Source organism: Mauremys mutica, chromosome 1, assembly GCF_020497125.1.
Source record: "Mauremys mutica isolate MM-2020 ecotype Southern chromosome 1, ASM2049712v1, whole genome shotgun sequence".
NCBI lineage: Eukaryota > Metazoa > Chordata > Testudines > Geoemydidae > Mauremys > Mauremys mutica.
The window spans coordinates 307,898,488-307,961,121 of record NC_059072.1 but is presented as its reverse complement, the minus strand read 5'-3'; the positions used below and the strand labels follow the sequence as shown (position 1 = coordinate 307,961,121).

The window sequence follows — 62,634 nt, the reverse complement described above, 5'->3', positions numbered from 1 at the left end:
GTTTCACTTTTACACTGAATATATTTGTTTACACCTATTCTCTTGTTGATTTAGAAGCTCAGGCAGCATTTTACTTTAATTTTGAAATAAGCTTTAAATTCACCTTTAAAAGAGTGTAGCTTGTCTATTTACCTGAGATCAGAGTCATGGGCAACTTGTAATAGACAGACAGATACCACACATACATTCTTACCTATAAAGATTCACTTGGGAATACTAGAAAATACTAAAAGAGAATAAATATCTCCCCCTATTCCACTAACCATGTTCTAGTCTCCCCCACATCTCTCCAGACTCTCCTTTTCCCTCTTCACCTTTAAACTCCTCAAATATGCCATTTATAACTGGTGCTTCAAGCATCACTACAACTCTAACTTGGTTCCTGCCTCTCTCATTCCATCCAAACCACTCTCACCAATATTTCTGACCTCTTCCTGGCCGCATGTCTATGCTCATCCTCCTTGACCAATGCAGTGACTCTGACAGCCATACTATCCTCCTCAACATCACATTCAGCCTATTCTTTTGTGATACTGTGCTCACTGGTTTTCCTTCTATTTCTCTGGCTGTTCCTTCAGCATCTCTTTTAGCAACTCCTCCTCCTCCTCTATTCAGGAGTCCCACAGGGCTCTGGTACCTGGACCCTCCTCTTCTCACTTCACACGCTTTCTCTGAGTGCTCTAACCCCTGCTTCTAATATGGCTTCTGCTGCCACTTCTGTGCTGACATCTTTCTACTCCTGGCTGGCCTACCCCTCTCCAATCCTACATCTCCCATCCTCTCTCAGACTTGAAGCACAAAGAGATTCATGTGATTTGCTCAAGGTCACATAGCAAGTCTGTAGCAGAGCTCAGCTCTACGCTCTGACAAGTGGCCCGTGCTGCGTCCCTATGTAAACATATTTTAGCAGAAAACTATGCTATCGTTAGAACATTTATTTGGACAAGAAAGAATGAGTGGCAGGAGCACCTGTCCAATGGGTGGATTTCAAGCAAAGCTCCAAATTGGTGCATCCTCAAACTAATGTGGGGCAAAGAAAGAAAGACAAAGGCTTTAATACAAATGACTGATGGTGATTGTCATCTGAGCATCTTAAAGTATTTTACAAACATTAACTATAGTTGTGCCCTTGGGAGGGAGGGAAAGAATATCTAGAAATCACTTCACACACCAGGGAAAGGAGGCCGAACCCAACAGCTGTGTAACAGTGAACTACTAAACACTTTAGGAAGGGAAGTGACAAGTGAAGAATTCCACCATCACAAAGTGAAACTGCAGTGGACATTTAAGTAGGCAGACTGTAATTGCCTGAGCTGGGGTCAGACCGCCCCCTCCTGAGGAAAAATCCAGCATAGAAGGCCAGAGGAAGAGATGGATCTACAGAGACAAAAAGCTGTTTTCTACTCCAGCCCCTTTACACCAGCCGAACAGCATAAAGGGACCATAAAAGAAAGGCGGGAAAATGGTCTCCAAGGAATACCCCCAGCCTAAGGACATTCTCTAGCCAGAGTAGAGCTATTGGAACAGTCTGCTCCCCTCCGTGCCTTGCACCAGGGAGGATGCCAGGGGCAGGAGGGAGCATACAGAAGGCTAGAGGGGGATTGCCTGAGGGCCCTGCAATCTGGCTACTCTAAACTGGTGGATAGTCTGTCAGGGACTGATAGTACCAAACTGTAAGGAAATTAGCCTGTATGGAAAGAGACACATGTTCAATTCTCTACTTTGCTATAGGCTTCCTGCATGATCTTGGTCAAATCACTTAGCTCTATGTGCCTCAATCCCCCATATAGAATATGTGATAATAGTACTTCCCTACCTCACAGGGGTATTGTGAGGACAAATGTGATTGTGAGGTGCTCAGTTGCTACAGTAACAGGGGCCTATGACTGAATGCACCCTTATTATACATATGTAAGCAGAGTCAGGATGAGCTCTACCCTGACATCTGGTGGTGAAGTATGGGGAGTATGGAAAGGAATTTCAGGTATTTGCATTGGCGCACCCCCTCCACCTAGCATAGCCCACGGCACTCTGGGATGGTTATTTTGACAGCTCTGGGATCCCCAATTTCTTTGTTATTGGGGAGGAGGAATAAAGTGTTGTCACCCTGATTATGTGAATGAGGAGCTATGAGACTGCGTTAGGACAGAGATGTCTCACTATCCATTAAGTAGCACTTGCTAGACAAGGGACATGGGTGCCTCAACCCAGTGAAGTGAGAGAGGTTGGGGACTGTGTGTGTGTGTGTGTGTGTGTGTGTGTGTGTGTGTGTGTGTGTGTATACACCTGATGGTATGGACCCCTTTTGAGGGCCTGGAACACCAATTGCCCTTCCTCCTCTCTCCACTGTTGAAGAGCAGAGCTAATTTTGAATCCTTTAGAAGTCTGTCTAGAGGCTGCTGACCTGAATTCACATTGGGCCAATGGTGCACCAGCACCGGGACTCCTCTACTACAAGCTGAAATCACTAAAAGAGCTAAGCTTACTGAGCTGAGATCACTGCGTGCTGTATTAACTAGTGGGGGAGCCTGAAGATCTATCGCTAAGCGGCTGGCAGAGCGGAGCAGTTTGCAGCATGTTGGAGCAGCCCATGGAACAGTGAGCGGAGTGGTTTGCGGGAGCGGCTCACGGGTCAGCTGGAGGAGTGGCACAGCTGGTGGAGTGGAGTGGAGCTGGTCGTGGTGAAGGCTGCAGCAGAACTCCATGGAGAGGCGGAGCAGTTTGCAGCATGTTGGAGCAGCCCATGGAACAGTGAGCGGAGTGGAGCAGTTCGCGGGTCGGCTGGAGGAGCAGCACAGCTGGTGGAGTGGAGCTGGTCGTGGTGAAGGCTGCAGCAGAACTCCACAGAGAGGTGGAGCAGTTGGCCCCGGCCCACGTAAGGTGCCCCTTAACACCCTGTGTGTGCCCTCCCCATTTCCACCCAGGCTGGGGGGGTAAAACTCTGCAGATAAACTGTTGAACTCTGAGGGGGCACTGACCAGAGACAGAGACTTTTGGGTTGTTGGACTTTGGGGTGATTGGACTTAAGACCCTAAGGGGGAAAGGACATTGCCAAACGTACTTGGAGGTGGATTGGTTTTTTTTTGCTTATGGTTTGTGTTATAATCTGGTTTGTGGTGTTTCTCCAATGGTGATGCCACATTGTTTCCCTCCTTTATTAAAAGGATTTTGCTACACTCAGCCCTGGTCTACACTAGGACTTTAATTCGAATTTATCAGCGTTAATTCGAACTAACCGCTCAACCGTCCACACCAGGAAGCCATTTAATTCGAACTAGAGGGCTCTTTAGTTCGAATTTGGTACTCCACCCCGGCAGGTGGAGTAACGCTAAATTCGCACTTGCTAGCTCGAATTAGGCTTGGTGTGGATGCTAATCGAACTTAGCAGCTCCGGGAGCTATCCCACAGTTCACCACTCTGTTGACGCTCTGGACAGCATTCCGAGCTTGGATTCTCTGGCCAGCCACACAGGAAATGACCCGCGAAAATTTGAATTCATTTTCCTGTCTGGGCGGTTTGAATCTGACGTTCTGGTTGCACATCGGGGCGAGCTCCGCAGCACCTGCAACGATGCAGAGCTCTCCAGCAGAGGAGTCCGGGCAATCCCAGAATAGAAAGAGGTCCCCAGCATGGACTGACCGGGAAGTCCAGGATCTGATCGCTGTGTGGGGCGAGGAGTCTGTGCTCTCGGAGCTGCGCTCCAACAAGCGGAACGCGAAGACCTTCGAGAAGGTCTCTAAAGCCATGAAAGACAAAGGATACAGCCGGGATGCGATGCAGTGCCGCGTGAAAGTGAAGGACCTAAGACAAGGGTATCAAAAAGTCAGAGCGGCAAACGGACGCTCCGGAGCCCAGCCCCAGACATGCCGCTTCTACGAGGCACTGCATGCCATTCTAGGTGGGTCTGCCACCAGTGCCCCACCAGTGACGGTGGACTCCGAGGACGGAATAGTGTACCGGGACAGTTCCCCCTCCCTGTTCGCCGATGGGGAAGATGAGGAAGGGTCTGTTGAGGACGGCGCAGGCGACATCGAACCCACTCCCGCTTTCCCTGACAGCCAGGATCTCTTCATCACCCTCACAGAGATCCCCTACCAACCGTCCCCGCCCGTTAACCCGGACTCGGAATCAGGGGAAGGATCAGGCGGTAAGTGCTACAAACAGGGATACATTTATTTTTTTAAGAAACAGGGATATATATAAAAAATAGAAATACTATATAACAATTTTTAAATATGAAACTAGACAAACAGCAGGTCTACACAAACAGCAATGGAGCAATAGTCCTCTGGGGATAGTTCAAAAAAGCTCTCAGAGAGCAGCTGGAAAAGCCTCAGCAAGAGGTTTCTTGGGAGAGGTGCTTTATTGGGTGCTCCGTTGAAGCACACTCTTCCGCGCCAGGCCATCCTCAGGTACAGGGGGACCATCGCCTCGACGAGCATGGCAGCGTATGGTCCTGGTCTGTGCAGGGCTTCTGTTAGCATCCGCTCTCTCTGTGTGCGCCTGACACGCCTCAGGGTGATGTCGTTGTGGAAGTGCTGCATCTAATTAGTGGAATTAGTGTACTGTTACTATTGTGCATGGTAGACTTTTACTTTGCATAAGAATGACCCTCGCTTAACAGAGTTTTACTTTGCATAAGAATGACCCTCGCTTAACAGCCACGTGTTGCAGGCCACAGAGGAAACGCATACAGGGGTCTTTCCCGTTCACTGGCGGGAGGTGCCGCATAACGCTCATCTTTTCTGCTTTGCACATTGCCTCCAGCAGGAGAGCACAGCTAAGCAGTGACTGATAAGCACTCTGTACTGTAAGGCTTACCAGGACTTTGTGCAAGAGGGATGCAGCTGTCTCTCCTCGCTTGTGCACTATCCAGTGCAATCGCGCCGCCAATGAGAGCGTATTCCGAAATCTCGGACTAGTTCCGAGATCTCCTGAGACTTGGTTCCCTGTTTGGTCTTCTTAACTGAAACTGACTAGACTGTGTTTACTGTTGGAAAACATGTATTTGTTCAAGGAAATCACCTACTTTTTCGCATCACACAGCTTCGGGTCCTTCCCGGACTGCCCCGCCATCCCCCTCGCAGAGGCTGGCTCAGATTAGACGCCGAAAGAAAAAGACAAGGGACGACATGTTCCAGGAACTGATGGCCAGCTCCAGAGCGGAGGCGGCAGAGCAGAGACAGTCGAGGGAGAGCCTGTGTCAGCAGCATCGCACACACATGGAACGGGAGGATAGGTGGCGGCAGGAAGACCAGCAGGCGACTCAAACGCTGCTTGGTCTAATGAGGGAGCAAACGGACACGCTCCGGCGCCTTGTAGATGTTCTGCAAGACCGCAGTCAGGAGGAGAGAGCCCCCTGCAGTGCATCTGCAACCGCCCTCCAACGCCAAGAAGTCCTGTCCCCCCCTCACCCAAAGTGACAAGACGGAGGGGCGGTAGGGGCCGTGAGAACTGTCCCTGCACCGCAGCACACCGATAATGTTCGAGACAACTGTCGCGCTGTAAATTTGTACAAGCTCTTTCCTTAAAGCATCAACCAGTCCCAACTCCAAGTTTAAACCCCCCACTGTGTACTACATTATTAAAAGCGGTTTTGTGTTACTGACTGTTTCCGTCATGTTTCTGGTGTCAGAAGACTTTCTGTTGTTCTGTAGGGGGGGGGGGTGTAATTTCACTGCATAGCCCACAGTGCCATGCTACAGACTTGGCTGCAGGGTCAACTGCAGGGCACACACAGACTGCAGTCACTAGGCACCAGGGACAGTCTGTGTGGTGTATGCTGCCCCGGGTCTTTCCTTGATGTGTATGCTTGTGCAGGGTCCTGGTGCCTGACATCCCAGAATGTAAAGGCAGGCTTCCCTTCACATGCTCTTGGACCGTAGTCACGATCCTCCCCGGTGCCCTGAGCCCCAAAAAGAGACCTCATCCAGGGGCAGATACTCACCCTTCCCCCACACCCCTCACCCCTTCCAACGCCCAAACCCACAGCCGTCATGTTAACCCCTATCCAAAGACGGCACCCCTCGCCCCTTCCTGCAAACCCACCCATCAGTGCACACCTTAACCAGCACGGAGTGCTTCCATGTTTCAACGAAGAAAGAGAAATGCAAAGTCAACGAAATATTTATTATTAATTACTAAAACATGTCCTTAGTTTTAAAACGTCCTTCGGAACTGGGGGAAACTTGGTTTATGATCAGGCTCTCTTAAAATCAAGTGGACAGTCACAGGTTACCCTGCTCTGCGAGGAAACTCGCTTTCAAAGCCTCCCTGATGCATATCGCTTCCCGCTGGGATATTCTCTCAGCACGGGTGTCTGGCTGATCGTAAACAGCAGCCAGGCGATTTGCCTCAACCTCCCAAGCGGCCAAAAAGGTCTCGCCCTTGCTCTCACAGAGATTGTGGAGCACACAGCAAGCAGCAATCACTACGGGGATATTCTTTTCGCTGATGTCCGAGCGAGTCAGTAAGGTCCGCCATCTCCCCTTGAGACGTCCGAAAGCACACTCCACCACCATTCTGCACTTGCTCAGCCGGTAGTTGAAGAGTTCCTTGTCTCTGTCCAAGGCGCCTGTATAGGGCTTCATGAGCCAGGGCATTAGCGGGTAGGCCGGGTCCCCGAGGATCACTGTAGGCATCTGCACATCCCCAACCGTTATTTTGTGGTCCGGGAAGAAAGTGCCTGCCTGGAGGCGTCTAAACAGACCAGAGTTCCTGAACACACGCGCGTCATGAACCTTGCCCGCCCACCCGACGTTGATGTTGGTAAAACGTCCCCTATGGTCCACCACAGCTTGCAGCACCATTGAAAAGTAGCCCTTTCGGTTAATGTACTCGCTGGCCTGGTGGGCTGGTGCCAGGATAGGGATGTGAGTCCCATCTATAGCCCCACCGCAGTTTGGGAATCCCATCGCGGCGAAGCCATCTATGATGACCTGGACATTTCCGAGAGTCACTACCTTTGAGAACAGTTGCTCAACGATTGCGTGGGCTACTTGAATGACAGCAATCCCCACGGTAGATTTGCCCACGCCAAAGTGGTTCGCTACTGACCGGTAGCTGTCTGGCGTGGCAAGTTTCCAGAGGGCTATGGCCACTCGCTTCTGCACACTCAGGGCTGCTCGCATCCTTGTGTCCTGGCGCTTCAGGGCAGGGGACAGCAAGTCACACAGTTCAAGGAAAGTGCCCTTACGCATCCTGAAGTTTCGCAGCCACTCTGTGTCATCCCAGACCTGCAGCACTATGCGGTCCCACCAGTCTGTGCTTGTTTCCCGGGCCCAGAATCGCCGTTCCACACCATGAACTTGACCCATTGCCACCATGATCTCCACTGCCCGGCGTACCCTGCTTTCTGAGAGGTCTGCGCCACTCTCCTCACCGTGCTGCCGGAGCCTCCTCGCCCGGTTTCTCAGCATCTGACTGTGGAAGAGGTGGACGATAACGTGCGAGGAGTTGACAACGGCCATAAGTGCAGCGATGATCGCAGCGGGCTCCATGCTCGCAGTGCTGTGGCGTCCGCGCTGTAACCGACCAGACAAGGGCGCGAACAGATTTCCCGCCGGCGCTTTCAAGGAAGACAGGGAGGGCGGGATTGACGGTTCAATGACGACACATTTTTTCCCCCAGCATGCATTGGGGGGAAATCCCACAATTCCAATGGGCAGCGGGGAGTGCGGGAACTGTGGGATAGCTTCCCACAGTGCACCGCTTCCAAAGTCGAAGCTGGCCCCGTGAATGTGGACTCAGAAGTTCGAATTTGTGTATTTAGTATGGATACACAAATTCGACTTCATAAGGTCGAATCCACAAATTCGACTTAAGTAGATTCGAAATAGTCCTGTAGTGTAGACAAGCCCTCAGACTCCGTGCTTGCGAGAGGGGAAGTATTCCCTCCTAGAGGCGCCCGGGGGGGTGGTATGTAATTGTCCCAGGTCACTGGGTGGGGGCTCGAGCCGGTTTTGCATTGTGTTATTGAAACGGAACCCCTGGATACTGAACCCAGCCCTTGTTGCTGCCAACTCAGAGGGGCAGAAGGGTTACACATATTACACACTATTGTAATAATCTTTCTACAAATTATTCCTTGTGAGGCATCATTTGAAAACTAATAATTCAGTGGTTAATAATATATGTAGCCACAGACAGTGTGTGTAAAGGTATGAAATCCCGCCTGTATGAGGTTAAAGGCACATGTTCAAACTCACATAGCCCCGATTAGATAAAACTGGTCAAACAAGACTTAAGCAAAGAGATTTGTGTTTACCTCATTTGCATATAAGCTGCAAACAGAGTCCTCAGACAAGAAGAGGAAGAAGACAAAGAAAATCTGCATCTCAGCAAACAGAGGGGAGAGAAGGAACAGCAGGAAACCTCTCCCCCAACTCAATGTATCTTTGTTCTCTGCTGAAAAGAACTTAAGGAGGGTGACAGGACTATAAAAGTGAGGGGCAAACACCCAAAGTTCTCTCTCCCTATTCATCTCTCTTGAACCTAAGAAGACAAAAGAATCCAGCTCTATGACTTTGGGAAGGATCCTGACCTGAAGATTAGTTAGTAATGCTGTTGGGAGCATGTGGTAATAATTTTACCTTGAACTAAGCCTAGTTTGTAAAGTTTCAGTATCAGGAAGCGTTTTATCTTTATTTCTCTTGTAACTATTTCTGACTTTAATGCCTATACTTGTACTCACTTAAAATCTATCTCTTTGTAGTTAAATAAACTGTTTTTGTTCTTTTAATCTAGCAGTGTGAACTGTGTGGGTAACTCCATTTAAGGTAGCACCAAATTAACTTTTCAATCATTAATGAAAGGGTTGTTGGTCTCTTGTTTTCATCTCTTTTGTTCTTCAAGAAAACAGCTGGTCTTATGATTCTCAACAGTGAAATCATAATTAAAGTGCTGATAACCCCTGCTCCCTGTGCTAATTTAAGCATATCATGGGGATGTGCACCCAGCTTCTGACAAACAAGAAGTTAAGACTTTGCTCTGATCCTGGTTATCCTCTGTGGCAGAGGAACAAACTGGAACTCAGAAAAGGAATGAAAGATCAACAGCTTTGCTCATGTGTGTTTCACAACTGTCAGCATCAGCCCTCAGGACACTAGCCACTGAAGAACCCTAATGCTAACGGACTGCCTCTCACAAGGGCCCAAATATGAACTGTTAGGGTTGTCTTAAATCCCAACTATTTAAGCTACTAAAGTAAATGTATCTGTCACCTTCCCTTTCTGCCAATCCTAGTAAAACATCCCTTCAGTTAGCCATTTGTGCAACTCCTTATTCAGACCCACAAGGCTAGTGCCTGTAGGGCCTAGAATCTGAAGCACCTTCAGCACTTCCCTCCAAGTTGAGGTACACCTGGCATGCTAATAATAACCTAGAGCTTTGGTGTATCATGGCATTAGCAGATGTCATCATTAAAACTGGAAGCTCTTTAGGACATCATTGTTTGGCACACTTTATTTTAAAGTGCTGTGTATCCTTCTGGCTCTATAGAAATGCTAATAATTAGTACTAATTAATTAGTTAATTAATATTTGCCTTCTTGTGACTATCTCATAGATGCGGTGTATCTCTCACCCATGAAAGGGTTAATCGGTTCCCAGAAGTTGCTAGGTTACAGTGTCAAAGCCTCAGGGTGATTGATTAGCTAGTTACAGTTTTTTCTAATGTGATGATTGTTTAACTCCTTGCTAGAGAGTTTTAGTAAATGAAGTGGTCTGAGCTGTCTCTGGAGCTCAAAAAACACCCCAGATCCACTATTTGTATGGAGGATAAAAGTAATTTTTCTAACTTACTTCTTGACTCTTTAATAACAATACCCCCAACTCAACAACAGAAATGCCATGCAGGCATCCACATTCAGAGAAGATGGAAAAATATAATTAACTACAGACCTGCCAAGACAATTGCTGTTCCTTACTGCTATGGCTTTTTGCCTCTGTCTACAGAGAAACCTGACCCATCTGCTGCTTTTAATAGTGTGGGCCAAAATGTAGGGTTAGGGGATTTGTGTAGGTTAACAAATAGGCTTGGCACCAAAATATTTGGAAATAATCTTGTATCTTCCTATTTCTCTTGATCATGTAGATTATGGAAACCATAATTCTGTATGCTCTCTCCCAAGTCACAATTCTAAGATGATATGTGTTTGGTTACATTTCCACACAGACACAAGCCAGCAAAACATGTCCTTAAATACTTTTATTTTTAGACTAAGGACAATAACAAGAAAGGACAAAAATAAAGACTCCAAGAGAGAGCATGGTATATGCTAGAAACAACTCTGCAAACAAGTGACCACTGAGCTCAGCATGGAAGGGAAGTGCTACATTTATCACTCTTCGATTAATATGAACCCCAGATACAAACACACAGGTAGAACATATACAGGAGATAGTTGTCAGGAGCCACGTAAAATGTATAGTCTATAACGTTTTCATTGGTAATCTTATCTCTCCAAAAACACTTTAAAAACCTCAGCATTAGGTGTACTGAATAATCACAAATGGTGAATGGGCGGCAGATGGTCTGCATCATGCTGTGACAAGCACTTAAGGTTTTTCAAGCTATCTCACTTCTAATATGGATAATAAGCAGTATGGTAGTGATCTTGGCTTAATGGCCATTTCAGGAGTAAGTTCAGTTTTATGTGCATCTGCTTATTTCATAAGTTGTTAATAAAGTGCCCAATTCCACTTTCAGACATGATGATGGACACTGCAACTGGGCCAGCTGCCTCCCACGTGCCGCCTCAGGGCCTATGATCACGCTACAGGCAGCCTGCCTCAGTTTGCCCTCTTGAACTGTTCAAATAAACTTTGCTTCAGGCTTTCTCCTGGTCAAAAAATACCCCTTCTTGGGGACTGGGTTTATAAATATAACAAACTTTAAATAATATAAAATACACGTTAACATAGAATCCCAAAACAAAGTCATTCATAAGTCCACATAACCCAAGGTTATTTCTAATCATGGAGATCATTCCTGTAGTCTTTGAGAAAGTGTGAATATATTAATTCATGTTAAGTAACTTTTGCTTAATTCTAACACATATGCCTGTTCCAAAACAAAATTTACTAGCAGATCAATTGCAACACTTGGAATCTAAACCCCATGGAGCAATAGTCTTGCCTTCTTAAATTCTTATTTAATTCAATAGCTAGTTTTAAAAAAGCATCCATACAGGGAATACATACAGCATGCATTGTGTGTAGAGTATGTGCTAATCTCATGTTCTGGAGCATATCCTTTCCCAGTCTCATATCCTTTGGTCACCCAAAACTCCCAATGAAGTCAGAGAGCTCCCTAGATGTGCAAGAAATGCATACTTGTGCTCTCATGTTTTTAAAGGCCTTTGAAGATAAAAAACACATAGAACTGCTAAGATTTTTTAAAATATATTACATCCTCCTTTTCCACCCACACAAATCTTCATGCTACTGTAACTATTAAGCTAATTGTAGTTCAAAAGTATATGGACAACACTGCAAAGCATTCCCCCCCCTGCATTTTTGTGGGTTTTGCCCTTTCAGCCAATTTTCTGCTACAGAATTAATTTACAAACAATGCACGTTGTCTTCCAAATAACTGCTTTTGAAAGATGCCCCATTTACTGAAGCTCTTCTTGCCGTTAGGGCCACCCACCCTGCCCCCTGGAGACATGTCACTCTAAAGCTGTATTTATGTTTCTATTAGTAGACATTATTTGAAGCAGCAAGCTTTCTGCTAAACCCCTGGCATAACCTTTTCATTATTTGATGGTATACTTCTCAGCACAAATAGAAGAGAAAGAAGAAAAAAATATATAAGCATGTTCCTTTGTGGTGTTTATATTTATGTCATGAAACATCTGGTCTTAGCTTCTTCTGAAACATTCTTCTGAAGTGTTAGAATTTGTGAAAACATTTTGATAGCGAGTACTTGGCATAGATATCCTGATACATTCAGTCTCTATCATACTCTAAACAGGTTTTCACTAGTACTGTTTTTTTCAATAGAGGAGAAATGTTTTGTTTTCTTGACTATTTTTTTTTATTCAATTCATTCATATTTTCAATAGTGGTCCTAAGTGTGGTTTAAAGGTGTGTGCATGGGACTGAGGACCAGGAACTCCTGACTTTGAATTACAGCCATGACAAACTGTCAGTATCCACCATCATTTTAAACTCAGTGACATTCAGATCTGCTCTGAACAGGGTTCGTTGACATGATAGTTAAAATGCTACCCGACAGTATACACCATTACTACCACGATAATCAAATTTGGGGGAAATGCATATTTCCCTGCACCCAGGAAGCTCATATAGCTTTGTCTATTCATGGAGCTGATCCTCTGCTTGCATCTGGGTGAATAGCTCTAGTTCAAATTTATCAGCCTTTCTGCCCAGCTCTGACAGGAAGTGCCTTCCTTAGTCTTACGTGGACCCTGTGAACAGAGGCTTTCAGGTTCCTGACTGTCTGCAATAAATAATCTCTCTGCTTGTCCAGTTAAAGTGAACCTCACAGCCCCATTGGCCCCTCTTCTTCCTCCACTGCTTCCATTCCCACAGAATCTCCCTACCCCACACACCCTTATTCTTATTAGTTTTGTGACAAAAGGCTGTCTATATATCCCTACCACATAGAGTCCCAGGACAAAGTGACTTGCAGGAAGGTGTATTCAAAACTGATCAGAAATTGTCACTTTTATCACATTCTTAGGGGGATGAATGAACTTTTGCTGTGATTATTAACCCCATCCATTTTCCTTGTGGTGATCCACACTGGACCAAAAGTCTCCCAGAACAGCAGGAGGGCAAGCGGACAAGATCTAAAGTGGTGGAACGTCTAACCTGAGACAAGGCAAATCAAAACCAAAAAGGAAGAAAAAAAACAAAAGAAAAGGAAAAGAAAAACCAAGGGAAGATTTTTTTTCCTGTATTCAGAGGGAATAAAACAGAAGTCTGACCCACTGTTCTGGTTCAAGGAGGAGAAAGCCAGCACTACTTATCAAAGACAGGACAGATTCAGGCAGAAGGACAAGGAATTTATGATGAAGGAATCAAGACTTGCGGATTGACAGGTCCTGAGAGGAATATTTAATGAGTACTTAATGGCGCCTAAGGAGATGACAACACAGGTGTCCAAGCAACTGGCTCCTGGTCCAGGGCTTTTACCACCTGCCCACTGTAACACAACTACTCAAGACAATAGTCCAAAATGGACTGCTCCCTATTACCCAGCTTCCTCATGCCCATTCTATTGGCTTTCCACCTCTGCATGTGATCAGGGCAAAGAAAAGTGGCTGAACAGTTACAGGTCAGCAAATGGCAATGTGATGAATCTGCTACTCTTCTCCCACCTGCTCCAAAGGATCAGGCTTAGGCTAGAGATCGAAACAGCTTGTGAGCAGGTGCAGCAGGTCAGAGGCAGTGGCATGGGAGCTGTCTCCAGAAGGAAGGCTCCAGGGCAGTTGGGAGATGCTGATAGACACCATTGCCAGAGAGCTCATAGGATGCATGAGGTGCCACGTCTAGCAGCTGAAGTGCCTTAAATGCTTTTCTTGAGTCACGCAACACCTGGTGTGCTCAGTATTACCAAACCCAAGCACTGAAAGAACCAGAGTCTTTATTTCCCTTGGGGTTTTTTTCAGCCTTTTGGATTTACATTTCCAATCTTTTTCTCCACAACCATGAGGGCCAGAAGCTTTTTTTTGTATTTTTTAATGAAAACTGAGCTAGAGCTCCAGCTCCTGGAGTCATGTAAGGAAAAACACCAAAAATAGTGAGATTCATGATGAAAATCACAAGAGCTGGTAACAGTGCGCTTCCAAGGATTGTATCAGAACAAAGGTTGGGGGACCACAGCTATTCAGTGACCTGTACAGGGAGATGGATACAAAAGCATAAAATGAATTGCTCAGAGAGATACTTTACATTAAGGTGGGGTTCTTCTTCAAACATTTGCAATGCTTGCCAAGCTACCCGACAGCAGCTTCAGCAGCAGAATGAAGGGCCCTAAGACTACCATGAAGTCTGGCTAATTGATGCTCGTCAACAACATGCACCATTGACTGATGGTGACCACATTGACAAAGTGGGATGTCTCACAGACTCGACGTCTAGAGATTGGCTGCACATATTCCTTGGTTGGTTTGGAACCTGTTCAGTGGAGTCCAAAGATGTGGCAAGTCAAATCCCAATGGTTGAACAGTTGGATCAGTGAGAAGGAAACCATTCCAAAGTCTTTAGCCGACCACTCATCGCACCATAGGATTGCTGCTGACAGATTCCAATCTGGCAGTTGAGACCACAATGGATGCCTTGACATAAGTCATGCTCTCGGGTGACTGAAGATGTTTGTGTACAGTGGAAGACCTGGAGTGGCATGTAGCTTTTCCACCAGTCTGACCGTAGACTCTCTGCAATGAATGAGTGGAGGCACTCTGTGGCTCAGAACTGGTAGCCATGGAATAGAAGTGGGGTGCAGTGTGCCTGTGGTGATGCACATGGTCGAGCTCAATTCAACATCAACCAATTTAGTGTGAGGTGAACACCACCATGCAGGGGCACAGTATTCCACTGGGGAATAGCACAGTGCCAGAGCTGCTGAATGAAGTGTCTGTGTGCCTGTGCCCCATGTCGAACCGGCTAATTTGCTGATTAGATTATTTCTGGTCCTGACTTTGGCAGCAATCTTTTTTAGAAGGGCTGGGTGAAAATTTTCCATCACAATTGTTTTTTGATGGGGATTTTGATAAAACACAATTTTTCATGAAAAGTGACTGCTTTTAGTGGAAAATTCTGATTTTCCATGAAAAACCCAAATGCCCGAAAAACAAAATATTTCAGCCAAAAATATTTCAATTTTTGGCCCACATTTTTCAGTATTCAAAATTATGCAAAAAAAATCCATAATTATCTGGGGGCAGGGGGGAGAGAGTATTGCAGTTGGTTGGGGTATTTGTAGAATAGAGTGGATTCTGAAAATACATCTCAAATTACTTAATCTCTCTGTGCCTCAACTCCCCATTGTAAAACTGAGATAATAATCCTTCCTGTCTCCCTCATGTCTTGTCCACCTTTTAGATATAAACTCTTTGGGGGCAGAGACTGTCTCTTACTATGTGCAAGTACAATGCCTAGTGCAATGGGGTTCAATTTTTAGTTACGGTCCCAGGCTCTACATACAATACAAGCAATACAAAATAATAATTATAATAGTAAACAAACAGCTGCTGGTCAGACAACGCATTCTCAGGCTTTTCCACAGAAATTGGCTCCTGAAACATTTATCGCTGCTTCTCTGACAGTGGCTGATGTGTATAAATCTTTGCATGTCCATGGTGTTTGCTGAGCACACAGTGAGGACAGGAGTACTATGTGGGATTATTATTGTGCTAGTGGTAAAAATCACACTGACATGAAGACAACACTGTGCTCGTCTCCTTCCATCCTGCCAAGAGTGCCACAGATTTTTCCACACTTTTACAGTTTTTTATTCCCAGTGGAAAGTTCCACAGGATGGGAGAGCTGAGGGACGTCACCCCTCCCCCAATGGGATAAGAATGTGTTAACTCCCCATCTCTGCACCAGCTGAGGCTGCTGAATCCAAGGTGGAGAAGGATTTACTTTCAGGGGTAGGCAGTATTTGCAGAGCTGCCATCCTGGAGTGTTCTGCCAGAACTCAGTTTTAATTTGCTGACAGGAGCACAGCTGGCAGAAGCTGCATTAGGAGGCTCTGATTACACTTGGGTGTCTTGGCCATGCCCCCTGGTTAGCCAGTGCTACTCACATATGGTGTTGTGTCAGATGCACCTCAGGACACCCTACACAATTGCGCCCACACCCCTTTTGGGAGGAGTTGCTGTGCTTGGGGCCATGTATCACAGGTGGTGATGACACAGAGTGACTGGTGGAATCAAACCCTGGGCTTTCTTAGGAAATCCTTTTGCTTTTCCCTCTCCCATAAATCAGAATCAAACAACACACAATATTCTAACAAGATACTGGCCAGATCATTCTCTCCTAGGCAGCGGGAAAGATATTCCAAAAATGGATCAAAAATAGAGGAAAGTAAACTGCCCAATCAAATCCTTCCAAATGTTCAAAGGGTCAATTGCAGTCTCCAGCTCACAGGCCAAGTAGCAGAGATGCACACGGGGGACCTACACAGGAGTCTGGGGGGAAGGAAACCTTCTTCCCTGTCTGTGGAATCAGTGTGCAGCTACTAGCACAGACTTATAAATGTAGTGGCTTCTAGGCAACATCAACACCCCAGCCCAATGTGTGAGAGGGCGGAGTGACCGAACATTCCTTTAATGGGAAATCCAGAAACTCTTTCCCCAGCCTACTCCATCTTGTTCACCAAAGCACCTTAGGCACTGGGCCCTAGTGGGTAAGTCTACACTGCAATTAAAAACCCATGGCTTGCCCATGACAGCTGACTCAGGCTCATGGGGCTCAGGCTAAGGGGCTGTTTAGCTGTGGTGTAGATGTTTGGGCTCAGGCTGGAGCCCAGGTTCTAGGACCCGGTGAGGTGAGAGGGTCTCAGAGCCCAGGTTCCAGCCCAAGCCCAAATGTCTGCAAGCACTGCAATTAAACAGCCCCCGAGCCCAAGCCCAGTGAGACTGGGTCAGCCATCGGTTTTACTGCAATGTAGACCTATGCAGTGATCCTCATGCAGCTTTGTGCCACAATGCACTGGGACCTCATCCCTCCATACATAGCTTCCAGAATGCTACCCCTTCACCATACCCACTGCTGTCAAGGCCCTCTGTACCTGCAATGGGGGACCAACGCTTGCCACAATGTGAGCAGCTGCTACTCCTCAGGGAATTCTGCACCACATTCTGCCAGAGAGGCACTGCAATTACACCTTTCACCCACCAGGCGCTGCTGTGTCACCAGAACAGAAGGCAGCTGGCTCACGGGCCAGACCAGCAAGCCGTGCATAGGGAAGAGGAGATGCTTCTTTCTTCACAGCGCTTTGCCCTCAAGGCCAGGTGAGGAGGCAGGGGCTTTGAGGTGGACGGACAGAGTGGGACATGCAGGGCTGCTGGGGGGGTCACATAGACTGGGGTTCAGAAGGGCTAGTGAGGGGGGCACATGGTGTTGGGGACACAGGAGCTAGTGGGGTGATAGCCTTGAGTCATGGCTGAATGGGAGGAGGGTGCAGGGTCACACTGATGGGGGGAGGAGGGTGGCTTAGTGGGGGTGCAGGGACAGATGAGGACAGGGGCCGATGTGCCTGACTGAATGAGAGAGGCTAGGGGTCAGTCAGGGTCTGCATGGGGAAGACTCCCCAACTCTCTAGCAATCCCCGCCCCCCACAAAAAAAATCCCTTGTTCCATACTTCTCCCACCCACACCCAACAGCTCTCCAGGTTCACTCCCAGGCTCCTTCCCAACAATTTACTTCCCTGTCCCTCAGCTTCTCCATTGCCTCTGACTCCTCCAAGCCTTTGCACTGCTTCTGAGGGGTGCGGGAAATACAGTTCTGTACTGTAGTTTACTCAAAGTTCTGTATTAACATGCCTAGTAAGGAATCTATTTGTCAAAAAACATTTCCTGAATCCTTTTTGTTGTCTGTATTGTTACAGACATACTTGCTGACAGGTATTTTGAAATAAATTACCAAAATAATTGACACTGGCATGATTATATTGTGTTATTTTGACAAATAAAATATGCTGAATTTTAAAATATTGTGCACAGAATTTTTAATTTTTGGCTCAGCATTCGCCCAGGAGTAAGCAGCCAGCGAGTGTGGTTTCAGTGAGGGCAGCTGTTCCATATAATGAAAAGGCCATTTTACCCAAATACTGTAATATCTCTCCCGGTTACTACTCCCTGGAGATGTAACACCCAGCATATTGCCTGTAACCATAGTATTCATCTCAGATATGAGACTCCCTCCCATCCCTTATTATGGAATGCAAAGAGGTAGTAAAAGGCAGCAAAACATATGAGCAGAAGCACGCATACAGATAGAATGAGTGTAAATGAGTGGGTGTAAATGAATGAGAATACAGTCCTGAGTCTCAACAGAGACAATAAGAGAGACAGGAAAACTGGAGGGTACAAAAGCTATAGGATAGGGAACCTAGTTTGGGTATACAGTAAATGTGATCAAACAAAAAACATACAATTTGTGGCAGAGATAGCGTTCAGCTAGGTGTGTGTATAGCATCTAGCGATAATAACAATCATGAATGCTGCTACTGTATTTGATTTCTGACGGTGCTTCACGTCAGTAGTGCTGTCCTTGGGCATGTCTGTCCGCTTGGGAATGGTGCTTGTGCTGAAATGAATGCTTTTAGAAATGAAGCATATTGCAACATGAAATCAACAATGTCCGTGAAACAGCAAAAGGAACAGAAAGTGGAGATGAGAACATGAGAACGGTATTCTTGCTTATTTCCTTCTCTATGATCTCAGATCCAGAAATGGGCCTCCTGCTTTTTTTTTTATTTTGGATGGAGACCAGGGAGTAACCTAAATTTGGTATTCCCAGTCCAGACTTTGGAGGTGTTCAGAATCAAGGTACTACTGCAGCACAGCTCTATACAATCTGTTCAGGAGTTTAGTTCAAATAAGCACCCAAAAGTCTGGGCGCAGACTCTAGCAGCCACTGGATATGTAGAACTCCCACTGGCTTCATTGGGTGTTGCATGCATACACGTCTGTAAGATTTGGCCTTGGTTGTGTACTTGAACTTTATCCAGAGTATCTGAAACTTTGAATCTTTAAAATTGGACTAAAACAACAAGGACTTGTGCCACAAGGACTCCTCGTTGTTTTTGCTGATACAGACTAACACGGCTACCACTCTAAAATTGGACTGGAAATCTCATGAGAAGAGGTTTCCCCATGAGATTTCCAGTTATTTCCTGCTTCCAGTCAGGCTGGAAATAACATCAAAAACAGCTTTTTTTTAAAAAATGGTATTTTGGCTCTTACATTACTGACCCGAGCCAAAGGCAGGAAGTTTAGAGATATGCAAAAATAAAAAAATAAAAATGGGAGATTGGTGGGCAGGGAGCAGGAAGCTAACTGAGCTGAGCATTTAGGAACCTCAAAAAAGATTTGTTTGAGTCAGTTCTTATTTGTTTCTGAACCACAAGCAAAGTCCTTCCCTGTCCTGGAGCACAAGTAGCACCTTCTACCTCAACACACATGGGAATTTAAGGGGCTGAACCAGAGCTGTCTAGGGAAGGGGCAAGTAGGTCACTGAATGAAATTCTGTGTCCCATGTTGCAGGATATCAGACTGCGCAGTCATAGTGGTCCCTTCTGGACTTAAAATCTGTGAGTGAAATCCTCATCCTATTAATCAGTGGGCATTGACTACACAGATCCATCATCCATTCCCTCCTCCTCTCCTGTGGAGGGTGATATTGGAGGACATCACAGTTGAAATGTCAACTTAAAAAGCAATCCTTTCCCCAGCTCAATAGTTTCTTCAAATTCTGTCTGGGCTCAACATTTCTTTCTCAAAACCCAGCTTCCACTGCCTGGCATGCCCTCAAGCCACTTTAGGCTTCTGCCCCTCCCTGCAGGTAGCTTCAGCCAGGTCCTTTCCCCTGACCCAAGGTCACTTGCAGATGTCTAGGGTGACCAGATGTCCCAATTTTATAGAGACAGTCCTGATTTTGGGGTCTTTTTCTTATATAGGCCCCTATTATCCCCCACCCCCATCCCAATTTTTCACACTTGCTGTCTGGTCACTCTACAGATGTCTTTCCTAAATGAGCTTCTTGATGGCCGTTTTTTCAATGACCAGGTGACCAGGCCATCACCTGATCCCTGGGGTGTTATCTGACTTACAAGAGTCTGGGTATAGTTTTCGAGACCACAACAAGGGGGATCTGAGGCAGCAGAGGGTCAGATGCAAGATTGAGTACAGCCCTGTTACTCTTTTGTGTGGTATCCTCAACTCTAGTCTCTTCCTTGTTCAACCTACTCAACAGCTAAAGTAATCATCTTCTTCCCCTGCTCTCATCATGTCACCACTCCCCTTTCCCTGAAGAGTCATAAGAACGGTCTTACTGGGTTATTCCAATGGCCATCTAGCCCAGTATCCTGTCTTCTAACAGTGGCCAATGCCAGATGCTTCAGAGGGAATAAACAGAACAGAACAATTTTGATCCATTCCCTGTTGTCCAGTCCCAGTTTCTAGCATTTGGAGTTCTAGTGATACCCAGAGCAAGGGGTTGTGTCCCTGACCATCCTGGCTAATAGCTATGGATGGACCTATCCTCCATGAACTTATCTAATTCTTTTTTTAACCCAGTTATGCAACTGGCCAACAAAATCCCCTGGCAACAAGTTCCACAGATTGTGCATTTTGTGAAGAAATACTTCATTTTGTTTGTTTTAAACTTGCTGCCTATTAATTGCATTGGGTGACCTCTTGTTCTTGTGTTATGCGAAGGGGTAAATAACACTTCCCCATTTACTTTCTCCACATCATTCATGATTTTCTAGCCCTCTATCATATCCGCCCTAAGTCAACTCTTTTCTTAGCTGAACAGTCCCAGTGTTTTCCATCTCTCCTCATATGGAAGCTCCCTTCTCTATACCTTTTCCAATTCTTATACATCTTTTTTCAGATGGGGTGACCAGAATTGCATACAGTATTCAAGGTATAGGCATACCATGGATTTATATAGTGGCATTATGGCATTTTCTGTTTTATTATCTGTAATCTTTCTTAATGATTCCTAACATTCTGATAGCTTTTTTTGGCTGCCATTGCACATTGAGCAGATGTTTTCAGGGTACTATACATGATGACTCCAAGATCTCTTTCTTGAGTGGTAATAGTTAATTTAGACCCCAACATTTTCTGTGTATAGTCGGGCATTATTTTTTCCAATATACATTACTTTGCACTCATCAACATTGAATTTCATCTGCCATTTTGTTACCCAGTCACTCAGTTTTGTGAGATCCCTTTGTAACTCTTTGCAATCAGCTTTGCACTTCTCTTGAGTAATTTTGTACCATCTGTAAATGCTGCCACCTCACTGCTTACCCCTTTTTCCAGATCATTTATGAATATGGTGAACAGCAAAAGGTCCCAGTGCCGTCCCTTCGTTGCTCCCCGTCTCTTTTCATTTAAAGTTCAAACTCCTCATTCTCACTTTTAAGGCTCTGCACACAGCCTTGCTCTCAACGTCATCTTGTTTCTAATCTCCAGTGGGCCTCCAATTTACCCCTCATGCTTTTTCCACTCTTCTCACTTTACTACTCCTTTTATATCTGTCTCCTACTCTCACTTTAGGGCCATGTTTCACATTGCTCTCTATGCCTGAAACAACATCATCTCCCCCTTCATGCATTTCCTTCAAATCTCTCTTCAAAATCCATTTTCCGGTGCTGTCTTCTTCTCCTTTCCTTGTGTTAGCTCAGTCTCCACTTAAAATATCAGAATAAATCTGATTTGCTCACTATGTCATATGGCTCACTTTTTAGAAAATCAGTTTTAGAGCTCATCCCTGCTTTCCCTACCTCCATTCTTTCATGGTCTGATTTAGTGCTTGATTCTGCCACCTTGACATATATTAGGTAGTACTTTACCATGCCAGCAGTCCTGCTGAAATCAAGGAGCCTTCTCTTATAGGAAGGTACCAGACAATATGAGTCAGGATGTCAAAATGGAGCTCTTAGATTGGAAATTCTCCAGGGTGAGGTCCATGTCTATTTTGTTAATCTCTGTAAAGTGCCATGAAAGGTTAAGGCACTTTATAAAGACTTTATTTATTAATAATAATGGTCAAGGGTTTAAGAGCCTAACTTCAAATACACATTTCTGAAAAACTTGCCCAATAATCACTCCCATACTTAGTCACACTGTCACGGGCCATGTTCTTTTAACACTGTTTGGTATATAGATTTCCATTTCTTTGCTTTAAGCCATGTGTATGTTGTTTTCATTTTCATTCAGAGGAAAGCCTGTTTTCACTTGCTCTGCTCTTTTCTTTTTCCCCTTAAAGGCCAAAGATCTAGTCCTCTCAATAGTCAGCCATGGAGTTTGTCATCCGTCAAGCTGCACAGAATCACAAGACCTGGCCTTCATTTTTAAAACATTCACATACTGATCTATTGTTCCTGCAGCAGCCTCATTTCTGGTAATAAATGAAAAGAGACATCCAAATATCACATTTTTCTTCAGGCTGAAATAGTTCTGGAACTGATCCATTGGTAGAGTTAACTTCATGTTATCCTTTTATATTACAAAGCCAAATGTACTTCCAATGCATCATACCCAATCACATGAAGGAAAGCAGATGCTTGTCATCTTTTTCCTCACCATGTTGCTTGCACACAAATACAGTTCAAGCATTTGTCTCTACTTCCTCCTGTTCTAAGATAAGTTCTCTCCAAAAGTCAGGGCTTGTTATGATTTCAGGATGCCATTTCTCTGATATTTATACCATCAGCACAATACAGTGATTGCCCAGCCATATCATAGGCTGCAAATGTAAGATCAGAGTCTGTCACCTGGCTGACTAAGGGAAGAAAGGTGGGTTTTAGCTACCTTTTGTGGTCATTGTATGCTGGAGCTGGTTAAGTCCTTGGTGTACAATAGAGCAGCCTTAATTAGCCACCTGTCCTTGGTACCTTGCTACAATTATGTGTCTTTGTCACAATGAGGTTAGACTAGCATAATGCACTCTACAAGGGCTTCAAGTATCAGAGGGGTAGCTGTGCTAGTCTGGATCTGCAAAAGCAGCAAAGAGTCCTGTGGCACCTTATAGACTAACAGACGTATTGGAGCATGAGCTTTCGTGGGTGAATACCCACTTCGTCGGATGCATGTCTACAAGGGCTTGTCTATGCTAGAAAATTAGATGATATTAGAACATGACTCTGAAGAATTATGGCCACTAAAATTCTGTTAAACACTCAACATAAAGAGGGACTATCATAAAATCATAAATCATAGAAATGTAGGGCTGGAAGGAAACTCAAGAAGTCATCTAGTCCAGCCTCCTGCCCTGAGGCAGGACCAAGTAAACCTAGACCATCCCTTGTCAAACCTGTTCTTAAAAACCTCCAATGATAAAGATTCAACAACCCCCATTGGAAGCCTCTTCCAGAACTTAGCTACCCGTATAGTTGGAAAGTTTTCCCTAATATCTAACCTAAATCTCCCTTGCTGCATATTAATCCTACTACCCCTTCTCCTACTTTCAATGGACAAGGAGAACAATTGATCACCATCCTCTTTATAACGGCCCTTACAATATTTGAAGATTGAGGTGGGAGCTGATGATAGTCTTCTTTTCTAAATACTAAACATGCTCAGTTTTTTTAACCTTTCTTCGTAGGTTTTCCTAAACCTTGTATAGTTTTTTGTTGCTCTCCTCTGGAGTCTCTCCAGTTCATTCACATCTTTCCTAAAGACCCATAGTTGGATATTGTACTCCAGCTGAGGCCTTACCAGTGCCAAGTTGAGCAGGACAATTAGTTCCCATGTCTTACGTATAACACTCCTATTAATGCATCCCAGAATGATATTAGCTTTTTTTGAAACTGCATCATAATGTTGACATATTCAATTAGTGATCCACTATGACCTCTGGATCTTTTTCAGGAGTACTAATGCCTAGCAGTTATTTCCCATTTTGTAGCTGTGCATTTGATTTTTCCATCCTAAAACACATACTTTGTACCAGTCTTTAGTAAATTTCATCTTGTGGATTTCAGACAATTCTCCAATTTGTCAAAGTTGTGTTGAATTCTAATCCTGTTCTCAAAAGCTTTCCTCCACAAATTTTAAAGAGCATACTCTTCACTCTGTGATCCAAATCATTACTGAAAATACTGAAAAGTACTGGACCCAGGACGGACCTGGTTATGGTATTTACGCTTAAACCCAACTAACTGGTATGATGTTAAACATGACAGTCCCTGTCCATCCTGAGTGTCGAACAGCCTGTTTAATATTGTGTTAGTTACCATGACCCTTCAAGGCTTGTTATATCATGATATAATTTTTTAGTATCACCAAGCCTTAAAAGGATACCATTTAAGACCACTGGGAACTTAAGTTAGTGTATAAAGTGGCTGCTTATGTATTAATTGATACTTTGCAAAGAGAATATTTTACAATGGTTCTCTGTAGTCTATACTGGATTCCATTTAGTGTCAAAGTGGAGTTTAAGGTATTGATCTATAAGGCCCTAAAAGGTTTGGGAAGTGACTACTAGAGAGATCCCTTCTATCTTTGCAAGAACCATACTACCACAGGAGTGATCAGTGGAGGAATTTGAACTAACAAATCTTTTTTCTAATAGGGAGTGGATTGGTAGCAGGTTTTTTCCATGTGGGGTCCTCCATTCTGAAACTTCCTTCCTCTTCCTGATCTGAGAAAGTCCAGATTTACTGAGCTTCAGAGCATGCTGACAAGACACATTTATTTTCTGAGGTTTTTCTTGAGATGAAGGGTTGACAGAATCAGGATGGCTAGTTGGGGGAGGCTATCGCTTTTTGTTGGACGGTTGGCATTGGGACTGTTAAACGTTTTTGGATTTTTATTCATAGTTTTGTATGCAATAATTATACAAGTTATTAGAGTCATTGTGATTATTTAAAAAGCATCAGATATGAAGAAATAAGTAAGTTATATCATCAGGTTTTAAGCTGTGCAAACAAAACAGGCCTAGATGTTTCCTTACCCCTTGTTTTGCTCAATAAACTAGGAACGTTAATTTAAAAAAACCACTAAATTAATGAAATATTAAGGCTATATACTTAGACTCACAAAATCAGGAAATGTCAAAAGACTGAATATATAACCATAACTCTGCCTGCTAGTGCATGTGTATTAATGATAGAGGTTTTAATATACATGAAAACAGGTCACCCTACATACATAAATTATTTTAAAATCATAGAAAAAATTGATTGGTGGAGAAATAGTTTCTAATGATATGCGATTATCATAATGCAGGGGTCCCCAATGCGGTGCCCGCAGGTGCCATCCTGGCCGGTGGTGGAGCTTCCTCCGAAATGCCGCCGAATTTCTGCGGCATTTCGGCGGCGACGCCTCTGATGATGTCACTTGTCAGCGGCAAGTGACATCATCGAGAGGCATCGCCGCCGAAACGCCGCAGAAATTCGGTGGCGATGCCTCTCGATGACGTCACTTGCCGCCAACAAGCGATGTCATCGAGAGGCGTTGCCGCCACGGTCCTTCATCTGGTGCCCGCCAGACGAAAAGGTTGGGGACCACTGTCATAATGCATAGGCAAAAGAGGGCAAAGTTAGGGTTGTACATGCAAGCTTAACTGTAGCATCTCCTAGCTTTTGTATAAAGCTGGCCAAATGATAATCTGGAGCCTGATCCAAAACCCATGGAAGTCAGTGAAAAGTCTCCCTTTGGAATTTTGGATTAGGACTTCAATAATTTTTCAATGTACTTCATGATAATTTGCCATTAAATGATCAGTCAGTAAATTTGTATTCGTTATTTGCCCATTTTACAAAGCTGGGCAAACAGTTCATGGCTATTCACAAATATATGCACATTTAACATTTTTTGAATATTCACTAATAAATTATTATTGCTCACCTCTCCCAGCTCTATTTTTGAGGGCTTAATTGGACTTCAACGGAAGCTGCTGGCAGCTCAGCACTGTTGAAAATCAGGCCACTTATTTAGGTATCTAAATATGTACTGAAAACCCTTTTGTGCATCTGTTTTTGAAAATCTTGGCCATAAAATGCTGGTACACTGTACATACAATACACTGCCTCCGCCATGCTAGCCCCTTGTGGCCATGACAGCAACGTAAACCCCTCACTGCCAGCTCAGATTTCCCACACTACTGTTGTCTCTTATAGACCAGCATGAATGTGGCTGACACTGCTAATGCTTCCGAAACCAAATCCATAATTAAGAACTGACCACGTCCCATGCCTGTCACCGGGAGACTAGTACAGTGGCTGGGCAAGGCAGTCAGTCCATGGCATTGACAAGGAGGGGATGGGAGGGGAGGGGAAGATTTGTTTTTTTAATTGGAATTCTTAATCTAGCAGAAGAGAATATCTGGTTTATTAAGCAGGTAGGTTTCCATAAAAGATCCTGCCTCCAGGAGGTATAACAAGGCAGCTGTCTTGGGGTTGTTTTCAGTAAACAAGAGGATTGGAAGCCACGTAATGTCAACAGTTTTTCCCCCCTGCATACCAGCATTCATAGCTGCCAAAAAACAGGCAAACTCTTGCCTCCAAAAATAAAAAGTGATTATACTCTGTCTAACCAAGCCTACCCTTAGCTGCACCACTGCCTATCACAAAGAGAAGGGAAGAGAGATATTATGTGGTATTGTTTTTGGGAAGTTTCCATTTGGGAGTTTGCATGAATTACGTGGGTGTGTTGTTGGTGATAAGTTGAGTGTCTTCATGTATTCAACAAGCTCTCTGCTTAACAGAGCACACCAGTTATCCTTAAGGCTTTCTGAGTACATCAGGCACACATTTTATTTAATTAAAACATCACTGAATGCAATGAGAAAGTCACAATTCTTATCCTGCACTCAAGGAGAGTTTGTCTCTTCAAACCTCCTAGCTTCTTCTGCCACTGAGAAGCCTATCTGGACAATCTTCCTAAAAACATTCAGTACCATCCCCTGCATCTTACGGACTCTGATTCAACTTCTCTGGGCTGTGCAAAATCCCTTCTGTTCATTCTGGTTCTCCAGCCTTCCCTGGCTCTCCATATACCAACCCACACTCCATTTCACGTTGCTCCACCCTTTCCCAGTCCTATAATATCCTCTGCAAACTGCTCCTCCCTAAAGGTCAGATCCAACTTCCACTGAAATCAACAGGAGCTTTTCCATTGTTTTCAATGAGTGTTAGATCAAACCCCATGCATAATGGAGATTCTTCCCTAATAGACCCAGCGATAGAGTGAGAAACTAAGGAGCGTGTGTGCACACATGCACCTGCCTCCATGTTTACCAGCAATGACAGTTCCCCCAGCTGCTCCGCAGAGCTCTCCTTTTAATCCTCTCCATTTCACAGCTTTTAGTTCTTGTCCTTTACACTGTAAGAGTTACATGTATACAGTCTTTAGTCCAGCTTCCAGTAATTTGTGGGTTTGGGAATTTCCAATAATGTCGGAAAGACTGTGACAGGTTGGTCAGGTGCCTGATTCTGGGTATTTCAGTGTGAATGTTTAAATTCCAGCCCATCTCCTGCTGATACACAAACTTGACTGACCTAAGTTCCAGCAAGAGGCTTTTTGTTTGTTTGTTTGTTTGTTTTTGCACTATCCATTGTTAGGGGGGTCTCTTTAGATTACATACAATTAAAAATACCACATTGCACACACCAAACGTTGACTTGAGTCCATTTCTTGTTTTTGATTAGGCAAAATCCTAGGCCCATTCAAGTAAATGGAAGTTTTGCCATTGACTTCACTAGGGCCAGGGTATCATCCATATTTTAGAGAACTGTGTTTTGAAAATTAAAAGTAATATTGGCCATGATATTCAAAAGTGACTAGTTATTTTTGGGGGTTGCCAAATATCACAGTTCATGTTTGAAAATCTTAGTCAAGGTTTGCAGTTATATGGCTATCATTAATGAACACTGCCCAAGTATTAGTTACAATAATGGAGCAATGGAACAAGTTATTTCACATGGGTCACACAACTGGCAAAACACAACAAACAGTAACATAAAAAATGAGTCAAAAAGGAACAAAGAATAATCAACAGTGTGGTTGGGCTGCTGTAGGGATGTGACCCTGCATGGCTGAGAAAACATTGTCAAGCTCCAAAATATTGCAACTTTAATATCATTTCAGGGAGGTTATGCTATTGGGCATTACTTATGTGATATATTTAAATTAACTGCACTGTAGTTCAATGAAAATTCTCACTAAGCAATACAACAGAGCAAACTTCTGCATTTAGATACATGCATGCAGCCATCAATGAGTACAAGAACATTGGGTGAAATTTTCAATTGCCCGGCATTGGCCTAACTCTGATCCTACTGAAGTCAGTTTTACGATAGGCTTCAGTAGAAACAACTGGAAGTTATTTACATATACCCAAGGGAAGGATTTGGCCCCAACAATATAAACAAGCCATTCTTACTTAATTCCTGTTCATCCCAGTACCAGCTTGAAGGTACCATATCATAAAATTATTGGAATGCAACATGGTCCACAGCAGTTGGTCCAATAAAAAATATTACCTCACCCACCTTTTCTCTCTAAAAGAATGGGAACAGTCTAGATGTGGGAAGATTTCAATGGGCCTATCACAAGCCAGTTAACATATTTGCTAGAAAGATATCTGTCAGTTATGAAAACAAAAAACCATCAATGAGTAACCAGTGCTGCAATTAGGAAAAACTATTTGCACTTCCTGTAGAAAAAAATATATTTATAGTTGTTTTTAGTTTGGTTCAAGTTTTTTGGCTGTTTCACAAAAACTGAAATTCTTTCCTGTTTTACCAAAGATTTCTTATATTTCTAAAAAAAAGTATAAGAGAAAATGTTTGCAGCGGGGCAAAAATGACTATCTCTGCAAATAGGGATAATCTCTCTTCTTGAAAATGGTATAATTTTACTAAAAGCAAATGGATGAAACCTGCAGTTTATTTCAGGGGTGGAATTGTGCCCATTTTTTTGCTTAGGAAAACAAACAAACAAACAAAACAAATACAAAGCCCCTTTTTGCTGACAGAAATTCTGACCTTGACGAAATTCAGAAATTTTCACAAAAAACAAAGATAGCAGTAGATAGTTCCTGCCCCAAAGAGGTAGCAATCTAAATAGACAGGACAGACAATTACTCTAATTTTACAGATGGGGAATTGAGGTGCAGAGCAATTAAGTGAATGCCCCAGCATCATACTGGAAGTTTGTGGACGGAGCTGAGAATTGAACCCACATCTGCTGTAAACCAGTGCCTTAGCCACAAACCCAGCCTTCCTCTGTGAAAGAACAAGAAAAGAAACAAAATTTTAATATCTTAATAAGAAAATTTGCAAAACAGAAATGGACGGATTTGAATTATTCCATCTGCAAATTCCTTTTACTATAGAAATTGAATTAAGAAGTGTCTTAACCATAACATTTACATGGAAAAAAATTATTTCAGGGTTGGTGAAATGTAGTTTGCTGCTGGGAGGGTAAATGGGACGTATCAAGTTCTACAATGGAGTCTGCCGTAGTTTTCATTTTTTAATTAGTACAGAGATGAACTTGTGGAGACTCAAAATCCCATCATGCACCATTATTATTATTAACAGTTGTCTTCTCCCATCAAAATAAAACATAACAGACTGGACCCTATAGCTTGCAGAACTAGTCGATTAAAGGTGAGAGGTGCTGCTGCCTATTCTGTTTAATTAATACAAATTTGGTATGGCCTTGTCATGTTGCCAGCGTGTCTCAGTGGGCAAAGTTTGAGTGCCTCCTTACTTAGATTACTTTCCTATGGTATATAAGAATTTAAGCTAATTTTAACTATACGACTAGACATATTTTGTTGGCTTTTGTCTCTCCCTGTAATTTCTGTTTTTAAAACTTAGAATGAGTCATTATAAACATACAGGATGTACAAACCCTAATGCCAAGAAGACACATACCCACCCTCCATTTCTTTGTTTCTGGCACTATCCAAACATATAGTAAGTGACAGTCCCTGCCCTGAAGAGCTTAGAATTTAAATAGATAAGACAGACAAAGGGCAGGAAGGGAAACAGAGGCACAGAAAGGTGAAGTGACTTGCCCAAGGTCACACAGGACATATGTGGTAGAGCTAGGATTAGAACCATAAACTCTCAAACTCTTGAACCTGGCTTATAGTGATTTAGTTTAATTTGTAAGGAATTGACTTAATCTAAATATGGAGATTTAAATAAGTTAAGTGACCACACAGGAGTTTTGCACCAGTTTAACTAAGTTGTTTTAAAGCCAATTTTAGTTAAACCAGTGCAATGTTGTGTGTAGACCATCTTTGTGCTGCAGAATATGTAGACAAGCTGAATAGGATAAATGAAATGCCCAGATAAAGGGACGGCAAGCACCAAGGGCCTGATTCACCACTGCAATACTCTGGAGTATTGTCACTCTGGAGTTACACCCATTGTTTGTAGTGTAAAAGCAGTAGAAAGACGCAAAAAAAAGTGTGCTTTGATTGCATTGCCCCCTCAAGGCTTTGAGCAAGATTTCAGACTATAACGCTACTTTGGATTTCTTTTTTAAACCAACCATGGCTGTAGCTTTGAGATCCACTACATATTCACTTTTGCCTTTTTGCTTAAAAGTCTTGAAAATATCTATCACTTCAGGCACAGGAAAGATAATATTACACCTTACTCATTCCTTTTAAGAATTATTACTTTCCAATCAAGGTTGACAGTCTTCCCTTTTTTACACAAATGATGTAAGCCCTTTTTATAAAGAGTGCAGTTCCATCCAAGTTCAGTTGATTTAATTTCTCATAGAAAAGGAGAAAAAAGAAAGAAAAGAAAAAGGATATTGCATTTTAAATAAAATTCCTCCAAATAATATCCTACCGAAGCTTAAAGTCTGAGAGAGAGCTGCTTGTGGTGTCTTTATATTGCAAATGCTGAGGTATAGATTACTTATATAAACTTTAGTCACTGATAAAGCTGCTTAAAACCTGAAGAATGCTGAAACAGCTGTAGCACTGTATATGAGTCATTTGGACCATGACAGAGATGTGGACACTGAGGTAGGAGCTTGGTTGTTCCGCTAGCTTACTGAAGTTCTTTGCTGTTAGATTCAGCTGCCAGACAAAGAACTAATAATGTCTGCTAATCTAATAATATATTTCATGCTATGGAAAACCCCGTGAAGCACGTAAGGTTATTGTTAAGACAAGTGTTTATCAATATAACCTTGGTTTAACAGTCCTTACAGAACTGCCCGCAGACTGAGGCTGCTGAGTGGACACAAGAGGTTCTGACATGGGGTTTTTAGAAGCAGCTCTGAATGCTGATCTGGTTACCTTAATTAGGAGGTAGAGTCAGGAGAATCATTGAAAAGATTTTGTACATTGGGAATGGGAAATGCACAATCACACTCACTCTTCTATACTGAAATCTTCAAGATTATGTTTCCAGGAAGAAAGACAATAGCAATATTAATCAAGCTGGCTTTTAAAAGTCTTTGCTGCAGATTGGTACATATGGCTCTCTCGCATATATCCTAGCAGTAGTTGTGGTGGAAAATGAACATTTGCAATTTGCAGGCTGTGAACACATTGCAATGAATTATGTTAGTTTAAGAAGCTCACATTTGTAGTTGGGAGCTGGTAATTATTTACCATGAAATGTGATTGCTACTGTCAGGTGATGGTGACATTCACCTGCTTTATGCATTCACTAACATCTTAAAGACTCGGTATAAATTTCTTTGTAAGGGGCTCAAGGAGGAGCATTTATTTGAAACATTTAATTCAAATTAATGAAATTTTAAGATTTACCATCCCAGGCATGTGTCAGTGCTCATAAACACACACATTTGCTGGATATAACATACCAGACATGTCATTTGCGGAGCCTCATTCTTATGTCACTAGCACCAGCGTACTTCAGGATTGGCTCAGAGATTCATAGACTTTAAGGCTAGAAAAGACCATCATTAGAGTGACCAGATGTCCCATTTTTATAGGGACAGTCCTGAATTTAAGCCCTCCTACAGGTGTCCCGACTTTTTCTTTAAAATGGACAAATTGTTCCGTATTTTCTGTCTCCCTCTCCCCCCACCCCACCCCCCGGTCAGTACTGGTGGGTCCTGATGCTGGTTGGATCCCTACTCGCCAGTCGCCTGCCCATCAGCGGTGAGTGGGCAGGTCCACTGGCCAACGATGAGGGTGGGTGTGCAAAGCTGGTAAGGGGGCGAAGATACAGCATGTGGGGCCAGCTGCCCCCCCTGCTGGTCCGTCAGCACAGCCCCTGCTGCGTGCTGGCTGTCAGCCAGCAGGGCCCTGCCCCCCATCCCGTTTCCGCCCGGCACTGGCTGCGAATTGCGGTGGTTGGTGAGTGCATGGAGGCGCCAGGGGGCAGCCAGTTATGTGTCGCCTCTGCTGCCCAGCCATCAGCACTTTATATGCTCCCCATCTCGCTGTCCTCACCCTGCTTTCCCCCTTTGCTGCCCCCCTCCAGCCCCACCGCTCCTCCGTATCCCCTCCAGCGGGGCGCGTCCTGCTCCCGGCGCTGTGTGGAGAACCAGCCCCTGGTCTGAGTGCTCAGCTCACCAACAGCCTGGCTGAGAGGCTCCTTCCTTCCCCCACTGCCTCTGGCTGGGGCAGCACCCTGGGAAAGCCCACGACCCTCTGGCTCAGGGTGCTGGCCAGGAGAAGCCGAGCCCTGCATGTGCCAAAGTCCCACACTGCGCTGGCACATGGAAGTCTCTCCGCCCCTCAGCTAAGCTCTGGAGTGGCGGGGCCGGGGGGAGCTATTTCCAGCCTGCTCCCACCCCGACCCTTCAGCTCCACAGCAGCCCCAGGGCAGGGGCTTAGCACCCTCTTCTCCTGCATCCCCGTCCCCCCCACCACCACCACCCTGGGTCCTGCCCCCAGGGAGCGTGGGGCTGCTCCACCCCTATGCACCCTCATCTGTTGAGCCACCTCTCTGGCCTGGTTCGCTGAAGCCCCTGCAGTCAGGTTCCCTGGGCCCTGGTGCACAATGCGTCCTTAGGGCTTAACCCCTTCCTGCCCGTGCTGTAGCCACGGGACAGGAAGTGACTGGGTTATGTTGGTAGCCAGCAGCAGCTTGGAGGTGTTAGCTGCCTTTTGACACTGTGCGGGCAGGAAGGGACAAGCTGCTTCCAGCCACGGGAGGGGAGGGGGGGGGGAATGGAGGGGGTGTGAGAAGAGATGAGCTCTGCAAAGACATGGGCCAGGTCATCCCCACCACCCCCCTGCAGCTGGAAGCAGCTCTTGTCCCTTCCCTCCTACACAGTGCCGAAAGGCTGCTGCTGGCCACATTCTGGTGTGAACCCTGGCAGAAATCTGGGGAGGAGGGATATGTGACCCTGTGCGACCCCTTCCCCCAGTGTGTTGCCTCGGGAAGATCAGTGCCAGGTACCAGGAGAGGTGGATCTGTTCTGGGGGCCCAGCCAGGCATGGAGGGCAGAGAGCACCGGACAGGGAAGGTCAGGTCAGTCGGTTACTCCCCCTGTGTGAGAGAGTGTACAAGAATGTGTGTGTGTCACCTCTCCCCATGTGACCCCTAAAGCCTTAAAGGTAAGAAGGTAAATAAAAAGAATCCAACTACGCAGTATTTCTTTTTAACAGGGGCTCAGTCAACTTGATGTTAATTTGAATGTTTGTACGATTCATTGCCATTGAACTTGCTTGAATATGAGTAATTTTACCAGGTGTCCTGTATTCAGCATAGGGAAATACGATCACCCTAACCATCATGACCATCTAGTTGGACCTCCTGCACAATTGCAGGCCACAGAACCTCACCCACCCACTCCTGTAATAGACCCCTAACCTCTGGCTGAGTTACTGTAGTCCTCAAAACATGATTTAAAGACTTCAAGTTACAGAGAATCCACCATTTACATTAGTTTAAACCTGCAAGTGACTCGTGCCACATGCTGCAGAGGAAGGCGAAAACCCCCAGGGTCTCTGCCAATCTGACCTGGGGGAAAATTCCTTCCCGACCCCAAATATGGTGATCAGTTAGACCCTGAGCATGTGGGCAAGACCCATCAGCCAGATACCTGGGAAAGAATTCTCTGTGGTAAGTTAGAGTCCTCCCCATCTAGTGTCCCATTCACTGAGATGAATGGAGTTGTTCTGAGATAAACCAATGTAAGTTAGAATAGAATCATGTCCAAGATTATCAGATAGCTTGGGCTAGTAGCTCTGACCCTTTGGCTCAATAGCCAAATATTCATCTAAAAAAAGATGGGGATTCACATTCTAATCCAAACTACTTCCAGTGCCTGGACATGATGGTTTCAGTAGTTACATGTGAATGCTAGTGGTGGGATGTTGCCTAAAGGAAATGGTGTGTAAAACTGAGCGATGTGCCCATCTCTCCACATCCATTCCTGCATGTGGGTCTATTACTCAAGGGACAAATTCGGTCCACAGATGCACACACCAACAAGCACATCTTTACTGTATCCAAGGAGGAGAATCCTTTTCAGATTATGTTCCGTCCCTGCATCTTCCTTCCCCTACATTATTATCCTCTAAATATGTTACCACATGCCTTCTTAAAAACTGCTCTGTTGACTACTCCATATAAATGCCTTTCCCCTAACCTTTTGTGGGAGGCCCTATACTGCAGTCCCTCAGCTTCTCCCCACCAGCACCAGTCTCTCTGAAGGAATGTCCATTTTGGCCTCCTCTTTCTTCTGTCAGCCTCTCTTACTGACATTTGAAAAAGGTAACTCAGTGTCAGAGGGCCTCCCATCACTGCTCCTGCTAGACTATCCCTTCCACCACTGTTTCTCCTGGGGTTCTCATTGGTTGACAGGAGGCACTGCATACAGCTGTACCTACTCAGCAGGATGCAAGTGAGATGGGGGACTAGTAGCTGCACTGGCAGAAGTGGAGGATATAGGAAACCTTTAAAAAAATCAGGTGTGCTCTGAGCCTGATCGTTTCTAATAAACATTAAGTGTTGTAGATGGGAGTGTGTGCACAACACCCACCTCTGCCCAGTGGCCTGGCTGGTACATGAATATGAGCAACAGAACAACTGCAAAGAGCAGAGGTTCTCAACGTGTGGGTCGGGACCCCAAAGTGGGTCATGATCCCATTTTAATGGGGTCACCAGGCTGGCGTTAGACTTGCTGGAGCTTGGGGCTGAAGCCTGAGCCTCACTGCCTGAGGCCGAAGCTGAAGGCCAAGTGCCACCACCTGGGGCCAAAGCCCTGGGCAGTGGGGCTCAGGCTTCAGCCCTGGGCAGCAGAGCTCAGGTTACAGGTCCCCCCTGTCCAGGGCTGAATCCCTTGGGCTTTGGCCCTGGCCCTGGCCCCCTCTTGGGGTCATGTAGTAATTTTTGTTGTCAGAAGTGCGGTGCAGTGAAGTTTGAGAACCCCGGGCAAAGAGACAAATTTGGCCAAGATTTTCCAAAGTGACTAGTTTGAAGGCCTCAGTGTTTCGGTGCCCAATTTGATGTACCTGAAAGGGCCCTGTTTTTAGAAGGAGGGTGGAAAAAACATGCATCTTTGGAGGTCCATTATTATTATTTTGTTACAGAAGCATCTATGATCCCCAGACATTAAAGTCTTATATGCTAGTCACTGTACACAAATATGGCAACAGACAGTCCTTTTCCCAAACTGCTTACAAGATAAATAGACAATGCAGACAAAGTGTGGGAGAAAGGAAGTATTCTTAGCTCCATTTTACAGATGGGAAACTGAGGCACAGAGGGCCTGATCCTCAGCTGGTGTAAGTCAGGATAGTTCCATTGACTTTGATAATTATTGACTATTTTATTATTAGTTATTAACTATATTATTAACTATTAATTAGCTATTTGTGGCAGTGAAAATATCTTTGTTGGTGATGCATATTTTCTTCACTATCTGGATGTCAATCAAATGTCCAGTTTGTACATCGGCCAAACTGGACAGTCTCTAAGGAAAAGGATAAATGGACACAAATCAGACATTAGGAATGGCAATATACAAAAACCTGTAGGAGAACACTTCAACCTCCCTGGCCACACAATAGCAGATCTTAAGGTGGCCATCCTACAGCAAAAAAACTTTAGGACCAGACTTCAAAGAGAAACTGCTGAGCTCCAGTTCATCTGCAAATTTGACACCATCAGCTCAGGACTAAACAAAGACTGTGAATGGCTTGCCAATTACAGAACCAGTTTCTCCTCCCTTGGTTTTCACACCTCAACTGCTAGAACAGGGCCTCATCCACCCTGATTGATCTAACCTCGTTATCTCTAGCTTGCTTCTTGCTTGCTTATATATACCTGCCCCAGGAAATTTCCACCACTTGCATCCGAAGAAGTGGGTATTCACCCATGAAAGCTCATGCTGCAAAACGTCTGTTAGTCTATAAGGTGCCACAGGATTCTTTGCTGCTTAATCAAATGTCAGAGATTTTTGCAGTGCTTTCGTGAGACCCAAGATGGGTTGGCTGGATTTCATCACATAGCTGAATTCAGGTGGTATTTCTTCAGATGCCCCACTAGTCTGAATCTTCATGTGCTCAGGAGGTTTCAGCAGAAGCTTTTTTTTTTTAATTAATTTTCACAGTCCTTTGTGTGGAGAGAGCAATGAAATAGACTCCTAAAAGATGTCAAAGGGAGGAAGCAAGCCAGCTATCTACCAAAGAAACCCAAAGTGGGGAGCAGGAACTCCCTGCAAGAACATAACAGCAAGCAGAGGGACAGGGAGGTTAGCTGGGGGAGGATTATTTCTGGGCCTGTTAGGAAGGTGGCATGTTTTGGTTTGGGAGCGTAATGGGAAGTTCCATCAGACATCTGGATTCTTATTCAAATCAATCTCTGAACCAATGAGGGATTTCTCCATCACTTCTTTTATACATATTGTTCAACATTAAGGTTGGTTTACTGCATGTTTTTGTAGTTTTACAGTGACAGGGCTAATTTAATGCCTGCTTTTTAAATGTAATTTTGCTGTGTGGAGACTAGCTTATAGCATGCGTCTGTGTGCGGTTTTGTTATGGGAGGCTGGTTTCCTGCATGCTCATTTACCCTACTATCTGCAGTTCTGTTGAATTAATGCTGAGATTTGCATTATTTTGGTTTGGTTGAATTTATTTTCTTGTCCCTGTAGTGCTTGTAGCAGGGCAAGAATTATTGAAATGGGAATAATATTTCAGTGTGAGATACAACTGAGCGGCAGGGGAAGGGGGGGCTTGGAAAGTGCAGAGTATTCCATATTCCTGTCGGCCATAAGTACAAAACCAATTTGCCTCATCTCTGTTGTCTACATTTGTTGCCCCTATAACATCTGATCCAAAGCCCTCTGAAGTTAATGGACACCTTTCCATTGACTTGAACAGGGTTTGGATTCGGGCCTAGTCATTAAAATCCCCTACTGTGCTACACACACAGCAGATGAGTGGATGTGGTCCCATTTTCCCTTTTGGTTCACATTACTTTAATTTTATAGATTTTACATTCAGTCTGTGAGTGAAACTCAGTTCATTCTCTAAGGCATCCATGGCACGCTGCTGGGGAGACAGACGTCTTATCTGTGTCTACTACCAGATGTATTTATTTATTTATTTTGATTTATGACACTGCAAGGCTCATTTATTACAGTCCTGATGCTGCAAAAAATCCCACACGGGCAGACCCCTTCACCTCCACAATGCCCCAATTAAGTCAATGGGGCTAGGCTTGGAGCTGCTTGCTGGATCAGCTTCTTAAATGTTTCATGATTGTAAAACATCTAGATCCCTGGACAGTTTCTTTTTTTATATGTCAATACATTAACTTTTGATTAACTTACTTACTGAACTTCTGTATCTATAAAATGTTGCAAACACAAAATTTCTCACAAAGATGTTTTTCATACTTTCATGTTTCAACTTTTCAATATTCCATTGCCTTAAAACTTTAATATACAAGTAAAATGGGAGGACAGGGGAGAAGCTAAATATTCAGGCTAAATTTCATGAAGACATTCTTTTGCTTTTACACATCTCTACTTTGGAGCTAGTGGTAGACAAATGAAAAAACAACCAGTGTAAAGAACAGATCCAAAAGCTCAGAAAGGAAGAAATTATTAAAGAAAAGATAACATGAACTTCTCAGATATTTTTGCATTTACTGTACGTAATGCTGGAAATTCTAGCTTTTTTGCAAAAAAAAAATATATATATATATATTTAAAGCACCAAACATTCTCCATATTGTCAGTCAATTTTTCTATTTTTGCAATAAAATGAAATGCTCTGTTAAAAATGGGGAAAAAATCAGAACGGTGTCTACACATTTCCTGAATAATTACTGCAAAATTTGCAAGTTAATAGTAGTTTGTAAAAATCTGACCCAAGTGGGCAAAGCTCTGTATTATTACCAGTTGCTTTGTCAAATTCACAAACCTCTGCCACATTTTTCATTCTCGTCCTCAAAATCTTCCCTAATTCTTCAGACAAACCAATCTCTTTCATACAAAAGGCCTGATCACGCAATACATGAGTAATTGTGTACAAAGAGAAGTGCCATTGAGTTCACATGTGTAAACTTACTCATGCATATGTGTTTATAGGACTGAGCCCAAACTCTGTATCACCTTTAATCTGGCCTCAAAAACAAAGGACACAATGAATAATTCTTACTATTTATGCTTTCCTTAATCCTGAAAGGTATATGCCAGAAAATATTGGGTTATCTCTGGGAGAAAAGCTCTTTGCTACGGTTCCCACTGTGCCCCATCAGAAGGTGAGGACATGATTCTGTATATGCAGTAATTGCTAAATCTAATGGTGTGTTACCATGCAGACTTTCTTACCAGCTGTAACTGCTATTTGTAAGACCCTGTTATTACTGGCTCATACTTTGTTTTAGGGACATTAACCTGCCTGTATGCTGCTGCTGGTGCCTTACTGGTAACCTTCTGTGCTATGCCAAACTCTTCAGTAAAAGACTCTTTGTGAGTCTTCATTTTTAGCTTTTTTTAACCCCCTCTCTCTTTCCTACTCTCTCCCTTTCTCCCTTGGCTTTAGCTTCTCTGTCAGAGGAGGAACTCACATGGGGAGTGGGGTAAAGTCAATCCCTTTAAAAGGCTCTGTTGTTAGAGAGCCTCCTGCAGTTTACTGAGTGCAACAAAACAAATCTGTGGAAACAGAATAGGCAGCAGGCTCTTCTTAAGTGGTGAATTAGGGCTCCAGCACCAGCCTCAAATTTAACTAGGTCCCTGTGGTTGGATGAAGAACTAGTAGCTAGGCAAACCAGTTCGTCTTACCATCAGCAGAAGTGACAACATACAGGATCTAGTGCTCAAACTGAACAATAGAAAGAGGTGGTGAATGCAAATCTTTGTACCCGGCAGGATCACCGTTGGCTCAAAGATGTTCCATTCCTGACCCTATCAGACGTCCATCCCATCAACCCCTCTATCTCCCTTACATTCCCTCTATGCAATAGTACCACTTAATCCCAAAGCAGAGCTTAAATTGGGTATACATGGAGTGTAAACCTTCAGATGGCCCTCTGAATTTCACAAAGAAGGCAAATTTTAAGCTTGTACTCATGATCTATTTGAGTATTCACACCAAAAACCTAACAAGAGCTGCCACCATCCAATAAGGAAACAGAAACAATATCATGTGGCTTAAATGTAATGGAATTTTTTCAAATACATTTGAGAAAAATCATGATCCGCTTGCAGAGGTTCCAGAGGTGAAGTTTGTTGAATAAATTATTTATGATAAAGTATTTTGTCAGCACTATTTACTGCCATGCATCAGTATCGAGAGAGAGAGAGAGAGAGAGAGAGAGAGAGAAATAAAACAAAGGAAATTCTCCTCCCACACACTTAGAAGATGTATCATTTCTGGATCGCTTCAGACTGAAAGAAACCCAATAATTATGATTTTGCATTTCCAAGGGAAATAAGACCAGTCCCACACAAATAGCCTCACTGTAGTAATATGCTGCTAGCCGCTCATACTAATCCTGAACATGCTGTAAAGAACTGACCCAGCAGGCTAGCACTGCTAATTCTGGTTGTGGCTAACCCTTGTGTGTTTACTTTTCCTTAACCCTGTACTGTATGATGTGCAAAATGTTAGGTGCCAGTACTCTTCACTTCATCCATTATTTTTTAATTGTTGGAATTCTCTCATTCTTCACGTGACTTGAACTGTTAAAAACTCTTGTCTGTGTGTATATAATTCACACAATGTGAGAAAATTCAGAAATGGTAACAGAAGAATGTCAAATATGGGTATTTTATAAAATGATGCCATTGTCTATAGTTCATTTAATGATATTTCTTACCAATTACAACCCTGATCTTGCTACTATTTAAGTCAATAGCAAAACTCCAGTTGACTTCAATTTGGGCAAGACTGTCCCAACAAAGGAAAAGGGTGGTCTTGGGGCTAAAGCACAATTGGATGATCTAGGGTTCTATTCCCAACTCAGGGGTGTTATGAGGTTTAACAAACTAATGTTGTACAGTGTTTTGAGATCCCCTGCTAAAAGGCACGATAACAGTCAACAGTGCTATTAATAAATAAAGCGGCATGGATTAATCAAATGTCTAGTTTTGGTTGAACTCCTGCTGTGAAGAACCTTAGCAATAAGCAAAGTGAAAGCTGTGAAGTGATCTTATGTTATAAGGGGGAGAGCTTATTTTCCTATTTGCTCAGTAAGGCCCCGATCCTGCCCACACTCAGGCCAGGTCTACATGCAAAGGTTTGCCTCTTCAAATATACTGGTATAGTTAAAGCACTACAATCTCTCTTGTCTGGATAAAGTTATATTGGTATAAACAGGCTTATACCAGTATAAAGGTGCCTTATATCGATATACCTTATTCCTCTTCCCATAAGAGAATAAGGTATACTGGTGTAAGATACCTTTACACTGGCATAACTATACCCACATCAGGGCTTGTGCTGGTACAACTATTCTGGTAAGAAATCACACTCCGAACAAACATAATTATATCAGTACAAAGTCTGTGTGTAGCTCAGGCCTTAAGCATATGCATAACTCTACACATGCAAGTAATCGTATTTAAGTCAAAGGGACTACTCCCACCACCAGTAAATTTACACATGAACTTAACTGTTTGCAGGATCACTAGATATTAGAAGTCAAAATAGTCTGCCAAAGTATAAAGACCCACAAGTCGTAACACAACACTCTTTTCCATTATTATTGCATTAATATAGCAGCCCATTCAGTATCTCTGTGCAAAGGTTCCTATCTGATGGCACATAGGAACTAAAGGAAATGCAAAGATTTTAATCATTTTTGCCATCCTTTAATATTGTTTTATTAACTGCGGTTTTAGAAGTTTAGAAGTTGTAGCCATTGCTGCTTTGTTTTCACGTACTATACTCTAAACCAAAACTAAAAGTAAAGCTCGCATGTTTGTCATATTTCATCCTGTGCAAGAGAAAACCTGTAACTAACAGGGAAGAGAAGGTTTAATTTTTTAAGATACTGCTTTTACATAATTATCATTCAAAAGCAGCAGTGCACATCTCTGAAGCTGATGGTGTAGCATTACATTGCACAGACTAGAGTATGTCTCTGATGTGCTAAACTTCGATATCGCCTTATAATGATGTGTTAATGTAAAGGGAGTGATTTTGTAAAATGTTATGCCTTATTAAGGAAATGATTCAAGCCCAGGAAATGTGCGGGTTAAGTACTTGCTTTCATAAACATGGGTTACCGTGGAACAAGATTTTAGATATTATGTGGAAAAATGCAGTAAAAAGTGCTGAATTAGCCCATTCCATTACATTGAATTGTTCAGCAATTATGGTCATCCCTGGGCCTAGAAAATTAAAGTATATGATGAAAACCCAATCTAAAGATATCCACTGCTGTGCTACTGAAGACGCAGTATCTCATGTGTGTCTAAAAGGCATTTAGAACTTCAGTGACCAGGAAAGAGTTATCTGAGGAGTGAGTGAGTGTAACTTAAGAGATCATTCAGCAAACTGACAATCCAGATCCAGCCCTGCACTCCTTTCTGTGCTCCTAAGCCATTAAAGCAAATGGGAATCTTGCCCAACTAAGAAGTTCAAGATTGGTCCCCTATATTTAGGCTCTTACATAAAAGTAATTATTACAATGTGAGGGCATTAGCTTGCAGTCTTTATTCCGAAATGGCTTCCTTTGAAGTTGGTGGGTGCTTTCTCCCAGAGTAAGGAATGCAGAATCGGGACCATCAAACTACACTACAGGAACTACCCAGCTTATTTGGAAACAAAAATGTGTCATAATTTGAGCTGGATGGAGCTATGCATTTGAATTTGAAAGTAAATCCGGATTTCACTTTGTTTAGAACCCCATTGGTTTCATTTATCGTGAATATTTTATTGCTGGGCTTTACATGCACAAATACTCATGAAAAGCAAATTTCTCGTTCAAAAGCTTGAATATTCACTGAAAGGCAATTTTGAATTGAATAGGTGTCAGTTATTTTCCAATCTGAGATCAGAAGCAATATTGTGTGATCTATGTAACGTGTGAATTTTGAAGTTTTATAGTCTGCAGATCTGCAGACTAAGAATTGTTTTCTGAACTAATTTGTGAATAAATGTTAAAATTCTGTAATCTGTTCATGTACATTTCATGAAGAGAAAGAGATGTGACATTTCTCAAATATATTATTGGTTATACATTATTCTCCCAGCTCTAGTTTTGCTCTAGAATTTACTGAACCCATTCACACCTACCAAATACGAGCATAACAGATCCGTCTCTCAATTTTAAAAGCCACTGTCCTTTCTCTCTCTTGCAGTTCCCTCTCCCCAAAGTTTTGAAGAAGAAACTTTAGCCAGATTTTTTTTTTCTAAATTTAAAAATAATCATGTGGCTCCTCACTATAAAATGTCTGTCTCCTCCACTCCCAGCCTCCTGGGGGCTGCCGTAGGCATGGTCTGTAAATTAAGTGGAAGCACTCAGCCCTCAGTTCAGCTCTAGTCAAACATTAGCAGCAGTGTTTACCCTTGTGTAATCTTCAGTTTTGCATTAATTTAATACTGCTCAGCACTTTTTTAACATATTCAGCAAATCCACGGCACACAGTGCTTTGTGTCTGTATCTCCCCTATCAAAGCAAGTTTTGATTCTTAACCAAACTCATCAAAGTGAACTCCTTGTGATACTTTTCTCCCCCTACTTTGATCTCTACTTAAGAAAAAAAGTTGCTTTATGTGGTAATTCAGATATATGCTGAGGGTTTTTTCCCCTTAACTTCAAAGAGAGAGGACTGAATATTGTTTTCATTTTCATTTCACATTGCTGTTCCAGTTGTTTGTGCGTGATGCAAGAGAGTAAAGCATCTTCTAATTAATAATTCCCAGATAATAGTGTGCCCTCCTGAAGTGCAAATCTGAAGAAAACTGGTCAAAACCTAACTTTGAAGCTCTGGCCAAATGTCAGTTCAAAGTTGAGTGAACTCACATCATAATTCATAACCAAGCTTTAATCTTTGAACCGTCACTTGTGTCCCCGAACAAATTAAACTATGAGAAATCTCTGGCCATTTAGTTAGAAAAATGCTCATCCTGTCTTTTTAATAATGCTAAATCCTATTATACTGGGAAGAATAGGGAGAGGTTATAATACTATCATAGAACCTCAGTATTTGGCCTGATCTCCGTTTTCCCTCAGCCCACACTCAAAAAACCTCATTAGCTATGAAATTTTTGCCTGAATATGAGGACTAAGAAAGGTATTCAGGATTTAGGCCTATTGGATTCAAGGAGAGTTTTGCACAGGTGTAAAGTAATGACACCTGGTGCAAGGCAGTATAAAGAATAGAATTGCTAGATTGTAACTTGAATTGTAAAATCTTTAGGGCAGAGAATCCATCTTTATCTATATTGCAAAGTGGCATAGCAGATGGCTGGTTCTGCATAAATAAGTATTAAAATAAAACAATACTAATAATTAAGAATAATTAATAATACATCATGGAGCAGACTAGGGCATATGTTCCAGGTGTGGGAGGCTATAAGAAAGAAGGAACAAAGGCTCTGATAATTCAAACCTTTATGCACATGCCTAACTTTAAGCATATGTGCATGTCTTAGGCCTTTTGAAGATCAAGGCCTAAGACAAGAGGGTGGAGGATACAAAGGGAATGGTTAGTTGTGCTCCTTGTGGTGATGGGGAATGAAAAGAGATGACAGCATTAAGGCCAGTTAGGCAGTAATTAGGTTGTGTAGAAGTCCAAAGGCCAGGAGAAGTTGCTTCTTACATGACTTTACCACTTGCACCAACTTACAGCTGTTTTCTGACCAAGTTGCTCCTAATGTGTAAATGGAAACCTGATTTATCCCATCACCAAATTTAGTCCTGAGATGCCAGTGGGAGTTGCACCCAAATTTCTCTAGGGCAGAATTTGGCCCAGAAAACTAGCCTTTATGACAAAATCAAGAGGCACAAGCAAATGAAAACACATACATAGCTGCGTCTTTTACATTAGATAATTCCTTGTAGCTAATTCACATACATTTCTTTGTTTTTCCTCTCTGTTTAGGAAAGTGTATAACTATGTGCGTGGCTGGAACTTGGAAATGAAAGAATTGTTCTCCTGGACAGTACCCTACTTGCTGAGCTCTCCCAAGAGAATCCCTTGATCTGCTTATGCCTGTCTGAGGCCCTGCACAAGTCAAAAAGATTAGGGGAAAGTCGGTGAGAATTGAGACACGCCTGGCTCCAACAAACCATTTACACCAATTCACAAAGGAAAAACCTTGGAAGTGTTTCCAAAAATACAGTCCAGGCGTGTGAGTTAATGCTGGTAGAGATCCTAATGCACAGACTTTCCCCATAATCAGGGTTTACCTCAAGTCTGTTTATTCTGTAAACTCTGGTTTCTCAACAGAAACAGCTCATCACACTACACCCATGTTGCACAGACATGCCGAAAGTCTTTGCAAAGAACTAGATATAGAACAACCCAGCTGTTTCTTTTACTAAAACTGTGTGTTAGCAAACTCTCTCATCATTTTCCAGTGTTGCGGGGAGGGGGTGTACTATTGGAAGCCGCCAGATTGACGGCACTGAAAAGCAAAGTAGTTTCTTTATCCATAGAACAATCACAGCATGGATGTTAGCAGTGTATCTGTCCCCAGAATGCCCACTGAGGGAGAACAGTCAAGCTGCATAACTTACTGCAAATGATTTAACAGGCATTTTTTGTTTCTGCTAATTAATTGTCTGCAAAGACTTTGTGATTTTCTCAAATTTATTTAAACTGTTCAATTAATATTTTCTATGAATAATTCTTGGCGTGCAGCTCATTCATCAGCTGTTAATTGTTAGAATTCACAGGCTGAGCTGCATTAAGTAGTTTCACTATAGGCCCAGACTCACCAGTATGCTCCAGCTGCTTTGAGGGTTTGAGCTGGGTTTATGGAGGCTTTGCATTGCCAGAGTGTGGCAAAGCTGCTGGAACGTACCAGCAAATCTAATCCATAAATCCCATGGTGGTCCTGATTCTCCACTCAGTTACATCAGTTTTACAGCACTGCCACACCTCTGAAGTCAACCAAGTTACATCTATGTAACTGAATGAAAAATCATTATGGCCCATTATGTTTCTGTCCCCTACAGGAAGGAGGATAATTCTCATAATTAGATTACTAATCGCATACTTACATTCATTAATTCAAAATTCACTTCCCATGAATATCTCTCCAATATTCCCTGAAAAATGTGCTGTTTCAGGAAACATTCCTTCCAGTATAATTATTCGCTGGAAGATTTGCAGAAAGTGAATGCAGAAGGTGCATGAATGTGATCAATGTGAATTCACTTTTAAAAAATTCAGCTAAGTATTTGTGAGAAATGTTTTTTCTCTTTGTCTGGCTCTACTGAACCCTATTCAATCTCTCTGATGATAGACCTGACAAACAGGAGTCCAATTGGTGTTAGTGTGACAGCTTTTGGCAATACAGACCCATGCACAAAGAACTGCAAACTTCTCTAACCTGGGTCATACACTAGAATGGCTAACAACAAATTGAGAGCGATGCAACCTGGATCAAATTCGAACCACTGTAGGTTCTTGACTGTACTAATGTCAAATCCTGAGCTCCCCAGCCCCCCTGAAAAATATGTTTCAAACACAAAGCCTATTTGTTTATTAAGGAAGTGTTTGATTGGAAAATAATGTTGCTGTAGGTGAAAGAGCAAGAGGTTTTACAGTGAAGTGGGATTTATTATTGCTTCCTCCAGATCAGATCCCTCACACTTCTGGTCTTCATTTCACTTTGCTTTAGATCACTCCTAAAATAGAAATGGCTTATCTGGCCATGGACAGGGTGGTATGCAAACCCCACACAGGAATGAGTCCACTGTCCAGATATCCTGAAAAAAATTGGCTGTCTTTTGTTCATATCCCTGTAAGATCTTTCAGTTAAAATGTGGCCTTATGCAATCCTTGCTTTTGTTTCAATACACAGCAGTCTGGCATAACTGCAAACCAAATTTATTTCACATTTTGCTGTTGTTCGTCAAGATATCTCTGATTAAAAAGAATCATCCTCCTTGTGTGTATTGAAGCCATCTTTACTTTCTGAGTGGATTGATTATGAAGTGTCCCCACACCAAGTACTTCCATTCGAGGTTTCTCATTAAAGCATCACTAGAATCCAAAACCACAATAATTTATTCTGGCTGTTGAGTTAAAAGATGGCATATAGTGATAGCTCATATGGCAAACCATACCCAGCCTTATTGGCATAGTGACTGGACTAAATTCATCCCTTGTTTGCTACAGTGGAGTTACACCAGGAACAAACTTGGCCCAATGAGTCAATAAGGCTATGTCAGAGAATTCTAAATATTAATAATGGAACAAAGCACTACGTACGCCTTCTTCTTCCTAAATGCATGGAGTTCAAATCATTTATATCATTGCACATTAAGAGGATGTAAGATGACTCACAAAAATGTTAGCTCAAGATATATTTTAAGCTCATGAGCTAGCACTATCTAGAGAGGTGAGTTTTAATTTTACTGCCTGTGACCATATTTTTAAAAGCAGATTATAAACCGCACTGCACATCCATTTGGTTTTTTGCACCGACAGGTTAGAGCAGGGGTAGGCAACCTATGGCACGGGTGCCGAAGGCGGCACGCGAGCTGATTTTCAGTGGCACTCACACTGCCCAGGTCCTGGCCACCAGTCCGGGGGGCTCTGCATTTTAATTTAATTTTAAATGAAGCTTCTCAAACATTTTAAAAACCTTATTTACTTTACATACAACAATAGTTTAGTTATATATTATAGACTTAGAGAAAGAGACCTTCTAAAAATGTTAAAATGTATTACCGGCACGCGAAACCTTAAATTAGAGTGAATAAATGAAGATTCGGCACACCATTTCTGAAAGGTTGCCGATCCCTGGGTTAGAGCGTCCAAACTTTTTCACTACCCAAGGCATGGAGTTGCTCACACAAACAGCCTTTTCATGCACACCCAAAACTTCACACACAAAACCTTATGTATGTGTAATCTACGCTGAGGGTACATCTTCACTGTGGCTGGGACAGTGCTTCCCAGCTTGGGTAGACATACATGTGCTAGCTGTGCTTGAGCTAGCATGCTAAAAATAGCAGCATACCCAGGGGCAGCGGTTCAGGCTAGCTGCCCAAATACAGACCCAAGGAGTGAGGCAGGTTTCTACTGAGGCAACTAGCCTGAGCCAACACCTGTGCTACCCTGGCTTTGCACCTATCTTCAGTATGCTAGCTTGAGCAGAGCTAGCACATGTCTGCCTACCTGAGCTGGGAAGCATGCTCCCAACTGCAGCGCAGACACAGCATGGCTCTTTGTTCCCCTTCTAATGGCTGTAGTCTGCCACTGCATTTGAGATAATAGCCCTGAGTCTTTTAACTCCAGCAATAGAGGCTCATGGTTTTAGATCCAGAGGTCACAGATTCAAGCCTTGCTGCTGCTGACTCATCCAGGGACAAGGTGTCTCACATGCAATTTCAGGCAGTGAAATGTAGAGGCTGCATTGAGACCACTTTGAATGTTTGGATTTTATGTCACAAATGAAATGAATTTAGAGGTCTGGCTTTTCAGAAGGGTCCCATAGAACTCACCCCAAGTCAGGGTAGGTTGAGTCAATATTATGTTAAATAGCAAACCTCATCCCCAGCCTTTCCCCTTACACTCAGTTGCTGGGGCCTCTATTTAGCTTTTGATGTCTTCGGTGTGTGTGTAAGGGGGTGGGGGAATCCAATGGCCTTTTTTTACCTTGCTCTTCCTAGGAACAGATGCCCTCTTCATTAGGCAATGGATGGATGTGGTCTCTCGGCAGGATCCTCAGAGGGAATGACTGATATACAGAGCTGGTCAGGAAATGACTGATTTTTGTTCCCTCAGAAAATTACAATACACTGAAGAAGCTTTTGTTTTCATCATAATTTTTCTTCAGAATTTTTTGTTTTCATCCAAAAAAATCTGGAAAATATTGTAAAAATGGACATTTCCTGTGGAAATTTCTGTTTTTGATGAAAAAGCCATTTTGGGGAAAAAACAAACAAAATATTGCAAACAATACAATCCAACCAACTCTGCCAATACAATTTATTGCCCCCAATCCAAAAGTACCTCAGAAGGTACCTTCCAACCCATAACAAGGCAGAGGGCACCAAGAAATATTCCTGCTTCCATTCAGCCATCTCACTCCTAAAAGCCAGCTCAGAGATCACAGAATTAAGTTAGATAAGGAAGTGCTAGGCCATGTAATCCATCTCCCTTCCAGTGCAAGGTGTTCCCTTCTGTACATTCACCACCATTTTGTCCAGCCTACTTTTAAATTTGCCGAAAGAGGGGGCTTCCACCAGTTCCCCCCACAGAAATCATTCCACAGGCAGGATAATACATTTAAGTATTTTATTGGTCAGGGCCTCCACCTTCTGGGGCCAAAGAAGCCAAATGTCCAAAACAAGCCCACAAGGGCTGGTTCACTGACAACTCCAGGCACAGAGAAACTAGACACTGAAGAGTCCACATTGGTGTATTTAGTGGTCCCAGTCCTGAGGGACATCAACCGCATTTCAAAACTAGCACAAAACTTGGCAGTCAGCTCAGAAGAGACCCAGGATTAAGAAACAGGCACACTTTAGGTTCAAGATAGAGGTAGTTTGATAGGGTTCAAACATGGATTATTTCACAGCTACCAAGTGCTCTTTCTCCATTATTGCAGACACTAAAATACTCTCCCACCCCCAAATAAAGTTTACCTGAAGAAAACATTTGCATAGGCCTAGATTGTGCCATGTCAGCACACAGCCCTGCACTGCGGGCATTTCAGAGCCACTCCACTCAGCGGGTTACCCAGGCCTGCTTTCTGGTGCGTAGGAGAAGTTGTGAGTCGGTGTATCAATGCAACCGTGCCCCCTCTAGGGTGACCAGATGTCCCGATTTTATAGGGACAGTCCCGATTTTTGCGTCTTTTTCGTATATAGGCTCCTATTACCCCCAACCTCCTGTCCTGATTTTTCACATTTGCTGTCTGGTCACCCTAGACCCCTCTGGCCAGGCAGGGCGTGGCACCTGAGCTCACTGAGCTGGGCGGGGCTGTTAGTCTATCCCTGGTGCCCAGGAATCTGAAAACCATCTCTGCTCTTAAGTCTATCAGAGGGCTGGTAGGGAAACCCAGGCCCACGCACACCACTGAGGTTTCCAGCTCAGGGCCCTTGAGCTAGATAAGCTGGATCAGGGTTCATTGACTCCAGTTGTGCCCTGAACTCCTTCCTACCTCCCCCCGGTTTCTGCAGGCTCTTCAGCCTGTTGGTCTGGTCGTCTCTGGGCGTTGTCCTAGAAGTTCTCTTATCCAGCCTCAGCGGCTGCTCCAGGCACCAGCGCTCCAAGTGTGTGCCTGGGGCGGCAAGCCGCGGTGGGGGTGGCAGTCAGGCTGCGTTCGGCGGCTTGCCTGTGGGAGGTCCGCTGGTCCCGCGGATTCGGTGGCAATTTGGCGGTGGGTACGCCGAAGCTGTGGGACCAGCGGACCTCCTGCAGGCACGCTGCCAAATCTGCGGGACCGAGGACCTCCCGCAGGCACGCTGCCAAAGGTAGCCTGCCTGCCATGCTTGGGGTAGCAAAAAAGCTAGAGACGTCCCTGTCCAGCCTTCTCACTCCTCTGGTAGCCACCCCACCCTTCTGCTTCCTAGCCCTTTTATCCTCCCAGCTACTGTGAGGCTACCAGTCAGCAGTGGCAGGCAGTCCCTGGGTAAATCCTTTGGTTGCTGGGCCAGCATGGGGTACACACACCCCATGACAGAAGTACTCAAACCACTCCTCCCATATAAGAGGTTTCCCCAAGATCACACACCCACATCTCCACTGGCTCCTCACCCCTTCTGAGGCACCATGTACCCAGAGGGAATAATTAGGGAGCAGTCCCCATGCTTCCTGGAGCATAGACACTGCAATTCTGTCTGGTCCTTATGCAAGCTGTGCCAGGGTCGGGGGAGGGGAGGAGGCTTTTTATACCATACTCCACACCCATGTAAAGACTAGCTAGCATCCAGCCCATAAACCACATGGGCTTGAGCTTTGATTTTGCCCTATAGTGTATGTAAATTCCTTGACAGTTGTCTTGGAAAATCAACTACTGCTGCATGGTAACTGATTTTCCAAGGTGCCACAAGTGCAGGATCAAGCTGTTTATTGATGTTGGGCAGGATTTAAAAAACTTTCAACACTGGCCTAACTCTGCTCCCACTGAAGTCAAGGAGAGTTTTAAGGTTCATCATCCTTTTCTAACGTGTATCATAACTGAGGCATAGTCATGCTCAAACAATATGTGATAGTTAGCTTCTCCTGTAAGAACCTTTGCCATACACATATGCAGAACATTTTTATTTCCCCATAAACCTGATTAATCTACACAATCCTACATTTGAACCTCTCCTTTCTTTTTTCCTATGCCTGTACCAATAGAAACTCTCCCTTATTTTATGATGGATATTAGATGATGTTATGGAATGCTGCTTAAAATGAAACATTCAGCCCAATAGCATTTTAAAACTAGGATCCTTTTATAGTCAATGAAAAAAAATTGCTCTTTTTGATTGGATACTCTCCTCCTGTACATTGCATTACATGTCAAGTACGGTACCTCATGTGGAGAGATTTTGAGTCACTTACTATTTAGTCTTTGCTGTTGTTTTTAGAACTACAGAAAAAGAGAGAGAGAGAGAAAAAAATATTCATCATTTTTCAAAGGAGCTTTACTATTTCACAAGGCTGAATTTTTATTGCCCCGTTGAAGCCACACAATATTATGTCACATGCACAAGAACTAAACTATGGCTTTGTAGGAACAGTGGGGACAAATTCATCCATGATGTTACTCCAGTGAAGTCATGTGGCCTGATTCTGATTTCACACACATTAGTTATCACCTGTGCAATTCCATTAATTTCAGTGGATTTACTCCTGTTTTACACCCATTTAAGTGAGAAGTAAAGCAGGCCCTAAGAACCCAATCCTGCTCCTGCTGAAATCAGTGAGATTTTTGCCACTCAGTTCAGTTGGAATCAGATTGGGCCCCAATTCAGTTTTCATCACTGTGCATTGTTTCATCAGATAGTCAAATTTACTATTTAAATTTCTTTTGAGGTCAAAGAAAACTATCTTCTGTGTGCATTGGTCTGAGGCATATTTTGTTTAGCAAAATTTATAAGAAGGCTTGTTTTAACAGTTATTTCAGTAGATTGATTGAGTAATAGTTTCTTATGCTATAATTATCTTATTTCATACTAGGGAACATAAGGTGGCAGCTATGCTTACTGAAACCAGAATAACAGAAACAAGGAGTTTCCCAGCAGGAGGCAAGGTGTTGTACTGTACTGCATACTGTAGTGTCTTGTTATTTATATTAAGTTAAACCTGTTTTTCCAGCTATTTGTGCAATTGACCAGTAACCCAATAAATGATATCATTTCCAGTCCTGACTGGCTCTATGACATGTTAACTAGGAATTTAAGCACCAGAAAAAGCTTTTGACTGACTTAAAAGTGGTGCTATAAATACCCAACTGGCAAGCTAATTTTGGGAGGGGATGAGATGAGGACAGAAAAAAGCAGAGACACAGAGAAAGATAGGCAGATACACACACACACACACACACACACACAAACAAGTTCTAAAGTGTCCCAGTCTAAAAAAATATGTACCTTGCAAAAATATACGTGTAGCAAGACTGCTATCGCCTGCCTTTGTTGTACTAACTCATAGCCCCTTGTAAATTTTCAGGTGCAAATAGTTGTCTGCTTAAAGGGTACCTGCAAGGAACTCACCTAAAATTAAGTAAATGTGTTTTTTTGCGCTGAATGTTCCAAACAGTGGGAGCAAAAGACACATTCCTCACAGTGATTTAAAACTATCCTTGCAAATGGCAAATGAGGATGGAGACAAGAATTATCTTTTGGCCAGGTGGCCACAAGCTTGTTAAATCTTTGATTTAGAATCATAATTAGGAAGAGACCTCAGGAGGTCATCTAGTCCAACCCCCTGCTCAAAGCAGGACCTACCCCAACTAAATCATCCCAGCTAGAGCTTTATCAAACCTCTAAGGATGGAGATTCCACCACCTCCCTAGGTAACCCGTTCCAGTGCTTCACAACCCTCCTAGTGAAATAGTTTTTCCTAATATCCAACCTAGACCTTCCCCACTGCAACTTGAGACCATTGCTCCTCGTTCTGTCATCTGCCACCACTGAGAACAGCTGAGCTCCATCCTCTTTGGAACCCCCTTCCAGTAGTTGAAGGCTGCTATCAAATCCCCCCTCACGCTTCTCTTCTGCAGACTAAATAAGTCTAGTTCCCTCAGCCTCTTCTCATAAATCATGTGCCCCAGCTGCCTAACCATTTTTGTTGCCCTCTGCTGGACTCTCTCCAATTTGTCCACATCCTTTCTGTAGTGTGGGGCCTAAAACTGGACACAGTACTCCAGATGTGGCCTTCCCAGTGCTGAATAGAGGAGAATCACTTCCCTCAATCTGCTGGCAGTGCTCCTACTAATGCAGCCCAATATGCCACGAGGACCTCCCCCAATGAGTTTTCAAAGATAATGGCCAACTCTCTCAGATGCATTAGATCTGGCCCCATGGACTTGTGCATGTCCACTTTTTCTAAATAGTGCTTAACCTGTTCTTTCACCACTGAAAGCTGCTCACTTCCTCCCCATACTATGCTGCCCAGTGCAGCAGTCTGGGAGCTGACCTTGTCTGTGAAGACTGAGGCAAAAAAAGCATAGAGAACTTCAGCTTTTTCCACATCATCTGTCACTAGGCTGCCTCCCCCATTCAGTAAGGGTCCCATACTTTCCCAGACCACCTTCTTGTTGCTAACATACCTGTAGAAACCCTTCTTGTTACCCTTCACATCCCTTGTTAGCTGCCACTGCAATTGTGCTTACATAAACAAGAACTCTCCTAAAGGCAACCTGTCCTGGGATTAGTGAAAAGGGTAAAGGCCACAGTGACCAGCCAGAAGGTATATCGAAAAAAAGGCCCCCTTCAAGCTATCACTGCCCCTTTCGTCATGCATCCAACGAAGTGGGTATTCACCCACGAAAGCTCATGCTCCAATACGTCTGTTAGTCTATAAGGTGCCACAGGATCTTTGCTACTTTTACTGCCCCTTTTTGTGGCCCTTTGTCAGCCAACCAATCCCAGAACTTGATACAAGTGATGAGATAAACCAAGGGCATTCCTCCTACAAAGGCAGGCGGCCATCGACCAGTTGCAGTGGCTCTGCACTGGCGTATGGTTTTACCCCTGGCTACTGCTGCACCTTTTGGGCTGGTCACAAACCCCTATGTTAAAAGTGAGGACTTCCACATACAACCCTAGTCACCTTGTGACTTGTAATATACGTCTGTCTGCTCTCTGATCGAATGCAGCTGGTCCACTGGGACTCCAGTCAGTGGTGGGGTTTTGATAGCAGGGGTTTTGGTGTGAGTTTTGTATAGTTACATAGCTTTGACACATTCATTAGTGTATGTAATATCCCAAGGAGCATAACATATCACTGAAAAATCTTTTCAGAATAGCACAATACACTTTTTTCAAAACACCCCACCATCCGAAGCTCCGTTGCTTCAGTGAACAAGATACTGTGGAATGGCAGCCATTGCATCATGTAAGAATGTTGTAGGAAGGTTTTTAAGTCACCCGTGGGGAGGTTTTGAATCCCCATCTTTGCTTTGAACACTCCCAGTGCCTCTTGTCTGGAGTGCTTGTTAGAACCCTGAAGCTGACGTTCTGTGACTGCCGCTTCTTGTCTGGGTGTCCAAGCAACCAGGGCCGCCCAGAGTATTCAGGGGGCCTGGGATCTTTGGCGGCAGGGAGCCCCCGCTGCCGAATTGCCGCCGAAGACCCCGTACTTCGGCAGCGGTCCCGGGGTGGAAGGACCCCCCGCCGCAGGTCTTTGGGGCACTTTGGCGGTGGGTCCCAGAGTGGAAGGACCCCCTGCCACCAAATTGCCACCGAAGACCCGGAGCGGAAGAAGCTCCGGGGGCCCAGGAGCGAGTGAAGGACCCCACTCCAGGGCCCCCGAAAAACTCTCGTGGGGACCCCTGCGGGGTCTGGGGCAAATTGCTCCACTTGCCCCCCTCTTTGGGCAGCCCTGCAAGCGACAAGCAGTCACAGCCTAGGAGCTTGCAGAAAGCAGAAGAGGCAGCACAGGTTTCAAGGCTCACAGAACCAAAGCTCTGGGTAGGCAGCATCTCAGAAATTGCCATAGCTCAGTAGCAGTAATTTGCTAGCCACAGAAATCTGCACCTTGATGTGACATAACATAATGATTTCAGTAAATTTATAAAACTGCAGGCACCATCTGTAACTCAGACTGCAAGGGGTTCAAAGAACCATTTATGTCCGCCCCGACTACCTACAGCAAATATTGCCATCCATGCGGATGTTATGTAGGGAACACACCTTTTCCCAAGGAAATACTCTAAGCCAAAATCTGCTCTCAATACCATCCCTCTGAAGTCAATAGATTTGCACTAGTGTAAAACTATAGGCTCAGTGTGGATTTTAGTTCTCTTTAATGGGATTATCTGGCCACACCCAGTGCAGGTTACTACAAAAGGCTTTTACTCCTGACTGGATGGCATGTTACATATTAACTTGTTTGGCCATAACTGTAGTAGATTTTTGTTCTTTGCACACCTTTGTACTACAAGGAGGCGCACATAGCCCTAAACCAGAAAGCCAATTATAGGTAGTTTACTGAACTGTTTACATGGTTACTGCATGACAGCCAAAATAAGAATCCCCCAAATGATTTAATTGAAGGTAAAATGATATTGCAAAACTGGAACTGCTTTTGGTTCCTAAGAACTGCCACACAGCTAACAATGCATAGTCATAAAGAATGGCACCAGGAGCTAGAACAGGACTGGGAAGCAAAATCAGACCACTAAACTCAGTTCATATCAGCCACTAAATGCCCATTGGGTGGTGTGAATAATTGGTTACTGATGACCTGGGCTGTATTTGGACTGGCAGCTTAGAAGTAAGAGGCTCCATAACCCATTACTAATCCCCTTAAATATGCAGTTGCAGCATGCGCCTCAAGGGTGCTGCTTTTCACATCACACATATCCTTAAGAAGCATTTGTCCTGAGACCATGCAGAAGCACTCAGAACACAATTAGTCTTCACTTTATGAGATCTTAGATCTGGCTCCCAAACCCACATGTATGATGTGATTTCAGTCCTAGTTACTTTTTAAAAAAATCATTCTCACTGAGAAACAGGCAACAATCAAATTTTGATTAGGACTGCCAAATTTTGCTGAGGTACACGTATCTCAGAACAGAGAAAACACAGAGTTTTGGGCATTTAGAAGTCACCACTAGAATTGATCGAAAATTTTCTCATAGAAAAATGTGGTTCCTTCAAAACTGAAACTTTCTGCAGGGAAAAGTGTTGATTTCAATAACAAAAAAATGATTTTAGGATTGGAGTTTCAAAACAAAAATTTATTTTCAAATTGTCATTCTGCAATGAATCAATTTTTGTCAGTTCATTTTGACTTATATTGACATTTCTTTTTGGAAACTGAAAAAAATAAGTTTTCCATTTTCAGTTTTTGAATTTGGAGTCCTCTCACATTTTTCAAAAAACTTTTCCTTCATTTTTTTCCAATGAAAAAAATTGGAAAATAGTAAAAAGGTGTTTTCTTCACAGAGTTCACAAACTTTCTAACTGTATCCCCTCCTTCTTCCAGAAGAAGAAGAGCGGACAAAGTAGATAAGGGTGAGAAAGGTAGGCAGGGACCAAAAATCCAAAAACTAAAAATAGAAAACCAATTTATTTTGGTTTTCTAAAACCAAAGTGAAATGACACTGTAAATCTAAATTAAATGAAAAATTTAATTTCAAAATGAAAATTCCTGCAGAAACCCCAACATTTTTCATTATGAAATTTTCAAAAGATTTTTCCTATAGTAAAAAATTGGGTTTTCTGATAAGCTGTGGTAAAGGCAAAAGCTTAAAATAGTCATGTACTGCTTATTGCTTATTAACCATGCTCTATGGAGCTCTAGAGAGCAAACACTGATAGTATAATTCTGGGGTACATGCATAAACGTCCAGATCAGGAGCCCTTGTTAAGCTCTCTGGGACAGATCTTCAGCTGATTTAAGCTGTCACAGCTCCACACTGACTTCAACAGAACTCTGACAATTTACACCAGTTAAGCATCTGCCCCACTGCCGTTTGCATTCAGTCTCAGAAACATGTTGGCTGCTCTGAAAATGGAGTTCTGGAGCAAAGGACGAGGCCCACAGACACTGTTGGTTTTTTTCCTATTGCGTGCAACAACTCCTGCCATTCCTGGAGCCTGAGTTGACTGGCATTTCCATTTGTTTTCTCTCCTTTACAAGAGCAATCACTCCAGAAATCATCCCAAAAATGCACAGGTTCAGATGTAATAATCAAATCCAAAACTTCCTGGCACTGCTTCCCCACGCACTAAATCCTCGATAACAGATTAGCATGCCAGAGTCTGTGACCAATGTAACAACTCTTTTTTCCTTCAGCAAACCTATGGCTGGAAAACCTATAAATGTGCTATTTCAGCTGTTTTAAGCAGCTTATCATGATTTTCTGAAAGTCTGGCCTCAAGACTTTGTATCCCCTTCTTAATAACATTTAATGCTACCATTATGTAATTGAATCCATTTTGTCCGTGTGGTGGGAATATTATTAAACCGTAATTCATTTCACTGTCTTCTTGCATTCAGACTCTCAAGTCCAAGTCTGGAATGTCATAAGCTTTAAGCAAAAAAAGTGATCCTTAATCCTTCCAACACCTTCCACTGCCAGTCGGAGTTTTTCCACAGGGTAGAATGATCAGTTCCTTTATCACTCCTGTTCTTACATTACTTATTTTTTACCATATGTGCACAAAATCCATAGGGCTCCTACTCATTTATCAGAGCTTCATCTTTGCCTGATACTGGGATATTCTTCATTATCCCAATTTGCTGAGTCTTAACTTTTTTGCCAGAGCAGTTTTCACAATGCAGTCATGTCAGGGGATGGTCCTTTTTACATTAAGTACCTGGCATGTTGCCATCTATCTTACAAGTAGCCATATTATTATTGAAACCACATGCTCATTAGTGAGACTGGCACCAGCTCAACAACCACTGTCCGAGGCTAACATTATATTCCATTATATTCCAGACAACGGGACAGTGTAGGATACAGTTTGGGCAGAAGAACAAACAGTCTCGTTTGATGAAATCTGAATCTGAAACTGTTAGATACGTGATCCATTTTCTATCTCTGCATATGCATGCATTAGTGGTTCATAGAAAGACATGTTTTGAAAGGAAATATCATAGCATTAGCTTATCTTTTTTTATTATTATTATTTTATTTTAAGCCTTTCAGGGACAACAAGAGTCCCTGGGCCCCTCTCAAGCAGGTCTAATCACTTTATCCCTTGGGAGGCATGCAAGAGTATTTCACTTAATATAAAGAAGTGACTCATAATCATTGCTTTCAATTATGAATGTCCTGTGAGATTTCTGGCAATGGTGTTCTCTTCCTTTGGAGAGGAAAGAGAAAGAGAGCAAGAGAGAGAATCAGACAAAAGACATGGATACACAAAAATACTATTAATTTTTCCAAGAAGCACATTTCAGACTGAGTAAGCTCATGATTTCTCTAACATGTCCTACTCATTTGCCTTGCTAAAGACAATAACAGGCACCTCTCCATACTCATTAGTTTCAAGGGCTTATTTGCACTTGAGTGTGCATTGAAGTTCTTGCCTTTTTATACTTGATAACCATATAACAACACTTTCAAAGGTCAGAACCCTCACAAACAGAAAAATTGACTCAGAAATGGTCAATGTTTCTTTTCCTGCTGGAAATAGCTACATTTGAAGGTCAGTTCCTGTTTCTCGTGTTATAACAGGTATTACAACAATGCCTGTGTACATAAAGTCTCAGGTGTACTATATTTCTCAAAGACTTTTAGATTGGGTTTAGTTCAGTGATTTCTCACAGCAGCAATCTTATTCCATTAAACTACTTTCATGCTGGTGACCAGGACATACACAATTACATTGAGGCTGATTTCATGAGTTATTATAATTCATACAAAGGCAAACCAGGATTCTGCCACCCATATCTCACCTAATCGATCCCCTGACATTGCAAGGGCCTTGAGCCCTGGTGGCATCTCAGTCTCTCCTGTTCTCTGCTTTTAACACACAACAGTTTAATTTCCTCAGACTGAAAAACTTTAATCTAACTAATGTCTTTGGGCTCAATACAGGGCAATCTAGGTGAAATGTAATGTCCTGTTATACAAAGGAGGTCAGACTGAATGATCTTATGGTCCCTTCTGCCTCAAACTCTGAAATCTATGAAATCAGAGAATAAAACATTTACCCTGTTTTCAAAGCACACCCAGCTTCGTTGAATCAAAAATACTGTCTCCATAACTGATCTATATATCCTGTACTGTACCAGGGGTAAGCGTGGGTTTCCCATATCACTTGAGAAAGATAAATACTTAGACAAGAGAGGTGTGTTTTTTAATTATTTCACTACATCATTTTAGAGAAGCAAAACTCATTTAAAAATACAACCTGCAAGAAGATAGCAAACAAGCTTTTTTTCTTTGAGCAAAGGAAGGGTTAACTCTGACAAATGGTGTGCTAAATTTAGAGTCATTTTTGCATGTGGTTGCATGTCTACTTGGAACTAGTCTGCCAAAACTCATTTTACTTATGACCCTTTACAGCTAGCAGAGAAAGAGGGCCATTGTTTTCTTTGTATTAGTGAAATTAAAAACACAGTCCCACCGACTGAAAAGGCAAGCAGTAGAAGTACTGTCTGAGGCAGAAAAGAAGCATTTTTAATTCTTAATAAACTACACACAGACATTTATATCTGTGTGTGCAAACAACACGCACAAACATATGCATATACTAGAGGGCAGGACCTAGTTGTGTATGTGCAGCATATATTACACCGTATGTGTGGAAGGAGGAAAAAAGGCAACGGCATGCTGCTCCTACCGCCCACCGGCACTTCAAACAGCATGGCAGAATCTTTTCCTAGTAGTAGGCACTCGCAAAAAAACCCTATGCATGAGGTCTTTTACAGCCCTAATAACTGACCAGATAGTTACATGGATATGCCCAGACAGCAAGTAAGTTGCAGCCAGCACACGTGAGTGAGTTGAGGTAAATGCTGTCCTTTTTCAGAGCAGCGGCAAATTATGATCCAGAACACATCCCCGAGCAAGCTCTAAGAGTTCGGCTGGCCTAGGAAAACAGGCAAATGTCCAACCATGCAAGCCTGCAATCACTCCAGCAAACAGATACTGAGCATTTTACTGCTCTTAGTATATTGCTGCAATAGGTAATAAGCCTATTCTGCATCCAGTGAGAAACTAACGTTGGCTCTGCATGGCAGGACTGCTGGAAAGGAGGAAGCACTGCTCCCCCTCCATAGTGCCAGCAGCCAGGATAGGATTTAGCCTAAATTTAACAGCTGTACAACTTTCTGCTGGGATTATAGCAGCTAGGCAGTAGATTTTATTAACTGCAGTCTAGTGTCCAAATGGTTCTTAAATCCTTCACTGATGCTAGCAAGTGTGTTTCCCATTCAATTTCAAATTAAAGATAGATAATTCTGGCTGTAATAGGGACTCAATCCTGCAAGATGCTGAGCCTTGCTGTGAGGTGCTGAAATGCCCTTGCCTCCCACTGAGCCTTGCAGGATCAAGCCCTAGATAAGTCTCTGTCTCAGGTATATTTGGTACATTGTTCACCACTGAAGGACTTGTAGTAATGATTATTTTGTGTACACACAAGGTGTACAGCAGAGGTATGTATCAGATAGAGAGAGAGTTAAATTTTGCTCATTTTACAGGTAAAACAGTGTTGAGCTCATTTTAAAATTTGCATTTTATTAAACTCCTTTTTCCATATGCAGAAATAACTCCTCTCCGCTGTGGCTCTGATTATGAATCATTTGTTATCGCAGCCATGTATGAGTCATCAAAATGAATTTCATTCCCCTCCTCATTTATTAATCTATTTATGAGTATTTCACCATGATATCTAAGTGCCTTCATATACTTCTTTCTCTCTTGTTCTTTTCCAGATCTATTTGCAAACTCCCTTATTTCCTTTAATTCCTTGACTATTCTTAACTTTGCACAACTCATTCGGGGAGTGGGAGGGTTGCTCTCCCTACAAGCTTTAACTGATGTTGCATTCCTATTTGTTTGCCTCTCTCTTTTTCATTTCGAACCAGGTTTGGGCTTGTTGGTTTTTTTACCTCAGCTCTTTGAATAGCCTCTCCTGAAGATACACTGGCCACATTTTGTTCCTCGCACTCTTATTTTTCAGAAGAACCATAGCCTGTTTTATTAGAATGATAGTGTATTGTACGAGTTCCCCGTTGTGTCCCTCGCTTTACCAAAGCAATCAGTAATTTGAGTGATTTAAGTGAATAAAACGTGTGAACATGCACAAATTATCTAAGTCTTATATTTTGATGAAGTTTCAAAATAATGCATACACATACACACTACAGACAGGTGGTCTAGTGTGAGGAGATAAACACAAAGGGCCACACTTTAAGTGGCAACCAAAGAACTCCCCAAGCAGGACGTCCCTACGTTTACTAAGCTCCCCACTGCAACACATCCTGGTCCTCTCTCATAACTGTGGAGACCAGGAACTCTGTAACCATGCCACAGCTCCCTTTCTTTATAATAAAAGATTAAAACTTAAACTATAAGCCAATGTATATACACACACAACAATTCAAAATAAACTTCAAATTCCTTAAAACTATTTCCACTACCATCTCCCCTTATCAACTGCACTTAATAGTTCCAAGCAGTGTTCTAAAGATCAAGTCTTGGAAGGGGTCTGATCAGTCTTCCATCCATATTCTCACTTGTGGCAAGTTTGTGCATGGAGTTCCCTGTAGAGGGGGCTTATTTCCTGACAGAGAACCTGCAAGTCCCAGAACCTCTCTTCATTGTGCTGGGAAATACTGACAATGAATTTGATTCCTCCAGAGAAGCCCTTTTGGAGTCTCCACTAGGTAGGATCTGGGCGTTCCTGCCAAGTTCTGAACAGTTCCAAATGATTGGGAACTTTTGAGCCAAACTTTGTTCTCTGGTCTCAGTTCAGGTAGGGCTTTTGTTCTGTGCCAAACATTGAAGTTTTGTTGCAGCTGAATTTTTATTTCAGCAGCCTATTTTTGAAATTCCTTCAGGTCAGGTCACTTAGGTTTAAGTTGTGTTGGTGCCACATTCTTAAGTTGTCTTCTCTTCAGAAGTTTGCTGGAGATAGTCCAGATGTAAGCAATGTTGACTGATACGCCAAGAGTGCTTTATATGGGCCAGATGATTTTTCCAGAAGTCTTTTTAAAATCTGCACTGCTCTTTCTACCTCCCTGTTGTAATGTGGACTACTAATACAATGTTCAAAATCAAAATCCTGCACAAATGCTAGGAATGGTTCAGAAGTAAATTAAGGCTCATTATCAGATATTAGGATTTCAGGAGCTCCATGTCTTGCAAATATTGATTTTAGTTTCTGGACTGTGTAAGTATTGCCAAGTCAATATATATCTGGTGAAGTAATTAACTACAATAATGTACGGGTGTCTTTTCCAGAAAAACAAATCTGTGGCTAGCCGTTGCCTAGGTCTGTCATGAAGCTTTGTAGAGAGAATGGTTCTAGCAACTGTTTTTTTTTTCCTTGTTAGGTACCTCACAGCCCTATAGAGTCTGCAGTTTGCCTACTCATACGGAGACACCATACAGACTGTTGGAGGCAAGTCCTGCACATATTTATACCTTGGTGTCCCTCATGGATTTTGGAGACTCTCTCTTTCTGAAGTACAGCAGGGACAAAAATGCACCATCCTTTCAGAAGCAGGCCATTGGCCATGTGAAGGTCATTGCAGGCCTGCCAATATGGGTACTTCTGGGGGAATTTCTGCACAATGCAGAATTTGTACAGAATTAATTTTCTGTGCAGAATTTCCTTTTTCCTTCCAAGAAATGGGCTGCAGAGCTGTTGGCCACCACTAAGGGCAGCTGGACCCGGCAGAGCCCATCTCACAAATAGAAGACACTGCTGAGGGGAGGGGGACGGAGCTGGATGGTTCTTGGCAGCTGCAGTTTCCAGCATGCCCTGAGGGAAGAAGAGGGCGGTGCACAGGAAACTCTGTACAAGCCCAGGACCCAGCATCAGGCTGTTTCTCCCTCTGGAGCCATGGGCTCTGTGGGGTAAAGGGTGTGGGTGTCTGGGCTGGGATGGGGGCCCTGCAGCTGGGCTCTGGGGGGAGGGGTATAGGTGTCTCTGCTAGGGAGGCATCCCACGGGTGGGCTCTGGTGGGTAGGGGATGTGGGTGTCTGGCCCAGGAGGGCACCCCATTCCAGGGCTCTATAG

General features: G+C 43.2%; 1 long non-coding RNA gene across 1 annotated transcript; it reads left to right on the top strand.

Moving 5' to 3' along the window:
- Positions 1–1,922: 1,922 nt before the first annotated feature.
- Positions 1,923–44,794, top strand: LOC123366311. Its single transcript, XR_006578038.1, has 3 exons — positions 1,923–1,984; positions 16,875–16,987; positions 44,186–44,794. It is a non-coding gene; the product is annotated as an uncharacterized LOC123366311 (long non-coding RNA).
- Positions 44,795–62,634: the final 17,840 nt, after the last annotated feature.